This window comes from Lactuca sativa, chromosome 2 (assembly GCF_002870075.4).
Source record: "Lactuca sativa cultivar Salinas chromosome 2, Lsat_Salinas_v11, whole genome shotgun sequence".
NCBI classification, from domain to species: Eukaryota; Viridiplantae; Streptophyta; class Magnoliopsida; order Asterales; family Asteraceae; genus Lactuca; species Lactuca sativa.
This window is the reverse complement of record NC_056624.2, coordinates 8,593,118-8,665,206: the sequence shown is the minus strand read 5'-3', so window position 1 is coordinate 8,665,206 and position 72,089 is coordinate 8,593,118. Positions and strand designations below refer to the sequence as shown.

Below are 72,089 nucleotides of genomic sequence, written 5' to 3'. Positions count from 1 at the left end.
AGACCCTTTCACAAGATCATTAAGATAAAAACCATTCAATAGATGCATCCACCACTTATAATCTTAAACACGATATAAAATGCACAAAATGCCATAAAACTCATGTAGTTTGTATATAATTTAATTTTTAAGAAAATTACTAAAAGTGTTGGATTTCAAAAAAAGAAATTAAAAAAAAAAAAAAAAAAAAAAAAACACGTAATGATACTAGTAACTAAATTGATCCTTCCATTTTGGGATCCAAATTGTTCAGCCTCAAATCGAACAACGGAAATTATATATATGTGAGTTACTTTTAACTTAATAAATATAAATCTAAAATGTTGTTTCGAATTTGGAAATGAAGAAATGAATTCGAGCTCATGTTTTCATGGTTATGATTACTGGTTTTTAATATAAAGTTTGGATCAATAATTAAATTTTTCTTAAAATTATATAATTGAACCAAACATGAGTAAGTATTAGAAATTCAGTAAGAGTTGTACGGATCAATGATAAAATTGACGAAATGACAATTGTGGTGGAATGAACATATACAAAAAAGACTACCATCAATGACGATGGTGAGGGTTGATTTATTGATGGATGATGCTAAGAGGGGGATAGGACATCCTAATAGGAAGTGGAAGGATATCGTAAGGTTAGACATAGAGTAATTGGCTCTTTCTAGCGGCATGTCCTCATATTGGAGGGTGTGGAGGGTTAATATCACGTTAGTTGAGTAGCCGAGGTCCTTATATGTGTCTTATTTGCTCATAGTGTTTGGTAAATTGATTTGTTTTTTTTCCGGTTCATGCTTACTCCCTTGTATGTTTTTGGTTTTTGATCGTTATTATCAATAATATTATGTTTTATATGTGTATATGTAGCTCACACTGTTTTATTATTCCTCTGTTTTCCCTATTTAAAGGTGTTTATTATTTACACATGTTTGAGGCCTTTTTTTAGTGAAATAATAGCTCTTTCCCTATTGGAGACACGACTGCCGATATCTATGCCCTACCAAATTTCAATGGGATTCTGAGGGTACGTTGTTATTTTACATATATAAAGTTATGTTTAGGAGCTAGGGAGTTATCTTCCAAACATGTATACATATTAATAAAGGGCTAATCACAAAAATAAACAACATAATTGTGAAATTCTCTTTTATAACCAATCCTTGAGATATTTTTAAAATAATCACCATCTTCGAAATACTTTAATCAAACTAATTGATTTTTGTGTCAGATTGTCTTAAGAGTTAAGACCGTTGAGACGGAATATAAAATAATATGAAAGCTGAAATTTTAGAAAAATTGTATATTTCAAAATTCCATATATTCTAGTTTGGTATATTTTGGAGAATACTCCATTTCAAACTTGTATATTGGAGTGCATTTTAGGTTTTTTTTTTTTTTTTAAATTGTATGTGATGTCTTTAGCGTTTTAACAATTTATCTAAACACAAAACTCTATTGATCAAAATATAGCCAGATTTTAAAGCCCAATTTTCTATTGGAGGGTCATGGGAGCGAATCAGTGATGTCATGCTGTAAATTATGTCTAATTATACATTTTATGGTGTGCATTTCACTTATGTATGAACTATTGTGGGGTGGTTAACTTGGCGGATTCTAAGATAAGGTTACAGTAAAATCAAACTTTTTGTCTTTCCAATGTCCTCGAATAAACGTTGATGACGATAATGTCAAATATTTTATGAGTATTATTACTAGTATCTTGTCATTATTTGTTGCCAATAATATTGTCAAAAGTGATGCTAACCAGTTAGTTATATATCGATCTCCTATATCAATAAGAAACTGATTACCTCGGGAAAACCGATTTGATGAAAAAAAATTTGGCATTAGTATTAACCAAATATGTAATTTATTGCATGTTACCAAATATGTAATTTATTGCATGTTACAGTGACTCCCGAAGCAGTCTACGAAACACAAGAAATACGTATAAATGATTTCCTTTCACGTCGTTAAGGGAAGTAATGTAACACATATTTCCCAATATGTATTTTAACTGTTTAAGTAATTGAATTTATGTTAAGGAGGGTTAATTTTAGGTTGAGGCGTGACATGCCTCATAGCAGACGCAACGAGCCTGGGCACATGCAAGCGTAGAGCACCTAATTGATGGAGCGGCGCACCCTATTTAGCAACTAAAACTCTAATTTATCGATCCTTAGGCCCTATTTAAGGACACTAACTCCTAGGGTTGCCTTATTTGGCCTCCATTTTGTAGAATCACCTCCCTCAAAACCCTAGGCTCCATTTATGATCTTCCTTGGGTTTTGTCACTTTGGTGTGTAGCTTGTGGGAGAAGGAACCTCATTTGATGGAAGAGAGCTTAGATTCTTCGAAACCCTAGCCTCCATTAAGACTCTTATTAGATTCAGCTCTAAAAAGTATAGCCTCTAGCTAGAAGTATTAGTAACTTAAGGAAAAATGTTGTTAAGCCAATAGGCATGACGCTCCTGTTAAAGGGTCGCATCACGCCTGACTGTTGACTTTTTGACCCGTTTGTCTTTTGGTCAAAATTTGGTGGATTTAAACTATAAACTGATAATAGAACTTTGTTTGGTTATAGGTTATCAACTTTAGCTATTTCGAGGTGTTTGATTGTGTGTGTAGTGTCTACAGTTGCACTGCATCCATGTCTTTTGTTTTTAAAGACTTTGATATGGTTTTATTATGATTTTGGAGCACGATGTGATATGTTTGATCAAATGGATGTTTTTATTATACTTTGAAAAATGGTGTTGGTTGATTACTCTTATTTTAAAATGAACAATTTAGTTTGAAAATTTAAGACGTTACAAGTGTAAGTCATTTATGACGGGACTGTTATGATGCTCATGAATCATAAAATAACCATCAAAATCTGTTGATGTTGATTGGTGACTAAAACCCACATACACACTTAAGTGTTGATATTTCCTACTCCACAAGCTATACTTCACAAATTTTGAAGGGATCCATCAAAAAAATCCTTTTCCAAACTCCATGTGTATTATTACAATATTAAAAGGATTAATCCAGTAACTGTTACTCATATAATACGTATGAATTACATCGGTATGAATACTTCGTCACTATCAGTTGTGTGGTAATATTAGTTTTCAAATTGTATTTACATTTTCATTTTGAAAAACTATTGTGATAGATAGCCCAATAAAGTGTAGACTCTTCAGTTTAAAAACTAGATGTGTACTATAATTGATGGTGCTTACCTAAAAATATAAACATGTATAAATATAATTATATGTACTATAATTGCATGAAAGAAAATGATATTTTCTTTTGTAGTGTAACTTCAAAAAGCCCATCACCCCTTACACTCAAAAGGAGATTAATAAAAAAAGATGCTTAAATGTTCACAATGGAAGGCATACCTTATCAAAAACACCTTTGAAGTACATGATTACAACAAGAATTGTACAAGGTACTGAAAAAGCAATTAAGCTAAAAAAAATGAATAGAAAAACAATACAAAGTGCTAAAAAGCAGAATGATTTTGATTCTAAATAGTTAGAAGAACAAGCTACAGTCCTCTTGGATCATATATAACCCCAAGGGTCAATAAAAACCTACCAAATAACTAAATAAGATATAACTTTTCTCCAAATATTAATAAATTTACAAATCCAAAAAATCAAAAACCCAAAATACTCCCTCTTTTTTTTTTAACTTATTTCTAATCCAGTTTTTTTTTTATCATCATAATCTCATTAATTACCAGTTCAATGTTACAAAGATATCAGAAGACAGTTATATTTTAATCTGTACAGAATCATTCCTACCCTATAAATTACCTCCTCTTCCACCTCACCTCTTCACCCCTTGTACTTTGTGCTTTAAGAGTGGTACATTTCCAATCCGTCAGTCTTTGTCACATATCCTCTCCTTTCCCATCATCACTCTGCCACAACACACAAAACATCAATCAAAATTCTTCTTTCAACAACCCCCATACACATGACCTATTTTATTAAAAAATATATTTTATTAAAATCCAATCCACATTGGAACTGAAACTCTCACACTGCGACTGCTAAGACTGGCATACCTGTTGCCAAGAAGTTGATTTCCCGGACCCACCACCGACTTCACCTACTTTCTCACAGTCGGTCACCTGCCCGGATGAATTCCCGGGCAGATTAGTTCCGAAATTAAAACCGTTTCTACCGGATCCTGTTTTCGGGTCGGGATCAATCGGCTCTACTTTCGGTTGGTTTAATGGGATTTGAGGTCGGTTTGGGGGATTCTCGGTCAGCAAAGCGGGCAGCTGTCTCGGGTTTACGGGCGGGGTGAATAATGAAGGTGGAGGGGCAGTATCGTTTTCACCGACGACTCCGGGAGCAAACTTAGTGCCAGGTGGCAAAGCTTTTTCGATTTTCTTTGATGCGATTTTCCACACAACGGGGCCCAGGTTTGCAGCAAATCGAGCTAGGCTTCTAGCGTAACCATGCTCAGCATGTAAACCTACCTGGATTTTAGTGAATAAAAATATATATTAAATGTTTTTAATTATTATTACAAATTCAAAAGTATATATATAACGGTGTAGTCACTACAGAATATAGTTAAGTGGCTAAATCAATAAACTGGTGAAGGATGGAAACAAATAAGGGCTTTAAAAAAAATAAAAAGCAATGTACTTTCATTGATTTGTTTATTAAAGCATATTGCTTCTATTTTTTTTTCCTATTATGTATCTATTGTGTTTTTATTATCAAAGCAATGTGCTAAATAAAACCTACCAAATTATAGCATCAAATTTTCAAAATTTTCCTTATTAGGACAATGTATTTTAATAAATCTACCAAATTAGAGTAAATTACACAAATGGTCCCTATGGTTTGGGGTAATTTGCACGCTTGGTCCCTAACTTATTTTTTTTAACTCGGAAGGTCCCTACTATTTGTTTTTGTTACACACTTGGTCCCTACTGTTTGTTTTTGTTACGCGCTTGGTCCCTGTCTTACCTAAAAAGACTATTATTATGTAAATAGGGAAAAATGGTGGGGTAGGTAAGGTGAGGTGAGGGGGTGGGGTTGGGAGTGTGTTTATTTAAATAAATTAAAAAATCAAGGGGAAAATAGTCTTTTTAAGTAAGATAGGGACCAAGCGCGTAACAAAAACAAATAGTAGGGACCTTCTGAGTTAAAAAAATAAATTAGGGACCAAACGCGTAAATTACCCTAAACCATAGGGACCATTCGTGTAATTTACTCACCAAATTATATCAATAAAAATTGCTTTTTCTTTGTATGACACTGCTATAAGTGAGTAGATTTGTAATAGGAAGAAATGAAAGCAGGATGCTTTAACAAACAAATAACTACTTCCTAAAAGCTACTTCCGAATTAAATAAGTACAAATATGGTATAGATGAAAAGTGATATATATATATATATATATATATATATATATATATATATATATATATATATATATATATAAGAAAATTGAAAACAAAGAACATACTGCTAATAGCTGCTTCTTTTCCCCACCAAAGTTGGATAAAAGAGATGACTCAAAACCATAAGCTGAAGGGTGATATTGCTTGTAGGTCTCACGTCTAGTTTCGTCAATAATGAAATGTTTATTCCCATATTTCATGTCTGCTTTCCGAATACGCTCTGAAAAAATTGAGAATAAACAATAAAAAAAATGTGTAACAAGAAATTAGAATTGTCTTATTAGTAACAAAAGGAGTGATCTTGGTTTCTTTTAGTTATCAAAATTGATTCTTTTAGTTATACATTAAGGTTAGTTACTACTGTGTTTATTCTTTTATCATTCAATCAAAATATCAAATCACATCTTAAAACAATCTAAAACTTTGTGAATTGTGACACCCACAAACAAATATAGAATCTATTATATTATAAGAAGTGTAAAAAGCTATTTTAAGAAGAAAAAAAAACCTGGAAACTCTTCATTCCAATCTGACAACAATTCTGAGAAATGTTCACCATTGCGAGAACGATTCGATCCAAATAAACCATCAGGCTGATACCTATAAAGCATAGGTGGCGCTTTTCGTAAATTATAAGGAGTAGACTCGTTTGTATTGTCTTCAGGGGTTGCCAGGGTGGCACCTGAGGTTGACTCAGGACCAACACGGTCCAATGGCGGTCTGCCAGGTGTCTTCTTCACATGCTTGCCAGGTGGCCTTCCTCTTTTCACCACTTTTGGTTGTAATTCTCCATCTTCACCTTCTTGCCTCAGATTCTCAAAGTCCCTTTTTGCCAACTCTAGTATAGACCTCGCCTATTGAGAAAAAAAAAAGTAAAATGATATAATTTATAAAAAATTAGAAAAGTATGCATAAACAAGATGAAACTTACCTGTCGAAAGTATATTGTATCAGATGAATTATACTGCATTGCATTTGAGCAAATCAAATAGACATCTGCCTGCAAACACAAGATATATTCACAAAAGATTCATATAAACATAACTGTATGTATGCTATATGAAAAGAAATAGAATCAAGATATCAATTTTAAATGATTATGTAACTGCTAATGTTTATGTTATACTATATAAGAAGAGAAACAATGAGATTATGACTATACAAACCTCCAATTCTTCCAAATTTGAATAAAGACCCTCATCAAGTTTTCTCCTAACAGTGCCAAAATCCATAGGTTGCTTGATAATTTCATGGTAATCTGGAAGCTGAACACAAAACAAGATATCCATATCAATGAGAAGTAGAAAAAAAAAACACAATTGATGACATGAAAGCTTTCGAAATAAAGCACCTCATTAGGGTCAACAGGATCAGAGAAGACTGCATGAGTGTCCTTCCTGTAGAACAATTTAAATACTCTCTTAAATCAAGAAACAGTGGAAGAAATAAGATGTACTCTATTCAAAGAAGCAAAAGAAAGAAAGAGAGAGAGAAAGAGACACACTTTTGAAGCCTATCAAGAATGAACAACAACAACTTTTTGTCTGGCAAAGGTGTTGTGGGTCCAGACTCTAATGGTGACCCTGCATAGAAATTAAATGAAAAGATTAGAAAACAAAAACCCATGATAAAATCTCATTCAAGAATATAAGAAAAGGGTTTTTGATTAAGACCATGAAGAGTGTCCATCGCTTTCAAAACCTTTTCACCCTACAAACATAAAATCCACACCAATCGTTACAACAAAGAAGAATAAATTAGATTACAGAATATACATCAAAGGTAGTTGTAGTTCATCATTAATGAAAGCACCCACAAGATGAAAGGAAACATAACCAATTGGGAAGTACAGGTGAGGTTAAAGAATACAGAGAATAACAATAATTAATAAAGAAAAGACAAATTTGAACTTTTTCCCAGAGACATGGTGGTGGGGGAATGTTCCTTTAAGTCTGTGTGTATGCATATCCTTATACATATACAAATAAATAATAAAAGTCAGATAGACTAACTAGAAGCAATACATCAACTATCAACTATACAAATATAATAAAATAAGAGAATTTATGTCAAAAACAGAACGTTGATAGAATTAAAGGCTTCAGATTTCACAAACCACGAAAGGAAAAAATATATATAAAAATTAGCATCGAACTGTACGTGTATGTTATATATCCACACATGTATCTATTTACAGGTTTTGTAGTTATGGATGTGTAAGCTAAAAACAAAACGTGACATAGTCAACACAAGTACGTCCACTAACGATCTTGGAAGAAAAGAAAAGGCTGTTGAAGTACCCGCGAAAATCCAAATAAAGTTTCAAAGGGAGAAAATCATGGCCAGTGAAGATATTTTCTTCCCCTCAATTTTGCTATTTTTAAAATCCTGGTATTTTTTATGCTCTAAAATACACTTTTTCCCTCGATTTTCTTGTTTTAAACTCTTAAGCATTACTACAGTACAAATTCACAAAAACAAAAAAAATCTAAACCCTAATTTCGAGGCATTAATGAAAGAAATTTACCTGATGATCAGTGAGAACACCACCAGATCCGGATTTAATTTTGCGAATATCAACATCAGCATTCGAATCAGAGCCACAAGATGCCGAATTAAGAGAGGAAGATCTAATTAAATCAGACGAGAAATGTTGTTGTTGTTGTTGCTGATCCGATTGGGGCAAACGAACAACGAGCTTGACTTTCTTCTCTTTCCTCTCATCATCATCGTCATCGTAGTACTCTTCTTCACCGACGTCGCTGGCAGTCGAGTTAGGGTTCCGGCGATTGGATCTCCGCTGTTGTAATTGTTCTTGATTTTGCAATTTCTGTTGTTCTATAGCCCGTTTCTGGAGATCTAAAAGAGAAGGACGGCCTTTCTTCTTCTTCTTCGCCGTCGTTGCTCCACCTCCGCCTCCTCCTCCGCCTACCTTACCCATGCTCCTTTCTCTCTCTATCCTTTCTCGCTATTTTTGGTTTCTCTCTCCAGAGCAAGCGTTAACTATTTTTGTTACATTACAATTTCTGAATGACAATTTGTTAACTTTTGGCCCCTTAACTATATAAATATTGACTTAATTCACCCTTCTATTAGTAAATCATGCATGGTCTATCGAAAATCGATAATCTTGATATCAAATCGTGTGGTCAATGAAAAGACTTGCCTCTTTTTTAAGATTCTTTGCTTTTTTGTGTTCAAGTAATGCCATTTGTCTCTATATCAGAGCATATACTATAATGAAAATTATAAGAAGAAATATAAAAAGTTCGAATAAACGATAATGAAAAACATAAAATACACTAAAATGAAAATTATAATGTAATGTGTGTTGGATTTTGGAGCCTAGCTAAAATAGAAGTGCAAAAGGCATAGATTTCATCTAGTTTACCTAAAGTATTTGATGTCATATTTTAAGAATCAATAGACCAATATACAAAGTCTGATTTTATGTATTGTTGATTTAGTTAACCATCTAAAATGATACAATTTTAAGGTATTATTTCCGATATTTCATGCTTATACTTTAAAACAACAACAAACACTGAAAATCCTATTATAATGGGCTAGGGGATGTAAATATCAGACAATCGAAGTCTCCTTATGAAGAAGAGCAATGTGTCTCAAAGATGATATTGGGCATGTGCAAAGCAATGACCTATAAAGGAGGAAAAACAAGAGGAAGTGAGTAAGTTCAAGTGAGCAATAAAAAAATATATAAAGATAATCATAAAAAACACAAAAAGATTTTGAAAACCTGTGAAAGAGACAAAAGCAATCAGGATAAAGTCAATATAAGCGGAAAAAAATAAATAAAGATCTACTCTAATAAATAAAAATGACTTTGACACATGTCCTTCTCTCATAAGATTAGCCACATGTCATTTTGTCATAATTTGAAATATATTTATTTTCCACTTGTCATTACTTTAATTTTTATTTTCAATATATCATTGATTTACTTTCCATAAATTAAACCTACCATAATGACTATCAAATTTTAAATTTCAAATTCAATTTCAAATAAATTTACAGTTTAAACTTTTATGTTTAATATTTTGTTATAATTAACCCGTTTAGTACACACTAAACTCATAATTTTAATTAATTTATTCTTTGCATATTTTTTTCTCATAATTTTCACTTATTTCAATTTCAAATTCAAATAAAATTTCTATTTAATCATTTGTACTTAACATTTTGTTTTAATCTACCCGTATATTATACGGGTCTCAGTAAAATATACAAGACAAAGTATATATCAAAATAAATAAATAAATAATCCCGACAATGATACTAGTCTACTCCAAGCCCATTGAGAAAAAGTTATATATAAACTTAAAAATGACAAATCTCGACACATTTTTTGTAGTATTTCGTTTGAACATGTATAAGAGTTTCATACTTGACTTTTATGAAACAAGTGATTGTCCACGGGTCTTTAATCATATTATGATAGAAGTTTGTCCATAACTTTTGAGTAAGTCATATTCTTTTGCATTTGGATATGAAATTCTTAAAACTTCATTTTCGTTTGTAATTATGTCTGAAAGATATTGTGTGTATTTATAAACTACTATTATTGAGATGTAATTATTGTTCTTGTTTCAAGATAGTAAAATCATTTGGTAGCATTTAGAATTATAGTTTTATGTCTCTTTCAAAACCTTGAACTCATTTAACTGGGTGTATATTGTATATTGTAGATTGTATGATGTATGGAGTAATATAGTGAATCTCACATGCCAAGTATCTTAAATATCTTAAATGTTCATTATTTATTAAGTGGGGTAAAATTATATTCAAGAATTTTGACATAAGAAGTATAGAACAAGTGTCCTTTGTAATTGAACTTTATTTATATTGCTAAAATGGTTAGAAAAATGTAAGATTTGGGTTTTTACTATATGTGTGATCGTTACTTTGGTAGGTAGCTAAAAACGGTTGCTTTGGTACAATTAGTTGAAAGTTTGAAAAAATAAATTGTATTTAAGGGTAATTTATAAGTGTATTATGTCTAAAATAACTAGTTTTGAAAGTTTTGCATAGAAAATAATATGACAAATACTATAAAAGTCTCAAATTTTAAACGCGTAATTGAGAAAAGCTCTATCATTTTTTTGTTGGTAAAAATAATAATCTTTCGGATGACCTTCCATTTTTAACATATTATCCGATCATCAACCAGCAACAACCATGTTAGGGCCATGATCCTTACAATATTAAGGATCCTCAAATATTCAGGATCATCAACTACCTCAGGATCCCAGCTACCTCAATGAAGAACTATCTCAACTATGCTAAAGACTCGGAATACTTGGTCAAATAACGTTCATGAAGTTGGTCATAGAGAATCCAGAAAATATCGGAGATCTTGTTGGCTAATTTAGACTATAAGTTGACATTTGTAATTTGCACACGACACACTATTTTTTAGTCTAAGCTTACTCTACGAAATTCTTTACTCATTCTTGATAAGAACTCATTGTAATCTTCATTTTATATCATTAAAATCATCAAGGAAGGTGATCATTATCACCTCCCAATGTTTTATGCCGGAGATCCTAGCAAGGATCAAGGGCTTCCTTGTAAACCATTGTGTCACTTTCTGTTACCATTTGCTATTACACAATCTGAACATCATAACCTCTCATTCAATTTGGTTGATTAGTACTTGTGTAATTTTTGACCAAAACAAACCGATCATCCATATTTTCTTTTAAAATAGAAGGTTTCCTAAAACTTACGGTTTTTACCTACCAAAAAAAAATAGGGCTTTTTCCAACCAAGGGTGTAAAACTTGAGACTTTTTTGGTATTTGTCTTCCTTTCGTCAAACGGATTTATATACACAAATGATATTTGTACATGTATAAAAAAAACTTTTTTAATGTTTAAACAAATAAATATCATAATATAAGTATAAAATACATATTGTATGTACTTTATGTTAGGGGTAGGATCCTAGAATCACATTCAGGATCCTCAATATTTCTGAAGCCTCAAGATCCTTAAACATATCTCAAGATCCTGACTATTATCACTAATATTTCCTAACACTTATAATGGTTATATTCTTCTTTAATTTTCTTACATGTGTAGAATTAATCAACACATGACTCATTCTCAATGGAAAGTCACTTCAACCAAGCTTAAGACTCATGAATACCAAGTTAACTAACATGCAAATACTTGTTCAAGGAGGATCCTGGAAATATCAGACTTCTTGTTGATTAACTTAGACTATAAATAACACATGTAACTCACACACTACACACGACTAGCTTGATTACTACACTTGTACTCATATTAACTTCATCATCATTGTAATATCATATTTAAATCAATAAAACACATCAAGGCATGTGATAATTATCACATCCGAAGGTTTTATGCTAGAGATCGTATAAAGGATCGAAGGCTTTTCTTGTAACTCACTTGTCTCACTTTGATCATTATTCCATACTTACATTATACTAAGATCACAACCTCTCATACAACTTGGTCGAATTGCACTTGATCAATTGTTTACCAAAACAATTTGGCGCCCACAATGGGGCCGTAGTGTTCATAAGCGTTTGAGAATCATGTCTACCCAACCGACCTTATCCTCTTCCTTCATTCCTCCCATTTCCTCTAAAAACCTTCCTCCACCTCCAGGTGTAGCTCCCAAGTAAACCTCTGAGGCACCGAAGAAAAACACATCTTTGGTCGCTACCCAAGGATTTCGGGATCCTCTTGTACTGATTTCCAATAACGAGCTCTTTGCTATGATGTAGAGATTGGAAAGACAAGTCACTCGGCAGCAGGTAGAAAACAGGACGGTACTCAACGAAACGGAGAGAATGAGGGTGGAGATCCATAAGCCCTAAGAAGTATTACCCTCGATCTTACAGCCCAAGATCCTGAACTTTGACAATACGGGATCCTCAGGAAATCACCGCGAGATTGGATCCTCGACACCGGCCTCTTCTCCCGCTTGGTATGCTACTCCAAAAAAGCAAGCTCATATGATCCAGGATCCTGGTAAATTCGTGAATAGTAACACTTTTACTACTAACTCTATGGATGTTGATGCATGGATGAGCCTGATCACGGTCACAGAACTTCAACAGCTTAGACAGATGACCTCAAGCGTGCATGGAGTAGTCCAGCCTATACCAGAAGTCTCTCCAACAAGCCACAAGATCTCAAGATTCGCTCGTGTGATTGTTGATACCGAAGTCTCAAAGCGCTTCCAAACTCCCAACATGAAACCTTATGATGGGACTACGGATCTCGAAGAACATGTGGCACAATACAGAGAAAGTATAGAGATCATTCCTATTCCCACATATTTGAAGGAAGCTTGCCTATGCAAGGTTTTTGGTTCAACCCGCACAAGATTAGCCTTGAAATGGTTGCTAAATGTTCCTCCTTACTCTATTACTGATGGGTTTTGAGCATAACATCAATCCTATGGTGTCCATGCAAACCTAAAGCTTTTCATATAGGTTTTTCTGTAATTGTACATGCAATAATCATCCAAAGCTATAAACCTTAATCTAGCATGCATAAATCGAAATTTATATATAAAACAAAGTTAGAATCTTACCTTTCAATTGTAGCTAGCTTGATCTTCAACTTTTGAGAACTTAGCACCTCAAATGTGATGCTTATAATAGATCACAAACACCACAAGCAATGGAAGGATATTATAGAGAGGCTAGGGATCTCAAAATTTGGTTGGTACTCTCCTTAGGGTTCAAGTGCTGAATTTTAGAGTCCCATGGGGGCTTTATATAGTTGAGCAACTAGGGTTTCAGTCAAAACCCTAATTCAGTTGCTTAGTCCTTAAGCAGCCCATATGATCCTTCCAGAAGGCCCCTTGGACGAGTTCTATGTGGACTCTCACATGGATTTTATCTACTCCTCCCTTATGGATCCTAAGCCCGACTTTGTAACTATCTTATAATTACAGTACCAGTCCCCTTAATTTAATTAATCTCTTTTGAACACAAATTTAATTCTAAATAAATTCTTGACCAATATTAATTAAATAATATGATTTCTCTTTTAATATATTATTCCTATAATATATTAATAAATCATAATTAACCTCTTTCTCCATAATTCATCCAGTCAAGTTGCTATGGTGAAGGCAACCCAAAAGGACCATGCTACTATCGGGTCAAGTACATACCAAATATAGTTATGGGCTTAGATACTAATCCAACAATTATGTCGTTTGCACATTTAGTTAATATTTTTAACAACCAATTTTCTTGTAGCAAAACATTCGAGAAGATCACTAATGATCTCTATCAAGTGGTTTAGGATCCTAAGGAATCCCTCGGGGATTTTGATAGTTTCATTTTATTTACTTATTTTTATAGTTTATTTTAGCATATTTCATTCATAATTTTGTTAATTCTCATGCATATTTTCCTTTTTGTTATTGTATGACCATTTCGGGTACTTTTTAGTTTTGTGAGCATAATTGCTTATTTTAAGGATACTAACAGAGCGGGACCTTTGGGAAGCGATTGGACTTAGAGGATGACATGAATTTTAGGATTGATAGCTAATGGAGTTGATGCATGGAGTGGGTTTGCTGATTAATTAAAGGTGTGGAGGAAATAAACTTTAAATTTGCAAGATACGGGAGAATTTTCGAGCGTGCGTAGATTATTGACCGGGAAATTAGGTGAGCTATGGATAATTTGGAGAAGCTAAATTGGGCTTAAAATGAAGAGAACTTGAAGAAAAGTAGGCTAGAAGCTTATTGGACTCGAACTGGGCCAGTTGACTAAGTTGTTTAGGCCCAAAACTCAAAGAAGCCCACAATCAGGGACCACCCACGCAGGGTTGCACGTTCACGTACGATACTGAAGGGGTAATTTCAGAATTTCATTTGGAAGGCTATTCGAGGAAGGTTTGTGTGCATATTTTGCACAATCTTGTACATCCGAAATTTCATCATTTATCTGGATATTTTGGGGCATTCTGAAGACCAAGAACACCTCAAGAACTTCATCTTTTTGCTCTTGATTCTTGTTAAATGTTTTGTATAATTGATTCTTACTTTGTTTTATTATGTTTATCCATGTTAGGCTAGACTAAAATTGGTTGACTTTGGTGAAATCATTTGAATGTTTGTTAAATGTTGAAGACTCCATGAACTTGTTCTTGAATTTTTATCAGAATGTTTTGTGTTTTAACATCTTATTACTACTTTTATGTTTTTATTCATGAGTTTAAATGTAACACTTGATTCCCGTTACATATTTAATTTAAAGCATTTCTGTATTTTCTCTGGGACTCGACGAGTTGGAGGCCCAACTCGTCAAGTAGGGTCGTGATCCGCGGGCATTTTAAGTGACCTACTCGACGAGTCGGGAGATTGACTCGGCGAGTAGGTTCTGTTTGTGAGAAACCCTAAATTCAATGGTTTGCACCCTATTTAAACGCCTTATTGCAGCCTCCATTGTCCCATATGCTCCCAGAACACCTCTTATCGAAACCCTAGCCGCTTTGAGTGATCTAAGGCCATTTTTGGTGCTTTTGGGTGGTTGTGAAGCTTGGAAGGAAGGGGGTGTTGGATAAGGTGTCTAAGTCCATAACTATTTCGGGCTTGTACTTGACCCGACCCGGCATGGTCCATTTGGGTTGCATGGCACCATGCAATTGGATAGACTAAATGAGAGAAATAACACTTGGAGATTATTAATATATTATAAGTTCTAATATATTAATAATATTATTTGATTAGTTTGATCAAGAATTAATTTGGAATTAATTAAGTGATCAAAGGATAACTAATTAAATATATGGGTTGATTATGTAAATCATCCATATCTTATATAGTGGGCTAAGAGGCTCCATGGATTATCAAGTTGGGTTCTACCCATAGGATGCTCCATGGATGCTCCATGGGAGTTACAAACCCATGGGTCATGGAAATGAAGAGTCATGACACATTAGGGTTTACATGGTGTAACCCTAGATGTGCCAACACTATATAAGAGTCCCATTCTCCACAAAATTGGCTACACAAGTTGAACACTAAGAAACTAGAGGGCTTGGCCGATTTTGAGAAGTGTGTGTTATCTCAAGAGTCTTTCCAAGAGCATTTGGTGTTGTGTGAAGCATTTGAGGCATCACACTTGGGGTGCTAGGCTCACAAGGTTTCAAGGAACACAATCAATAACAAGGTAAGTTATTCTATCTATGATTCAAGTTAAAATTGTTCCCCAGGTATGCTAGATAGGAATATAACCTTGGAATTCAACTTTGCATGATAATTAGACAAACATAGATCCAAGGTTATTAGGGTTGCATGTACACTTAGGAAGTGTTAGAATGCTCAAAACCCATCAGTGGTATCAGAGCCTAGGCTTGTTTGTTTGTTATTTGTGCTTAAAAGTTGAAGAAAGTCGAAAATTCTGCTGTCTGACTGATGGACTCGGCGAGTCCATGGGGAGGACTCGTCGAGTTCATGTGTATCTTCAACCTACTCGGCGAGTAGGTTTATGCACTCGGCGAGTAGGGTCGACAGAGAGCAGAATTTCGACTTGAGTTGCTGGAAGTGGATTAGAATCATTACCCTAAAATGTTTTGGTACTTGAAAACTAGTTTTAGAAGGTGTAATGTCTTTTCTAACTCATTTACAACAACTAGTTATCAAAATTACAAAGATTAAATGTGATTTTGATTCTTGAAAGTGTTCATATTCATATTCTTGTTCTTATGATGTTTAGATGATCATAGGAATTATTTGTAACCTATGTGGTAGATTAATTCATGATCATAATGTGTTTTAATGGAGTCCATAACTTGTCCTCAAGTTATGGAAAACCAAAAGTCTCTTGGATTAAAAACCATTAAAAGAACACAAGAGTTAGGAAAAATGAAAAGTCCTCATTTTATTACTCTATTAAACTCATAAGTTACAAGAAATGAAAAGTTTTGAAAGTTTACAAAACTTGCCCTCAAGTTTTGGAACATGTAAAGTTAAGTTAAAACTTTAGTTCCAACCCCTAGAATTTTAAAGGTTAAAATTCAACCCTTATACTTATATTATGATGATTTAATAATTATATATATATATATATGTATAAGAACAAAGTCGTCTTACCACTAGTACGCCTCATTCACGAAGCCGGTCTATAAGGTGGGTATAAGGTTGTTGCCTATAAAATGGTGACTTAATGGGTGTCCACTCTCACCCACCGCTTGCTTGATCGGTGGAGGGTCGTTAGCCGAACGGGTAAGACAAGGACTTATTAATTCTCATTCAAAGTATGATGAATGTTATAAAGTAACTAAATGTTTTATTAAATTCCCAATCTTAGTTACTTTAGGAAAAATGTGAATAAGGTGCTATTCCATGAAATTACACTTTACACTTTGATTAAGTCGTTGGTGGAGCGTGTGTGGTTAACCGGCACACTAACTTGGACTTAACAAGGTAGGTAAAGGGTGACTTAGGGTTTATTATAGTATCGATGGAGCGTGTGTGGTTAACCGGCACATCGATTGAGTGATAAACTTTAAGGGTACCAAGTGATTTGCATGGTTACTTCACACCTCGTTTTGTGATCCTCGGTATCCCAGTCACAAAACTTGGAGGGCACACTCGAGATTGAAACATGTCTTTGAAAAGTTCATTGAATCTCAAAGAATCTAGGAATTTCTAAGAACCATTCAAAAAAACCTAATACTAAAATATTGCGGTTTTCGTGGTGGAAATTGGTGAATCGTCATTCACCTACCTTTCAAATATGATATAGCTTAGATTACGGCATACCTCTTCTAAGTTATATTATATTGTGATTGGATCCTAGCCTTAATATTACATTTGGGTGTTTTATTAAGGACTCTCTTATATCTAAACTAATCTTGTCCTCTTTCCTTCAGATGTCTTTCAACAATGCTTCTGGCTCTAATCCTAATGGCTCCTTTACCCTTATGAACTTGTGTGGGAAAGTCACCTTTGATGGATCCAACTTCAATGAGTGGATCAGAAACATCAGGATGATTACCCGCTACGAGGACAAAGAATATGTCCTTGACAACGAGCTTAAGGAGATTGATGAGTCCACTGCAACTCCTCAGGAGATCGCTGAATTTCGGGCACATGAAAGGGATGCTACGAAAGTGGCTTGCATCATGATGGCCACGATGACAGCGGAACTCCAAAAGTCTTATGAGGATTTCTACCCTTATGACATGCACCAAGATTTGATGGAAAGATACCATCAAAGTGCAAGACAAGAGAGGTATGAAATCATCTGCTCCATGATAACAACCATGATGAAGGACGGGGAATCCGTCACGAGCCACATGCAGAAAATGCAAAGGTATGTGGATCGTTTGCTGAAGCTTAATGTGAACTTCCCGGAGGATCTTGCAATAGATATTATTTTGCATTCCTTACCATCGTGCTATGATCAATTCCGCATGACATATCACATGAACAAGGAAGAAGTCACCCTCAGCAAACTTCAGGGACTTCTCAAGACCGCAGAATCAGGTCTTAAGGGGAAGTCGGTTGCTATCACTCCTACTCAAAACTCTACTCCGGTTTTGGCAATCGGGAAAAGTCGAGGGAGGAAGAGAAAGAGCTCTTCTAAGGGTACCAAGGCTCGGACCCTTGATGGCTCTTCTTCAAGTGGAACCAAGAAAGGTTTCATTACTCCTTCTTCTGACCCAAAAGAGGCTGAATGCTTCTATTTCCATGAAAAAGCTCATTGGAAGCGGAACTGCCCAAAATACCAGCAAGATGTGAAGGATGGGAAAGTTAAACCCAACCATGCAGGTATTTACACTATCATTTCTAATAACTCACCCCATTCTAATTCTTGGGTCCTTGATACCGGTTGTGGTATTCATATTTGTTGTGACTTGCAGGGACTAAGAAGAAGTGAGGATGTGGAGCAAGGAAGGATAAACTTGATCATGGGGAATAGGAAAGCTATACCTGTTACCAAGATTGGAGTTTATACTTTATCGCTAAGTAGTGGGTTTAGTTTAGATTTGAATAAGTGTTGTTATTCGCCAGGAATGGCAAGAAATATTATTTCCTTTCATGCTTTGTACAAACAAGGGTTTACCCTTTCATTTAATAATGAAGTTGGTTCTATTGATGCTTTCTTTAATAATGTTCTTTATTTTAAAGCATTACCTTGTGATGGTGTGTATGAAGCTGTATCTGTTGTTGATAACTTAGGAAATAATGTTTTGTGTATTGATTCTACTAATAATAACTTGGATAAAGCATCTTTATGGCATTGTCGTCTTGGACATATAAGCAAGAAACGCATAGGCCAACTCCAAAAGGATGGAGTCTTGGAGTCGTTTGACCTAAAGTCAGATGATAGTTGCGAATCATGCTTACTTGGAAAAATGACAAAGTCACCCTTCACAGGTTCGTGTGAGAGGGGTGAAGGTTTGTTGGACCTTATACACACGGATGTGTGTGGACCATTCAAACATGCCACAAGGGATGCTAATCGTTATTATTTGACTTTTACTGATGATTATAGTAGATATGGATATGTCTACTTGATCAAGCATAAGTCAGAGACTTTCGAGAGGTTTAAGGAATTTAAACAGGAAGTCGAGAATCAACTGGGCAGGAACATTAAGATGCTTCGATCCGATCGTGGTGGTGAGTATCTTAGTTCAGAGTTCCTCGACTATCTAAGGGAATGTGGGATAGTCTCACAATTGACACCTCCCAGGACACCACAGTTGAATGGTGTGGCTGAGAGGCGTAATCGAACCTTGTTAGATATGGTTCGTTCCATGATGAGTCGAGCTACGCTACCAATCTCATTCTGGGGGTATGCCTTAGAGACTGCCGCCCATATTCTTAATCTAGTCCCTACAAAGAAAGTTGCCAAAACTCCTCACGAGATGTGGACTGGTAAAGTACCTAAACTAGATCACATCAAGATTTGGGGTTGCGAGGCTTTCGTGAGACGCGAGACTCATGATAAGCTCGAACCTCGAAGCGAGAGGTGTATTTTCATCGGTTACCCACAGCGATCCTTTGGTTACCTCTTCTACAGACCTAGTGACAATGTGGTCTTTGTAGCAAGAAGAGGAGTCTTTCGAGAGAGAGAATTTATAAGCCAAGGAGACAGTGGGAGGCAAATTGATCTTGAAGAAATTCAAGAATCAAGCGGTGAAGGAACTTCAAACTCTAGCCCTCAACTTGAGGAGGAAACTCCTGTTGAGCCAATTGACAAATCTGTACCTCTGAGACGTTCCACGAGAGTTAGGAGTGCACCTGAGCATTACTATGGATTCCATATTACTGCAGAAGGTGAGACACTTATTAGTGATGAGACACTAGTAAGTCAAGATGACCCTAACAGCTACGAGGAAGCCATGGCAGGCCCCGAGTCTGCTAAATGGAAAGAGGCTATGGATAGCGAGATACAATCCATGTATGACAATCAAGTTTGGAACTTGGTTGAAAATATACTAGGTCGTAAGACAGTAGGGTGCAAATAGGTCTTCAAGAAGAAGACCGACATGGATGGTAAAGTACACACTTATAAGGCTAGACTGGTTGCAAAGGGCTTCTCTCAAATTCCTGGAGTGGATTATGATGAGACCTTTTCTCCGGTAGCCAAGATTAAGTCTATTCGGGTTCTGTTAGCCATAGCTGCATTTCATGACTATGAAATATGGCAAATGGATGTCAAAACCGCTTTCCTTAATGGAAAGTTGGCTGAAGATGTTTACATGAGTCAGCCAGAGGGTTTTGTCAACAACGAGTACCCTAATAGAGTGTGTAAGCTTGAGAAATTCATTTATGGATTGAAGCAAGCACCTCGCAGATGGAATCTTTGCTTTGATGAAAAGGTCAAGGAATTTGGCTTTTCTAGGAGTGAAGATGAATCTTGTGTGTATGTCAAGGCTAGTGGGAGTATAGTCAGCTTTTTGGTATTGTATGTGGATGACATACTACTCATAGGAAACGACATTCCAACCCTGCAGGAAGTAAAGTCCTGGCTTGGTAAGTGTTTCGCTATGAAGGACCTTGGTGAAGCTGCCTATATTCTAGGGATAAGAATCTTGAGAGATCGGAGTAAAAGACTAATTGGACTTAGTCAGAGTACCTACTTGGATAAGGTGCTGAAGAGATTCAGCATGCAGGATTCCAAGAAAGGAGAGTTACCCATCCAGAGTAACACCAGATTGAGTAAGACACAAAGCCCTAGCACTGAGGCTGAGATAGCAGAAATGAGTCGAACACCTTATGCTTCGGCTGTAGGATCGATCATGTATGCTATGATCTATGGTTTTGGTGTGTTAAGACCCATTTAAATCGACTGCATAGTAATGGTCAAGGATGGACTTGCCGATTTGTTCTTGGGACTCGGCGACTCGAGGCGTAATGACCGCCAATGGACCAGTTGTTAGGGAGGAAAGTCCCGTAGATGTTTAGATGCGAAAAAGGACTTGGGAATCATGGGACTCGGCGAGTGTATGAACAGACTCGGCGAGTCCAAGGCAATCTCCCAACCTTTGAAGATGGACTCGAAGAGTCATAGTCTGGACATGTTCTTATGAGGGAGATGAACTCGCTAAGTTGAAGGAAGAACTCGGCGAGTCTGATGAAGATAGTCTCGATAGTTTGATGGAAGAAAAACCCATCGAGTTCTTGCTAGACTCGACGAGGGGAGTCGAGGTTGTATCGGATTAGTGGAGTGTGGACTCGGCGAGTTAGTGGGCCAACTCGGCGAGTCAGGTCAACTGGATGTTGACTTTGACCAAGGTTGACTTTGTCTGGTTATGGTATTGACCATGGTTAGGGTCATATGTTCTGTTTGATGACTTGAGTATTGTCGTGTAGGGATTGAGGAGTCCAAGGGAGCCGACATTCACGCCGGGGGCAGTTCAGATGCTACACGACATCGAGGTGAGTTACCTTCCAGTAGGGGTAGGTCTACGGCCACAATGCCGACACACCAACAGGGATATTTAGTAGGTAACTTTCTTTGTGATCATTATCTTGGTTTGGTTATGTGACTTGGTCATAATATATGCTTGCGTAATATGAATGTTGTGTTAGTGGTAGTGACAGGGAATAGTCTTTCCCTGGCATAGGTCGTTAGGACCAATAGGTAGGTCAGTACCCCGATATGCTTGACTGTATGTTTATATCTAGCTATTGTATGCTAGTGGTAGGGGTGAAATAGTCCCCAGTTATCGGTTGAAAGATACCGATGGTAGTTACCGGTTGAATGATACCGATGACAGTTACCAGTTGAAAGATACCGATGATGGATACCAGTTGATAGATACCGATGATAGTTACCGATTGAAAGATACCAATGGTAGTTACCGGTTGAAAGATACCGACGATATTATATGGGTATGCGGTATGATGGGGGAATTCACTAAGCTTTTTGCTTATAGTTTTTGATTGTGGTTCCAGGTACCTCTTCGTCAAAGGGAAAGGAGTCGGCGGTGTAGCAGCGCATCACACACATGATTTCTGCATGGAGTTTTCTGGGATTGTACTCTGATTTTTATTACTTTCGATGATATGGTTTTCAGACACGATGTTATGGTTTTTATAAATTGATATGACATTGAAAATGTTTGGTAAATTATGTTATGAATTACTTAATTTAAAATAAAATTTTTGGGATGTTACATTAAATGTGCTTGTGGTGATTATGTAACATCCTAATTTTCAAGGCCAAAAATTTCATTTTTTAATATAAGAGAACCTTTAATAACTTTGTTCCAGACCTTGAAAACATTTAAATTAAAAAAAATCAGATTCTAATCCCAAAGATCACATAATGTGGAAAAATTTGGGTGAATGCGTTGCGATCGTCCCGAGCTCCTTTTTCTTGAAAACTAAAGATAACTGAAACCAAAACTGTAAAGCGTAAGCGTGAAGCTTAGTGAGTTCCCCAAATACCACATACCATACATATCAACTGGGTCATACATGCCATACATACTGTGAGCCATACATATCAAACATAACCATAATCAAGTAAGGTGCTATGTACCAAACATAGTCTTGCCATTATGCCATGGGCCGCATGTGGTCTTTCTTACCAAGCCTAGGACCACCCCCTTGGTCTTACAGACAAGTGCCAAGAGCCACCTCCTGGTCCTCCATGCAAGCATCACAAAGACGACTAGCATACATACTACTCTACTTAGCTAATCAGCAAATAGTGTGCCAGAAGCCACATCTTGGTCTTTCATACGTAATATCATACATTGTGATAGGAGCCACCTCCTTGTCTTTCATGCATAATGCATAGGGCTAACCCCCGGGTCTTCCTTTTATACATAAACTAAGTGGGCCGGCATTGGTGCCTTAGACCCATACACACAGTGAGGAGACTCACCTCACAAGCTGAATGTAGAACCCTACGAATAAACCTCCTGCTGCTAGTTGGCGGATCCTCGAACTGCCGGTCTCTCGACTCCCCGAGCTACCATTACCCAAAATGACAATTAGTCCAAATCAATAATCCTCCTCAGGGTAAAATGACCATTTTACCCCTAGTCTAACTTGGTCCATATCAAAGGCCAAAAGCCATAATACAAAATGGCCCAACACTAGGTAGGCTTTCCAAGCCCACTAATGGCCTAATTTGCTAAATTGGGACCAATCCTTCTGATGGGGTCTTATCCTAAGCCAAAACATATTCTTGGCCCAAAACATGTAACTTCTGATGGCCCAATAAGGCCCAAAGACCCATATTCCATAACTTGGCCCAACTCGAGGCCCAAAACACACCAAGCCCATAATATATGAGTACGCGAGGCGTACTCTTTTGTACGCTAAGTGTACTAGTTGAAGGTGGTGTACGCTGCACGTACCTGCATGTACGCCCAACACACTCCTCTGTTAAGCTACTTTTCCCATTAAGTGCTTAATACTCCGTTCTAGAAGCTACAATTACAGATCCAAGTCCTCTTCAACGTCTTAATCCATAAAGTTGATTACTTGGTGGCTTGCAACCCACCAAGTGAGCCTAAACTTGAAATGTGACAACAAACTTCCATAAAAAAGGCTAGATCTCATGCATGGTCACAAATGAGCCCTAAAGATTGAAACTTTACTGCTATGGGACTCATATGACACTAAGGGTGGAACAAATTCAGATGGAAGCTATTGATGATCCGAGCATCCACTGGTTAGAGCCTTCAGTTTATTTTGATCCGAGTAATGTGGTGGATTCTCAACTTGATTTTCCAATCACTCTTAAGGCTTTTTTTGTTTCGATGCTTTGAGAAGATTGAGAAGGCACCGTTTTCTGACTATGATACTAATCATATGCTCTTCTCCTTCTATCTAAAATATGCCAAGCCTCAATTCAAGACTTGGAGTTTGTAGAAGATTGTTGCTTTGAAGGTTAATGCACCTGTTCCGATTGAAAACTTTGTCAACATAAAGTTCAAAGGATTACGAGGAACAAGTTGTATAGAAGATGAATTCACTTTGACAGACTTACCATGCATGAATCCATATAACTGGATTTCATTGCTCTTGATTGTGTCAAAAGACGAAAAGACTTATGAGCCAATTGTTGCACACCTGAAAAGGATGCTTATTTGCTACATTCATGAACTTGCCAAAATGTATGCAGAAATAGCGTCTGTTCTGAAGAAAAGGTCGGTTCTGAAGCCTGAAGAAGAACCGAAGGACCTCAATAAGCTCAAGCTGGGTAAAATCCGAAAGGAAAATTGGTGTGTGGTGTACCAACGAAAGGATGGTCAAAAAGTTCAGAAGAGTATGTTCTTCTTGAGAGACAAACACCTATACTCAACTGCTGCTCTTCTAAACTCTATCCTTGGTTTAACTGAAGCTTGTAAAGCTAACACCACTGCTGATCAAAAATGTTTCTCAGACATGATCAAGTGGTACCTCATTGTCAGAAACACCCTTCTGAATTTGATGCCGAGATTATTCAAGGTGCATAAAAAGCAACAGTCAAGACATTCCTTCTGAATTTGACACAAAGGGGGAGATTGTTGGGTTTAATAATGTAGTGTCAAATGTATGTGCTAGTATAGTCTTATTTACCGGTTTCGGCCTGTCCATTCACGGTTTTACTTTCTAGGTTTAGCCTATTTATAGTGCATGCATGTATCTATTACGGTTAATGTTTTAGTCGTCCTAATCATAGGGGGACAAGGTCAGACTGATGGGAGGAGCTCCAGATTATCGAAAAATTGTCTAAAAGGCAAGGAAAACAAAATACTTATGAGTAGGAGAAGATAAGCTTCATTCCCTAATCCTGTGATATCATAATTGATTAGGATAAGATCCCCAATCAATTATCTTAATCAAATCCCAAAAAATAAAGTTGTCAAAAATAAAACAGAAAAACACATTTGATTTTATGATTTCCTAAGCTTAAATTTTGGTTCTCTCTCCACTCAACGAAATCTAAGTAAGAAACCCTTTGATTTTTTGTTATTTTTTTTTTACTTTATTGTTTTGATTTTGATTTTCTCCATTGGATTAATTGAATAGAAGAATTTTTTGTGGTGTTTTTTGTTATCTTAAGCGACTAAACTACAAATTTGGAACAAGTAGGTGACCCCTCTCTCTTAATTTATTTCACTATTGGAGTGCAGTTGAAATGGAGCTTTCATCACTATTAGGCCTGTCGAAAAAACCCGAAACCTGTTCTACCCACCCGACCCGTTCCGAATTCGGGTAGAATGGGTCGGGTAGAACGGGTAACGGGTATGAACATTCGGGTAATAGGTTAACCCGATAATAATATAGGTCGGGTTTTAGGTATGAATATTTATTTTCGGGTATACCCGAATACCCGAATTCGTTTTTTAAATAATACCAAATATACAATGCAATCGCGTACGCACACTTCAAATAAAACAAAACTGTTCGTTTCCTTCTTATGAACGACAGCTCGACAGTCGACGCAAACTTGCAAAGGGAATACGACGCTGAAGCTGAAGTCCTGAACCGTCATCACAATTCTCAGTTTCTCTTTATCGCACGTAATGTAATTAAAAAAGTACATAACATATTATAATGATTTGTATTGTTATTATAGATGTACTTGTTAATTATATGGAGTAATTTCCCACCCAATTCTTTATTAAACCAACCAACATGTTAAAAAAAATATCAATAAGTGTTATTTAAGAAATTTTCAGGTATACCCGATAATTACCCGACCCGACCTCAAACCCGAATACCCGAAAACCCGAATTACAATATAGGTCGGGTATCGGGTATTATTTTCTTAAGGAAATACCCGTTCTACCCGAAACCTGAAAATTTTACCCGTTCGACACCCCTAATCACTATTCGTGTTCTCGGTGATTTGAGTCCTTTAAAGTTCTACAACTTTGATTTCAGTCTTAAAATGGTTTTTGTTTACTTATTGTTGATCCAAGAATTAACTCTCTATTAACTGTCGTTTATACACAGCAGATGTCCACTATATGATAGATTTGTCTACTTAAACTAACAATATAAACACACCTTTATGGGCCTTGGATATTGTACGTGGCTTCAAATCTCCTTATGGCGTGAAAATACAAATTCATATATCTACACATACAATACGAAGGCTGATGTGTGTGATAGATTTGTCTACTTAAACTATCAATATACACACATGAAGATGTGGCAAAATATCTTTTTGGATGGTGTTATCATAAGTTGACAATGAGTCGATTTGGGTGGGATTGGGGTCCAACAAAATTTATTAATTAAGTTCAAGATTTCAACCTAATCCGACTTTTTTATTTAAACAGGTTGATATTTTTCAATCCAAGCTAATCTTTCATATTAATGGTTTGTCAACGGGTTAATCCGTTTATGTAATTCTCAACCCAACTTATTAAATAAATGAGTTAAATCTGGGTTAACCCATTTAAAATAAAAAATAAATAAATTAAATAAAAATTTCACCACTTAAATTAGTTTAAAACTTAAATAAACTTTCAAAGTATAATAAAAGTACAATCCAAATTCACAAATACAAAAAAAATGTTCAAATAACATTAAAAATATGTAATTTCGAAATGATTTTGAAGAGTGACTAGTGTTGTCTACGCAAAGAAAAAAAGATAGAAATTGATTGCATTTTTTAAAACATAAATAATAATACAACATTGTAATTTATAAAGTAATACATCGATTAATACATTGTAATTTTTAAATAATTATTAAATAAAATATATGTTAAAGTTAAATGGGTTGGTGGGTTGAAAACGGGTTGACAACATTTATCCAACACAACCTATTTAATTAAATGGGTTAAACGGGTTAACCCATTTATCCTAAATGGGTTGAAAATTTCAACCCAACCTGCTAATTTTAGGTTAGGTTGGTGGGTTGAGTCGATTTTTGCCATCTGTATACAAAGGTAGTAGAAAATTATAAATATATACATTTTTTTAAATATTAAAATATTTTATTCTAGTTGAATGAATGCATATAATGTTTTGTTTAACATCATTTACAAAGAGCATGTTTGACACGGAACGTTACAAAGTGTTTGGAATCTTCTAACGTTTGACAAAACCTTTTTTTTTAAACAAAAAACATTGTTTGACACTACAAGCTTTTGGCGTTGAGTTTAAATAAAACGTTCCAAATCCAAAAGCTGCCTCCCGTAGTGTTTAACAAAACGTCACCATATACCTGCTAGATTTGTCGAACAAGCCCACACTCATTTACTCATGTTATCTATTTAATTTTAGTTAAGTGAATTTATATTACACTTTCATTTTTTAACATCTACTGAAATATAGCATTGCATTTTCATTTTTATGAAAACCTAGCGAGATATAACATTGTACTTTCAAATTTTAATGTTTATGAATAATTCCTATTTTTGGTTTATCTATTTCAATACTTTTGGTAGAAGGTTGAAATGCATGGACGCAATGGTCGTTGGAACACATGGAAAAGTTGATGCTTACAAGCTTTACAGTTAGAAGTGTGCCTCTTGATGGAAAATTTGAGGAATTTGTCAATGTTAAGATCCCATTTTACGTGAATATGCTATTGGTCATGTTGCACTTGTTGACTCCAATAAGTTCATGCGTACCATAATATTATATTTTTGGGTGTTAAAGTGGTAAAGTGGACAATATTAATGTATATTATGTATAGGGATGAGCATATGAACCGAAGAACCGGTCGGAATCGGTACCGGAACCGGAACCCGATGGAACCGGTCGGGCCGGGACCGGGACGTTATTTTTGTGGATTTTTGGAACCGGGAACCGGTAGGAACCGGAACCGATATAACCGGAACCGGTAGAACCGGCAAAAACCGGTAGAACCGGTAAAAACCGGAACCGTATGATGCTATTTTTCGAGGACCGGTTCCAACATTTGAAGACACGACAAGAACCGATAGGAACCGGGAACCGGTGGAACCGAAACCGGTAGAACCGCCGGGCCGGTTCGGTTCTTGATTTTGGCCGAAGCCGGTTCCGGTCCGGTTCCGGCCGGTTCGGTCCTTTTGCTCATTCCTAATTATGTATCTTGTATTTAGCCCATTAGATTAGCCTTTGTGTATGTACGTATAAGCCCATTACTTTATGTATATAGTATTCAATTGATTAATGAAATGATTCAAGGGGAAAATAATTCCTCAATATGGTATCAGAGCCTCTTTAACCTTGGTACCCATACTCCAGCCGGCCCTACCTTCTCCTTCTCGATCCTGTCAGTCTTCTCCTTCTTCTCTATTATGTTATACTTCTATATCAAACATGGCTGATAAAAATAAGCCTTTCACCTGCATCAATATCAAGTCCTATGTTCCTCTTATTCTTGATCTAAATGAATTAAATTATGATGCCTGGCGGGAGCTCTTCCTCACCCATTGTCGCGCCTATGGTGTCCATGGTTTTCTTGACGACACACACAAACCCAAAGACGCAACAGACACCGATTGGGACAACCTTGACAATCTTGTCAAATCATGGCTCTATGGCACAATGACACAATCATTACTCACCATGATCCTCAAACCAAAATCAACAGCCAACTCTATCTGGGAAGCCATTGAATCCCTTTTCAGAGACAATAAACACTCCAGAGCAATTGAACTGGACAATGAGTTGCGCACTCTAGTCCAAGGCGATCGCTCTATAACCGAATACTGCCAGAAAATCAAAGCTATTTCTGATCTCCTAGCAAACATTGATGCACTAGTCCCAGAAAAGACACTAGTTTCATACCTGCTCAACGGTTTAAACTCGAAGTTTGAAAGTGTTTCCATGCTCATCTGTCATAAAGATCCCCCACTTTCATTCCTTGAAGCACGCTCAACTCTTGTTTCTGAAGAGTTTCATGTCAACAGGAACCGCACCCCGACACCCTCACCTCATTATGATCATGGCTCATCTCCTACAGTTCTCGTCACCAACAACAACAAGTCCGACACTAGGCGGTCTCAGCACAACAGATCCTCCTCCAATCGGCGCAACAGTGACTCCTCCAACCGCCGATCATCGCCGTCTTCCTTGTCGCAGGTTCATGCCACTAGTCGCTACCCTCCTCCTGCTCCGTGGAATCCATACTACTATCATTGGGCGGCGTATGGCTGGCCTGCCCCTCCACCATGGGCTGTTCCACGCCCTCATTTGGCTCCTCAACCACAACAACACCGCCGACAACCACCTGCAAACGGGATTCTTGGACGACACCCATCAGCCCAACCAGATTCCTCTACTTCCCAGGGAGCGTTTCACGCTACTACTACTGATCAGTCCTCACTTCCCCCTCATTGGCAATGGTTTCCTCCTATGCCACCTGATCAACCAACCGATCTCCCTGCTGCATACAACACAATGACACTCACTGAACCGGCAGATGCAAACTGGTATATGGATACGGGGGCGACATCCCATCTCGCGTCCAATGCAGGTATTCTATCTTCACTTAGTAATAAGTGTACACACAATTCGGTTTTTGTTGGCAATGAATCCACTATTCCCGTTACCCAAACAGGACATAAAGTTATCCACTCAACAAATCGCCCGTTACATTTGAACAATGTCCTTGTAACACCTGATATTATCAAAAACCTTATTTCTGTGTGCAAATTTACTACTGATAATCTTGCTGCCATTGAATTTGATCCATATGGTTTTTCTGTGAAGGATTTCCCGACCAAGCAGATCCTTCTTAGATGCGATAGTACCGGCGACCTCTACCCAGTCACCCCTTCAGCAGTCGCCTTACTCACTAATCAAGCATCTCTATGGCATCAACGTTTAGGACATCCTGGTCCCCGTGTTCTTCAATCTTTAATTTCTAGTCATTTCATTTCATGTAATAAAAACAATGTTTCGTTTTCCTGTAATGCTTGTCGCCTTGGCAAGCATTCTCGTTTACCTTTTGTTTCATCTAATAATCATGCCACTTAGTTGTTTGAAATTGTGCATTCTGATTTATGGACTTCACCCATTGTTAGCACTAGTGGCATCAAATATTACATCCTTTTTCTTGACAATTTTTCTCATTTCTTATGGGTATACCTGCTTCGTAAGAAATCTGATGTCTATAGCAAATTTCTCCACTTTCGGGCCTATGTTAAGACTCAATTCAAACGAGAAATCCAATCTTTTCAGTGTGACCATGGTGGTGAATTCGATAATCACGAATTTCACTCCCTCTTTGACCAGAACGGAATACAATTCTGTTTCTCATGTCCCCGCACATCTCAACAGAATGGTTGGTCAGAACGCATGATTCGATCAATTAATAATATCATTCGTACCCTTCTCTTTCATGCACATATACCAATCACATATTGGGTTGAGGCCCTACACATGACATGCCACCTTCTCAATATCACCCCTTCCACAACCATTAACAATGAGATCCCATTCACCAAACTTTTTCAAAAAAATCCATCATACTCTCATCTCCGTGTCTTCGGATGCCTCTGCTACCCTTTAATACCCACTTCTCACAAACTTGAACCTCGCTCCACACCATGTGTATTTCTTGGATACCCATCACAACATCGTGGGTTCCGATGTCTGGACCTTCACACTCGAAAAATAATTATCTCCAAACATGTGACTTTCGATGAAACCTCCTTCCCTTTCCAATCTATGACCACTGAAAATCCACCTTCTTACTATTTTCTTGACGACCACCCCTCACCTAATACTTTTTCCGCTGCTATTAACCCACCAATGGAACCTCCAAGCAGCCCACCGTCGTCACCTAACCACCATCAACACACCCACCACCTCACCGACAATCACCAATACCACTCCCCCCTCCAACCACAACTCCTCAGAACAGCCCTCTCCACACTGCCACCTCTCCAAACAGCTCCCACCCTCCCGAAACAACCACAACCAACCCCTTATCGCCTCACTCGTCAACCCTCACCTCCAACCCTTCCACTCAAAACAACCCGTCACACTCTGCTTCTATTCCAGTTAATACACATCCAATGGTTACCCGTGCTCAACGGGGTATTTTCAAACCCATCTCCAAACTTAACCTTCACACCACAACCGAATCTCCATTACCAAGATCCCACCTCCATGCTCTTAAAGACCCCAACTGGACTAATGCCATGAAAACCGAATTTAATGCACTTCTTACTAATGAAACATGAGTACTTGTTCCTAGACCAAAAGATGTTAATATTGTTCGGTCTATGTGGTTGTTTAAAAAGAAATATAAAGCAGATGGCTAATTAGAACGATATAAGGCATGCCTTGTTGCAAACGGTAAAAGTCAACGGCCGATGATTGACTGTGATGAACTGTATAAAGATTTTTTTTTAGGACCATATATATATATATATATATATATATATATATATATATATATATATATATATATATATATATATATATAATAATTTGTCATAGCATTTAAAGATATTTAAATCCTTACGACGAAACTCTTAAACTATAAATTTGGAATGAGGTGTTCAAAAGTTTTGCATGGATATTTTTTTTGTTGGCTGTGCTTTGTTAGTTAGATTTAAATGCAAGGTAAAATGGTCATAGAAATGCTTAACTACAAAATCTAACGAACTTAGTGGGGGTGGACCCGCATTAAAAAGTTTGGAAAGTACATAGACGAAATTGATACAGCTTGAAAACTTTGACTAAAATTGCAATATTTGCTAAACAACAGGGATCATTTTTGAAATTTAGCATTTAAATAATAAAAAGGACTTCATAAAAAAAAGCACCAAGAACAAAATACTCAATTTGGGTTAGCCAGGACCAAAGCCGAAACAAAAAAGAACATTAGAACGGTTCGGGTTTAAATAAATTGTTAGGGAGCAAATACTCAAGTTAGCCCAAACCATAGGGACCATTCATGTAATTTACTCTCATATCTATATAAAATGATGAAAATAAATGGTTCGTTGAAGTAGTTGTCAATTTGGTTCGTGATGGATAACTTTGAGTAATAAATAGCTCTTGGGATATAGTTGGTCAGTGAGAGGAAATATGAAGAAAGAAGTTCGCAAAGAGGAAGAGGAACAAGATGCAACCATGGAGTCTATACCAATCCTTACACCATACATCATGAAAATATTTCATCTTTCTCATAGGTAAGTCTAATTTTTATATACCTTTCTATGGTGAGAAAGTCTTACAGGTTGTTTATCTTGATCACCCAAACATGTTTTCAGAGCTATAAACAATCAGATTCTAGTTTTGTTCTATTATTACACAAAAAAAATCGATTTTTAGTTTGGTGGTTTGTGTATGATTTAATGAAATATTTAACTTTCTATTAATATTCAAAGAAGTTTTTAATACAAAAGGCTACAAGTAAGATAATTTTTAATATATTTCTTTTTCAAAAGAATGGACAGATGGTTGATTTGTAGCCACATAGATGATTATCTTATCATACCTGTTTCTAACGTAATGTCTCTTGAAGCAGAAATTACGTTGATTTTTTATTTAAATATTGTTAGATAATTTAATATCTAGAAATATTAAGATGTCTCGAGTGGAAATTCAGTTAGTTCGATATAGCTTAATAAAGAACAAATATTTTAGGTTCATTTGTAATTCTACTTTTTCTAATTCAATTTGTTTGTTTTAACACCATTTTCTTAATGTTTTACATGTTTTTGTATAATTTGATGAATTCTTTATTTTTTTTATAAATATAAAAGAAATTTTCCATGAAATCTTGGTGGAAATTGAAAAGAGTTCTATATAAAATACTAGTTTCATCGTTACAAAATAAAAAATAAAAATTAAAGCAACACAACTATTCATTTATAATTTAACTTTCTTTATATTCAAGATTAACTTTGATTAAGGGTTTCAATCAATAACATGACACGAAAAAAAATGACATCAAATGAAATTGGAAAGAAATCAAAATTCGAATTCATGTTCTTGTCGTATTTGTCTCGAATGTAAAAAACATGGCGTTGGTTCCTGTCAAAAATTCGATACAAAATCGACACGATTTAGCTTGTGTTTTTCGTGTTATATATGATTAAATATGAATTAAATAAACTAATAATTGTATTATGTTATCTTTTTCGTGTCATGTTATTTTTTACTCGACTCGTTTTTATACTCATGTCGTGTTCATGTTACATAAAACTTGTTGTATCATGTTATGTAAGACAAAAACACGACATGATTACCCCATTTGACACCCTTAACTTTGATATGCTTATCACTTTTTATTATGTATTACTAATACAATTTGCCGTTATAATAATTACAGGATTGTTTTGGCACCTTTATCTAGGCTAAGATCTTACAATTTCACAGCACAACCGCATGCTATTTTGTATTACAAACAAAGAACTACAAAAGGAGGTTTATTGATCAGCGAATCATCTGGGATTTCAGATACTGCTCAAGGGTAACTAACTAGTAACTACTTCACATGTCTTTTTTGATGCACATTTGGTATGGAGTTTAACGTCTTCGTTTTATCGTGTTCCAAATTCTTAACCATTCGGTTCGTAGATTTTATTGTTATAATCTTAATAATAAATATTAATTACTAAAATTATTAACCATAAGTATGGACATTATATATGCTTGAGAGGTTACAAATATATTCATCCATTGAGATTAAATAGTCATACTTATCAACTTATAGAGCTTAAAGAGAATTTTAATATTTTGAGGATAAAATATTTTTGGTCTTTAACATATAAAGACACATTCATTTTCTCGTATAATCTTTGAAGTTGGGCTTCTTTGATTTGGATTTGTGTTTGTTTTTTTATTTATATTTTATTTGGATTTGGTTTGTTGTTTATATTTTTTTATTAATTATTCAAGAAGTTGATTAAGTTATTTTACAAAAATAAATTTTAAATACGTCAAAAAATAATATAAAGGATAAAATGATATTTTTATAATTTAAACGAGGTTTCAACAAAAGAACAAAATAACATATTAAAAATTCAAATCTTAACTATTAAAAATTATAGATTTTAAAAATTCAAATATTGTCAAAGAGCCCTACCAACTTTATTTATTCCACGTATATCTTAAGTTCATAACTATAATCATAACTATAAAACACGTTACAATCAAACAGTTTGCAACTAACATTTAAAAATAAAAGATAATTCATGTTAAAGAGAATTGTATAGGTTGACGTGACACCGAACTAAAATTAAAATCATTTTTATGGTGAATTGTTATAACCTAGACTTTGTGTACTTAAATGTATTTGATAGTAGTGTATTCAATAGGGCTGATCAAAATCAAATCTTAAAATCCGTTGAAAATCAAAAACAAAAAACTAAAACCGTCAGTTTTGGGCTTAGATTTTTCAAAACCGAAAAATTCGGTTTTGGGTTCGATATGCACATTAAAAACCGGCTAGTTGAAACCTATCCAACCCAATAGTTTTAAACCCGAACAAAAACTGACCCAAATCCATAACGTTGATCCTAAAACTCATCAATTAGTTTAACTTTTAATATTTTTTAGTTTTTTAAACTAGTTGGCAATTTTTTAAACCAGACGGTTGATTTTAGTGTTTTTGTTTAATATTAAATTAGGTGGTTGTTTTATTTTATTTAGAATTATTGGAAAGTAGGTCGATAGCATTCTCATTCACATATTAAAATTTGTAATGTCAAATCAACAATATATGGATATCTACGTTTTATAAACAAATTATTACTACCCAACAATATTTAAACGTTTATAAATAGTCTTACATATTTATTGATTTATTTAACTTATAATTTATATAAAATATCATAATTCATAGCACAAAAAGAACATTTTGTATATTTCTATATTTTGTATTTTCGTAATTTATCAAAGGAAACTCAATATCCGTCTCATTTTAATGTGTATCAATTAGTTCTATTTAGTGGTGTGATATATTAAAAAAATCAAATCAATTAATCTTTTTTTCCTTCATAAATTTTAGGGAAATGGACTTAACAAGGTAATTAACTTTTCAGTTTGTTTACATCTGGGTAACTATCTTTTTTTTGTACACATCTAGGTAACGAACTTTTTGGAAGTGTTCACATATGACCATTATGACCGGCTGTAGCAGGTTATATCCGGTCATAACCAGTCATAATGGTCATATGTGAACATTTTCAAAAAGTTCGTTACCTAGATGTGTATAAAAAAAGATAGTTACCCAGATGTGAACAAACCGAAAAGGTAACAGTAAATACACGAATGATCTCTGTAGTTTGGGTAATTTGTGCGTTTGGTCCATAACTTATTTTTTTAACTTAGATGATCCCTACTATTTTTTTTTGTTGTCCATTTGGTCTCTGTCCTACCTCAAAAGACTATTGTGCCGTTTTTATTTTTTTTTCTTATTTATGTATTTATTTTTTATATATTAAAAAAAATAATAATAGACCCCATATATCTGCATCTCCTCACCCTAAATCTGAAACCACATTTGAGAAATTTAAATTGGGTCCCACAATAATCTTTTGAGGTAGCACAGGGACCAAATACACAACAAAAATAAATAGTAAGAATCATCTAAGCTAAAAAATAAGTTATGGACCAAACGCACAAATTACCCAAACTACAGGGACCATTCGCGTATTTTACTGTTACCTTTTCGGTTTGTTCACATCCGGGTAACTATCTTTTTTTGTACACATCTAGGTAACGAACTTTTTAGAAGTGTTCACATATGACCATTATGACTGGTTATGACCGGATATAACCTGCTACAGCCGGTCATAATGGTCATATGTGAACACTTACAAAAAGTTTGTTACCTAGATATGTACAAAAAAAAGATAGTTACCCAGATGTGAACAAACCGAAAAGTTAATTACCTTATTAAGTCCATTTCCCTAAATTTTATAACTAAAAAGACTTCCAAATACTCCTGGGATTTGGAAGAAGGAGCATGTAGAAGCCTGGAAACCCATTGTAGATGCTGTTCATGACAATGGTGGAATCTTCTTTTGTCAGCTTTGGCATTCCGGCAGAGTTTCGAACACGAGTAAGTTCTTTTATTTGTATGATTTGGTTTGGTAATTTGGTTGGAATCCAAAAATTCTACATGTCAATAAAGCATCATATAACCTATCGCTAATCCAGATTCCATTTCTTCTTTTGTTTTCCGGCATTCAGTTTATCAGCCAAACGGCCGATCTCCGATCTCCAGCACAGACAAACCGATTCTGAATCAGTTATTCATCGGTGGTTCTGGAGGTGAAACTTCTCAATATTCACCACCACACAGATTAACAATCGAAGAAATCTCAGAAGTCATCAACGACTTCAAAATCGCTGCAAGAAACGCAATCGAAGCAGGTTTTGACGGCGTCGAGATCCATGGAGCCAACGGATACCTAATCGACCAGTTCCTGAAAGATCAAGTAAACGATCGTACCGATCAATACGGCGGGAATCTCGAGAATCGATGCCGGTTTCCGCTTGAAGTCGTTGAAGCAATCTCTAACGAGATCGGACCTGAGAGAGTCGGAATGAGGTTATCTCCGTTTGCGAACTACAACGATTCCGGGGACTCGGATCCTCACTCGCTGGGCGTTTTCATGGCTGAGTCACTGAGTAAACTCGGAATCGCTTATTGTCATGTGATCGAGCCACGAATGGTGACTCAGTTTGAGAGGGTGGAGACTCGGGACAGTTTGGTGTCGATGAGGAAGGCGTTTGAAGGGACGTTCATTGTTGCAGGTGGGTATCACGATCGAGATGAAGCAAATCGTGTGGTTGAAAATGGCGATGCGGATCTTGTAGCGTTTGGGCGTGCGTTTTTGGCTAATCCTGATTTACCTCGGAGGTTGAAGCTCAACGCGCCATTAAACAAGTATGATAGAAGTACGTTTTATACGGATGATCCTGTTGTTGGATATACAGATTACCCGTTCCTTGATGATTAAGTTGTGAATTACTAAAGTTGAATCTTTATCATGTGATTTCTAATTTTCTATAGTGGGATGGATACAATTTTTAGCCGGTTTGGAGTTCGGACTCACCGCTAATCATAAGCATTTACATAATATTTAATATCTTTTACTTATTATTTATAAAACATAAATTGTTATTATTTATAACATAAATTGATAAATTGTTATGAATAATTAAAAAATGTTTTGTACTAATGATAAACATTTATTTAATTTATACATTTCATCTTGGAGAATTACAAGGCCTTATATTTTGCAAAAAATATTTAATTTTATTCATATTCATTTTTATGTTATTTAATGTTCTTATATTTGTCAAAAATATTTGGCTTTACCATTTTATTTGTGATAACAAGTTTTTGAGATTATCATGGTATTAACTTTTCACAAGAAAACCTTTATATTTGCAATAAAAAAAAAGTATGGCTTTAGCCTTTTATGTTTTAACCTTAAAATACATATTAAGATTTCTTAAAATATTTTTATACTTCTAAAAATATATAAAAATACTTATTCACACTACTAAAATGCATATTAATATTTCTAAAAATATATTTATACTTCTAGAAAGTATATAAATATGCATTTACACTACCAAAATACATATTAATATTTCTAAAAAAATGTATTTTTATATATTTTTATGTTTTTTAGATGTATAAATATTTTTTAGATATATTAATATGTATATTAGAAGTGTAAATATGTTTTTTATTATACTTTTTAGAAGTATATACATGTTTGCAGAAGTATAAATGCATGTCTTTATGTATTTATAAGTATAGATACATACTAATATTTCTAAAATAATATAAAATTACGTATTCATACTTTTAAAAACTATATCTATAAAATACGTATTAATATTTCTAAAAACGCATTTTTACATTTATCAGGCAAAAGACTCACATATAAAAATACATAAAATATTTAAAAAAATGTATATACAATATTTAATTAAAAAAATCATATATAAGTATGTTTTTCCTGCATTAATAAGTATAATATATATATATATATATATATATATATATATATATATATATATATATATATATATATATATATATATATATATATATATAAACATAGTAAAAACGTAAAAGGATAAAACCAAACATTTTTAACAAATATGAAAGGTTTCTTTAGAATTTAATTCTTGAATTAATGTCTAAGTCCATAACTATTTTGGTATGTACTTGACCCGATTGTGAGAATGGTCCTTTTGGGTTGCCTTTACCATAACAATATGTATGATGAATTAAGGAGAAAAATGATTAATTATGATTTATAATATCTAATAAGAATAATATATTAAAGAAGAAATCATGTTTTTTAATTAATATTAGTCAAGAATTAATTGATAATTAATTTTGTGGCTAAAAGAGATTAATTAAATATAGGGGACTGGACTGCAATTATTGGATAATTTAGTTATTGGGCTAAGGAATGCTAAAGGAATAAGGGGTGAACGAAATTATGATGGGAGTCCATCATATTTTCGTCCATGGCCTTATCCCAAAAGGTTTCATGGGATGCTTAGAGTTTAAGCTGTCCATTAGGGTTTAGACTGAAACCCTACCAGCCCACACAAGTATATAAATGACCCCTTAGGCCCCAAAAACGTGGCTAACTGATTCCTTAGGGTTTCTAGACATTTTTGGGTGCCTCCTCTCTTCTCCTTCTTCATCTAGTTGCGTAGTGGTGTTTGTGACTCCATTAGAGGTGCAGCACTTGAGGCACTAAGCTTTCTGAAGCCAAGGATTGATTGTTATTGCTATATAACAATCAAAAGTTAGATCTAAACCCTATTTTATGTTAATACGATTAATTGTATGATAGATCTAGTGTTTATAGCTTTGGATATTCAATTGCATGTTCATTAGACAAACTAGATCCAAAAGCTATTAGGGTTTACATGTACACCATAGGAATGATGTATTGCTCGAAACCCATCAGTGGTATCAAAGCCTATGACTGTTTGTTAGTGAACTTGATGCTCATTTGAATGAAAAATCAAAATTTTTGACTTTTTTGGGGCTAGACTCACTTAGTTCATGACTGAACTCGCCAAGTCCACTGGGTACTCGACGAGTCCAGTGCTGACTCGATGAGTCAGCCGGTCTGACAACTATATTTCGCGATCTTCTTCCTGTTTTGACTGGAGATAATTACCTAAAACGTTTTATATTAATAAACTCCGATTTTTATCAATATTTGGATTTTATCCTTGCCAAAATTGAAGATAATTGTTAAATTTTGATAATCTTTTGATTTATTAGATAAATATTGATTATTTGTAAATTAGATTTGAATTATCTTATGAAATTTAAATAAGTTAAACCCTAATGTTTTGAAAATTTTCTAAACTTGCCCTCAAATTTTGGATTTAAAAAATAATTAAAAGTCTTAATTTGAAATTTTAAATTCTAAAACCCAAGTATTTTGAAAAGTTCAAATTACACCCTTATGGTTTTACTAATTAATTAAGGTGTATAATTAAAAGAGATTTAATAAACCCATAAAGTTTTGGTTTACATTTAATTAAATTAAAAGTATAATTTATTGTTGAGAGAAAAACTTTGAGACATACTTGAACAAACGTTAGAACAAATATATCGCAGAATAGTTAATCTCGAATGATCTAAAGCTCAACAATAATATTTAGAGTTATATGGTTAGAAAGTTAGTTGCGGAAAAGTAAAGAAATGAAATGACAACTATTGTTAAAACTACTAGTCGTCCAGACAACATGTTTTCTATTTGCTATTGTGTTAGGTTTCAATCAAATCCTTGCGAACCCTACATGATTGTTGTTAAGAAAATCTTCAGGTATCTCAAACGAACATCCTCGCTCGGAATATGGTACCCATCAAGCTCAGGTTTCTTTGTGAAAACATTTTCTGACGCTAATCTCGGAGGTTGCGGTTTAGATCTAAAAAGTACAGCAGGAGGATGCCAATTTCTTGATGGCAAACTCATTAGTTGGCAATCTAAGAAACAAACTTGCGTCTCCCTATCGACTGCTGAAGTTGAGTACATAGACGCTGCCTCTTGCACTTCACAAGTAATCTGGATTCAAAGTCAACTTCGTGACTATGGTATTAATATGAAGCGAATTCCCTTGTATTGCAACTCTGAAAGCGCCATTCATATCAGTCACAAATGAGTGCAACACTCAAAGACCAAACACATCGCACTGATGTATCAGTTTATCAAAGATCACGTGGAAAATGGAAATGTCGAGATGCACTTTGCTAGATCGGTTGATCAGCTTGCCGCCATCTTCATGAAAGCCTTACCTGAACAAACCTTTAATCGCATTCTTCAAATCTTAGGAATGATAGAGTCTGGATCTGTTCCGAAATCACCTTCGCACTCATAAAGTTTTGGTTCACTTGTGAATTGGTGCGAACGTTCATAGTGATTCCTAACTCACAACTCACACTGCGAATGGGTGCGAACGCTTGCAGTGACTCGCAAACAACTGTTCATTCGGTGGTTCGGAGCTCTATGTATCCTTTTGTATATTATGTTGTTATTTTTTCTGTTTTTATTTCTTTTTCAGAAAAATCGAAAATCCAAAAATATTTTATTTCTATTTTTATTTCTTTTTAAGAAAACTCAAAAATACAAAAACATTTTCTTTGTTTTTATTGTTATTTCTTTTCATAAAATTATAAAATACCAAAAATTTATGCACACTCATACACGTACTTTACGTAATGCAACTATTATATTCTTGTTTCTTTTAGTATTTGAATGGGTTTATTAAGTCCCAAATAGTGGATAGTTTCCCTTTTTTGCATTTATTTCCTTTATGTGTTAATGCCATATATATGGCCCCTTTGTAATCCATCTTTTAGTAATATGTGAACATACTGTTGAGTGTTTTAGTGTGATTCATTCTTCAATGTTTTGCTGAATTCCCTAGTTGTGTAGTAGGACGATTGTCTTCCAAAGGTTAACATTTTATAGTCGTGTGTATATTCAGCTTTAGTGAATGTGAATACCAAGTATTGAATAAACCGCCTCGTTAAAAAAAGTAACTTAGTTTTCTAATTAACACAATTCGAAAGTATAACGATGATCCATATAAAGCAAAAGCGAAAAGAGAAATAAAAAATTAGCCTTGTATAGAAATGGAGAAGCCTATCAACACAATGCCTTTATGTACAGAATTATATTAACACTAATAAAGAAAGAATGTGAATGCCTAAATCATAGCTATGATTATAACACATTGATCCTAGCCCTAGCATGGCCTTGAGATACCTGGAACTGCTCCGTGATGCCTAAATGTGCCATGAGAAGCCAAACATGTGTTAGGAACTCGCCTCCTTTCCGAAGCTGTTGCTCATGGTGAAACCCTCTGCAGTGAGTAGCAGCATAAGCTAGGATCTCAATCCACACTTGACTCACGACTTTCCACATTTTGTCCCTCTCCATCTCTGATCTCAAAGTTAACGCTAGCCTGCAACCATCAAACAGTGCAGATTTGCATCGATCTCCCTTAACTGTGCTAGGCAACACTTCAAGACAATCAACTTCAAGCATCTTTCTACAGGCTTCAGATTTCGTAGCAAAAGTAGGACCTTTTTCTTTAAAGAAACGCATGGCTTCAGCACATGTGTCACGATACCTTATCATGCCAATACCTATTGGCAACATAACTGGGTATGATACCAGAAGATACAAAAGATAATCAGAAATGTTCTTGCTTTCCCTACGATGGATATCAATGTTTCCCACATGGTCTTTATCTTCATCCTCTGCGTAATAGCAAAGAGCAGTAGCAATGTGCCATATAAGAATACTCTGATCGAATTCTACCTTGTTGATACTCCATAAAAGGGCGTCACACTTATTCTTTCGGAGTGCAAAACTACCTTTATGAGTGCATAACACTTTGGGATCAGAATCAGAGTTTCCACCCATGAACTCATGAAACTGCCTGTAAATCAAATCTTGCAGGTCGTCTGAAACTTTCATGTATGTCTTGTAACGGTGCTTTACTCGATACTTATCCACCCCAAAGAATTTCTGAATTGCCAATAAACTAGCGGGCTTCTCCTCGAGTGCAACACTTAGTAGGTCTAATTGTGCAATGGATCCAGACCACCTTTTTTTGGTTGGTTGTTTCAAGAACGGGAATACGAGGCTCTTCCTTGTGTAGTTTCGCTGGCTCAACCAGTGATCTGTCCAATCAGAGCGAAGCATGGTAATAACTGCAAAGATTTCCATAAAGATGGTTGCACCGATTAACAGGCTGGTAATTGCAACATCAATCCGATGGTAATGATTCCTATCATTGAGAAAATAAAAACCCACTGGTATTAGAAAAAGGAGGAAAACGCTAGTAAGTCGAAGAATGAGCCCCATGATTGTGTACACCACACTCGCCTTCGTGTAAAGCATGTCGTACGCAAATCCAAGTTCAATCTCAACAATACGAAAAGCGTCACCTGATTGAAAATGACGGAAGTAGGATAAGCTACTATCCCGATCCTCAAAAGTGAGGATGAGGTCAACAAAAAGCCGCTTGAATGATTGAAATAGATCATGCGCTATAGATATTTCCTTCCCTTCTTGAGGATATGCATGATCGACTGGTGGAACAGGAGGCTCAGGAACGGACTCCACTTTCACATTGAACCCCTGTGACTTTTTCAAGTGAAGATCATCCAAGAATTTGGGAAAATTCGGACCTGGGTCAGCAGGACCAAGCATTGAGTCACGAAGATGCTCAGTGTTTGCTAACCTTAGAGCTTGAACACGTTCGAAACACTTGATGAAACCCGATAAATAAACCAATAGGCTTAGCTGTGGGAGATGAGAACAACCTGGCCAAGACAACAAGAGTATATACAGAGCTACTCCTGACTGAAACCCAATCTCTACAAGGTGTCTTAACCAAAGCTCGTTGTCTTCCAATGCGAAAGCAGTGATTGTATCTGGCCCACCAAGGTGATGGAGAAGAAAGGGCGCCCAAAAAGACATGAGCTCACTACTGTTGGCCTTGTGATGTTGTGAAATGGAATGAGAGGTGTTGCATACATCTAAGGCAGTTCGGGTAATAATGCCAAGAGCTGCTGATGCGACTGCGTATGCCAATAAGTAGTTACACCACAGAGTGATTCTGATTCGTGTTCTTGGATTGTATTTCCGAATATTGCCTAGTAAGCTTAATATGATCTGTGAAGAAAGGCTGATCAAAATCAGTCCGCGTAGTGCCCACTCATTCCACATCTTCTTGACCTCATCTGGTACTAGCTGTACTAAGTTTCTGTGACTCATATGCGTAATGAAACCAATAACTGGTAAGAAGTAAAACAAATTAAAGATATCAGTTGAAAAATAGTTACGAAGGACGACTGTAGGAAAATGCTATAAAACCAGATGACCCCAACCCGTGCACAATGTAGCAAACAACATAAATAGGGCCGGCCCAAAAATACCGGGCCACCTGGGCCACGGCGGAAGGAATCAACTTAGCAAGGGCATCATTTTTAGTAAAACTCTTATAGGTTTAGTAATTATTTGGGCCCAAGTTTTTATCCACATATATATAGGTCAAGTCCATCATCAATCTTTGGGGCATGAGCGATCAGGCATGACTTGAGGGCTTCGCAGCAGCGACGCACGAGCATCGGTTAAAGCTTAAGGCGGCAAAATTTTCAGGTGAGGAGACTTACATATGTGCATCATCATTCTTCAAGATTCTTGAAAACAATTTACTGAAATCCGGGCTAATGAATTATCGAGGGGGAGGAATGTATTATTGGTTCAAGATTCTTAAAAATCATATACTGAAATCTAGACAAAAGAATTATCAGGGGGAGGAATGTATTATTTGGTTGTCTTGTGGATGAAGATTGGGGACAGGGATCAGGATGTATTTATAGATAATATTCTGTTGATAAACAAACAGTACTGTTGGTTACTGAATAAAGAGGAAACATCCATTACAGTCTCTTGGTAAATTCCAAGAACTTTCAAATTGAGATATCACGAAGATTTAGTTATTAACATCCAACCTACAAACACAGAGGGGAAAGATTTATGGTCTTCTCCTCTTCCGTACTAGGTTGTAGGTTCCTCAGAAATTGCACCCTCCGTAATTCTTGACTTGTGTGCCAGGTGTGCTGGTCTTGTTACTCATGTGGCAAAGATATTTAGTATATGTGTTCACAGTTGCGTTGGTCCAGTTAGTTTTTTTCTAATCTTGTACCAACTCGTAAATCTTAAGGCTATAGGGTATTCGTAAATGTTAAGGCTACAATTCAATCCATTCAAAAAACCGGAAATGTTAATGCTATTGTTCTGAGACCGTCTACTGTACGTGTTAATTAAAAATAAAATTTTAATAATAATAATAATTAAACATTAAATATTTTATAAATATTTTTTCATAACATAATTTAATCTTTTGGAACATTTATAAAAAAAATCAAAGATTCTTTAAAATATTTATAAGATTTTATTATCAAATTAAAAAAATCATTCTCTTTCCTTACAAAATTCATAGAAATTTTGTGGCATTTTAATTTTAAAAAAATAAAAATTTCCAAAAAATGATAAATGAAAAATATTAGTTTTAAAAGTGACAAAAAAAAATTTATTTATTAGAGAGGATAAAGTATGGTCAAATTCAATCATTCAAAAAGTAATGTCCAATTCAATTATTTATTTATCAGCGTCATGTTAGATCTACTACAAATATAATGTCAAACAACTAGGCTTTGGAAATGGTTGTCATTCCAATATATATATATATATATATATATATATATATATATATATATATATATATATATATATATATATATATTTGACATTATTATATTAAATTAAAAACATAATTCAAATAAAAACACACTTTAAATTAAAACACATTACATTAATTTAAAACACACATATTTAAATCCTAAAATACATTAAAAAAACATAACAAAAATCCTAAAATACTTAAAAAAAAAAAAACATAAAACATACCAACTAAAACATAAATATTAGATCCTAATTTTCATATTTTCCGCGGATTTGTTGTTGGATTTTTAGAAATGTCGCTAAATTTTTCTGGTCGAGATCCGATTGAAGCTTTGTGTTTATGATTTGAATATCGGTAAAAATGATTTTTCGGCGACAAGGTTCATCCATTGATTGATATTTTTTTCTAGAAAACTTAAGAGTTTTATCAATGGATTCCACAATCCCGTCTTCGCTAGTTGCGATTGCTTATCCGCTTGAAGACGCCGCTCGTTTTGCTTTGTCCATTCCCGGTGGTCGACGAAGTTGGACTTTCGGTGGACCCTCTACCTCGGTAATGTCAAATTCATCATTGAGGTCGAGGCCAAAACCCGCTTCTGAATAAGATATTATTGGCCTTTTGTTGGATCCAGTGGTCGAGTCTGCATTCGACATCTCCGGATTAAGGACTAATTTTCGACCCTTACGGCAAACTTCCCACGCTTTTTGGTGGCCGAATAGTTTACCATTGTTGGTAACTTTTAATTGGTAGCATGCAATTGATAAAATGTTGAATTCGTTGCAACCACTTTTGTGACAACCCTATATTTTCCAAAAGCGATGCAACACTCAAAAGTCAAATACAACGAAAACTATTTGGAGTCAACGAAATTAACCTAAAAAATAAAGTGTTCAAATATATAAATTGGGATGCATCAAATGTTAGATATCGTGCCAAGGTTTCCAAAAACATAAAGAACATTCGAAACCGGGTTATATTGAAGAAATTATAACCACTCGAATATTTACGGCACACCGTTAAAACATTATTTAACGTAAAAAGTGAAATTACAACAAAAATGCATTTTAGCCTTAAGTATCTAAACAAAAGTTGTAGAGTTCGTTAAACTGTAAACGTACATAAAAAGATCGCCCACATTGGACCTCGTATGAAGAAGTTACGAATTTTCTAAGTTCGTAACAGTAGTAGAGGGCTAAAAACTCGAATTGAAGATTGGACGTTATTTAGCTATCGCAACCTAAACGAAAGTTGAAGGTCTCCACAATAGGAGTAAAATGATAAAAAACAAACGAAAACCGACGTCGAATAAAGAAGCTATGAATTTTTAACGGACTTTAGCATTCTCGGCCTATTAAAAAACATATCATTAAAAATAAAGTCAAAACTAGCCGACGGGGTCTAAATGAAATTTGTAGAGCATAATCTCACCTACGCGTGGATATAAAGAACACGAAAAACGGAGCCCGTACGCGAAAGTTACAGAATTTAGAAGACGAAAGTCAGGATTACGCCCAGCGTAATGTAGGAGTACGCCCAGCGTACTCAGGTGCAGGGTCGAGTCCCATCGCCTGCAGCTCTACGCCTAGCTAGACTCGAGTCGTAAGCCATGACGCAAAGTTACGCCCAACGTAACCGAAGTACGCCCAGCGTAACGCGTACGCCTAGCGTACTTCGGTGGTACGCCCAACGTACTCGCTTTTCCAACACTATAAATAGAAGGCATGAGCTACGGGTTTTGGCACACCTTCTCAAACTCCCACTTACTCCCACATACTTTCAAGCACCAGAAGCTGTCCCGACGCCCTCGGTTTCCGCACCCAAGCCCCCGACGAAGATTCTACGCTAACGAGATCCCCGAAGAGCTCGAAGACGCAGCTTTCCGCGGTTGAAGTTCTGCTCGACTCTAGCCCCACCCTCTTCAAACCAAACAAGTGAGTTCATACCCCTACCTTTCAAATCTTTTCATGTTTTAGGGGGGAAATACAAGTACAATACAAGTAAAAGTATCGTTTTATAAACATAAATGTAACATCTATCTTATTGATTATCGATACCAACATCTTACTTTACGTATAAAGGGCTAGTATATCATCAAGTTATTTTCACCAAATGGAACATACTTTCTGAAAAACTATAGTTAGCAAGTTATTCATACATTCTTACGTATACATCTTGAAAAACGAAATACTTTCAACAAAAATGAAGTAAAGTCTTTCTTATCGTAAATCTATTTATACTAAGCGATGTGAGATATTCAAACTTCAACGTACTCTTATGTATGCATTTTAAGTCCTGTATTATATACCATAATCTCTTGGAGGGAGAGCGTAATACTTGTGTATAGATCTATACGGGATTGACAACCGCGCACCTAAACTGTTAGCTACAGTTAGACCGGCAGGTTTGGGGTGACAAATGTCATAACACTACAACACCTGAAGAATGTTGTTACAGGCAGTCTGTGTCAATAGTATGGTTATAAGACTCACACGAAAGTATAAAAACAAGTTTGATTTACGAGATTCATATATGCATTCAGTTTCTACATTATTTTGTGCACAAAGTTTATCTTTATTATTCAAGTACGAAAAATACTAACGCACTCCAACTTTGAGAACTTTCCAAAACTATTTATAGAAAATATTGGATTTTCCGAAAACCTCGTTCATTGATTTTCTACCAAAATGACACACTTTTCAATACAAAACACTTATGAACTCACCAACTTAATTGTTGACACTTTTTGGAAACCACTTGTATTTCTCAGGGAATCAGTAATACAGGTAACCACCAGCTTTTGAAGAAGGAACGCTAAGGACGTTTATTATTAAACATTTATATCATCATATTGTAATATTCTTTTGCAAATATGTATAACGCAACATTATACGTTTTTTTTATTATATATATATGATGGTTGTGTTACTTTCTTTACAATATTCAATTGTCGTGATACTACATGAAGTCATCCACCCCCAAATGTTTCCGCCATTCTGGTTTGGGGGTGTGACAGATTGGTATCAGAGCATTGTTTATAGTGAACTAAGTATATCGAACCACATAAGATATACAAACTATAAATGCAAAGGGGACCAAAAACCCTCTGACAAAACGTTTTCATAAACAATATATTTTCTTTTAAAAATATACATTTTTACTCGCATGTATCAGTCTCGTATCATGACAAGTTTTCTAAAAAGTATTAAGGCAAGTTGCGACACTACGATTGGGCCTCGGGGTATGTAATCAAATCGAGAATAAATATAGCCTGATCCACTATATTTATCCTGGATTTGACCAATGTACGTCGAGGAATGGTTTGACCAATGTACGTCGAGGAATGGTCGTAGTGGACAACAAGCCAAAATCTTACCAAATAAAAAATTCTTTTAAGATTCGCCAATTAGAAATACTATAGGAGTATTGTTATAAAATAATAGTACAATGAAAAACTTGCACACTGTAAGATATAGTTAAACGTAGGATGTCGTTAAATAGAAATTTCTTTTCTTATAAAATTCTCATACCTCTATCCTAGTACAGACAAATGGCCGGATTCCATTTACCGAGAGATCCCTACTACCCAAACCAAGGCAACGGCGGATGGATAGAAGAAGACCCGGAGGAAATCGAAGAGGAATTCGAATTCGAAGTCGGAGAGGAATTCGAAGTCGACGAGGAGGTCCAGGAAATTACTAGTGGAACAGACTCCGAGCCGGAAGTAATCGACCCTCCCGCTCCTCATCCTCCCGAAGTCAGACCATATCAACCAGGACCCATCCCCATCTGGGGAAGCCATCTCTACTACTGGAGCCGCCAACTAGGTGTACGCCCTCCTTTCAGCATGTGTCGAGATTTTTACAATGTCAGTGGGGGAGGCTCAGCTGATCGAGCACTTCCTGTTATTGTGGGCACTATAGCTACCCAGAACTACCATGTGGACAAGCAAGCAGCCAGAGTTTGCGAGATCAATGCTGCTACTCAGGGTAACGCCGCAGACATCCGTCGTCTGGAAGGACTACACGAAAATAACCAAATCTACATAGGGACGCTTCAGAATCAAATGGTGACAGCACTAGCAGAAATAAGAGAGATGAAAGAACAACAAGCAGATCTTGAAAGGCGACTGATGGGAGTCAAGCAGTCGGATGCCGAATCCAGCTCCAAACGTACAACACGCTGCAAGTAGAACTTGCTCAACTCCAACAATTTTGATATAGCATAGGACCTTAAATAAAGTTTTTCTCTTATTTCCTTTGTATCTGAAATCGGAGACCTCTAGTTAGGTCGAATTTTCCTAAACATGAAGCATAATGTAACACACCTTAGGTGTGACATATATATAAATATGAAGTACTTCTTTATATACCTCTCGAAACTTATGGGATTAACTAAATTGCTATACCTACTTTGAAACCATAAACTAAAGTCAAAACAACTTACAAGATACAACTAACCCTCTAGTACACGATTGTCAAAACATTAGAAACTTATAGTATTCATTCTTATTTTCTCTACCAGAACATGCCTCCTCGTAGATCAGCACACATAAACTCAACCCAACACCACCTCCACCACCTCCTCCAATTATGGATGCCGCTATGTTCCAAACTGCTGTAACCGCCGTTGTAACCGCAACGATGGCTCAAATGAGCAACAACAGGTCGGGAGGAGGAACAAACAACTTTACAAATGGCCAAAGTCAAGGCCGTTCAGGGGTATGTACTTACAAGGACTACACCAACGGAAAACCTATTCCCTTTTATGGGACTGGGGGAGTAATGGCTCTATCCCAATGGATAGAGAAAACGGAAGCTGTATTCGAAATTTGCGCTTGCCCTGAAGAAAGCAAAGTAAAATTTGCTGCTTTTACTTTCTCTGAACGAGCCCTGACATGGTGGAACGGCCACGTCAAGGCACTAACTCTAGTGGTGGCGAACTCCATGGGTTGGGAAAACCTGAAACGAATGCTCCTACGAGAGTACTGTCCAAGGGGCGAGATTCAGAAGCTCGAACAGGAACTGTGGGGCCTTACGATGGTAGGCTCGGATATCGCAGGCTATACCAACAGATTCGGTGACTTGATAATACTTTGCCCAGGGATGCTGATCCTGGAAAGCCAAAAGGTGGAGAGGTACATCTGGGGACTATCAGCCCAACTTCGAGGAAGTGTGTTAGCTTCCAAACCCATGACCTTCGACAGCGCCAAGGAACTGGCGCAATCTCTCATTGATCATGGTGTCTGTCAAGAAGTCACGGCTATCGTGACTGAACCAACCAAAGGGAACAACAACAACGATAACAATGCCAACAACAACAGCAAGAAGAAATTCTGGAACAAAAGAAAGGGGCAAACTTCGCAAGAACCTTCAAGGAAACAAATGGTGACGGTTCATGCTGCTACAGCTCCCACTACAACTCCTGCTACCCCTGCACCAACAAAACAATATGCGGGGAACCTGCCCAAGTGCAGCAAATGCAACTACCATCACCACGGTAATTACCGCGAGATGCACTGTAAGAACTGCGACAGGAAAGGGCACACTGCCCGTTTCTGTAAGGCACTAGCGCGACCAGTCACTCAAGTTCCTGGTACTGGGATAAGCCAAGCATGTTATGGGTGTGGAGAAACTGGGCACTTCAAGAGGGACTGCCGCAAGACAAGGAATGTTGGCGGTGTTGGGAGAGTGCTGGCGATAGGTCAAAATGAAGCAATAGCTGACCCAACAGTGGTTACGAGTACGTTTCTCCTCGACAACATTTATGCATGCATACTGCGGTGCGGAGAGAAGTTTTGTGAGTCATAAATTCAAACATCTACTTAATCAACGACCCCAACCACTCAATAAAATATTCACTGTAAAATGGCTAACGGTAAAACGGAAAGCACAAGCGATATGTATGTAGGGTGCATATTAAACTTAAACGAACAATTATTTCAAATCGACCTTATGCCCATTTCGATAAGAAGTTTTGATGTAATCATCGGTATGGACTTGTTAAGTCTTCACCATGCCGATATTCTTTGTCACGAAAAGGCCGTTCGTCTCAATCTACCCAACGGCGAAACTCTTGTCATATATGGAGACAAACCTAGTTCAAATTTACAAATCATCTCCTGTGTTAAAGCACAAAAATATCTTCGCAAGGAATACCATGCCTTTCTAGCCCATGTAGTAGATAAGAAACAAGAACCAAAGAACACTAAAGACATTCTGGAAGTCTGCAATTTCCCAAACATATTCTATGCATGATCACATTTGTGCTTAGTATCAAGTTGTAACATGGTGTTTGTGTGGTTATTTCTTCACTTGATAAGGTTACGAGCACACTTTATTAAGTACTGGTGACCATAGAAATTATAATAGATTTAATTCTAGGTTATAGACTTTATTGAACCGAAGATTATTGTATTGCTTGTTGTAATATTTATGTGTTGGTATCTTGTAATCATCATTTAATATAAAAGTAGCAATTGCTAATGGAATGAAGTATGTTGAAGGACGGACTTTTGATTATTTAAAATAAATAAAATAAAAAGAAGAAAAAAGTTAAATTTGAAAGTCGACACTAAAATAATCATTCATAGAAGCTATAAAGTCAAGTGATGGTGTTTATATATTTCAATCCTTAATTTTATTTTATTATTTTTTTTTTGTGTGTCATTTGTTTTTTTTTTTGTGTTTGTGAAACTAGTTTGTAGTTGTTAGTGCATGAAAGCTACAATCTAAGAGCTGCAACTTTTATTTATATAAAAATGTTTGATAAAAATACTTATAAACTTTTGAAATTTTGTATTATGAGTTTTTTTTATAAAATAAATATTTTAAGTATATATTTACAAACAATTTTTTTCTTGTAGTTCAAAGGTTTTTTGTTTTTTTGTTTAAATTTAAGTCTGATATAATGTATAAACTATCAAAAACTTATTACATGTATGGTTCGACAAAATTTGACAGAAACTCTATTATCAAATAATTTTACGTGTCGTATAACTAAACGAGTTTCTAGCCACATAAAAGCGATAGAATATGAGAATATAGGGGTATACAGGTAATTTAACAAAAGCATCAAGATTTGTGTGTAAATAGAACAGATTCATTGAACCTGGACACCACCTTTCCAACTTCCAAGCCTATAAAGACAAACACCCCAATCAAGGAAAGAACGCACCTCAACCGATTCAGTTAATTAGGCAAAATCCTTCTCTCTTTTAACCAAAAATAATGGCCCCAAGCATGGCGGATCCGTCGGTGAAAGACCACCGACCGACGAAAATGGCGGCCCAGGAGGAGTTGTTGAGGAGGAGGAACGAGGAATTGGAGAGAGAGTTGAAGAGGAGTCTGGAAAGAGAGGAGAAGATGAAAATGGAGTTGCAGAAGACGTGGGAGAGGCTGCGCGTGGCGGAGGAAGCCGAGGAACATCTTTGTTCGCAGCTAGGGGAGCTTGAAGCCGAGGCCATGGATCAAGCTTGTGCGTACAGAGAACGCCTGATGACGTTAATGGAACAGCTTTCGGCTGCTCAGAAGCTCATCCAATCGGCTTCCGTTCAGATACCATCAATGGATTTGTAAAACAGAAAGGAGGTGAATGTTTTTGACTGGTGATTTTGTAAGAATATAGAGAATGTTACATGTATTCGCTATGTATGTAAATTAATCTTTAAAGGTTGTTAAACAACAAATATTGCATCTGTTTTGATTGTGCAAATTAATGTTTTTGATTAGATTGATTGTGAAGAACAAGAACTTCCGTTTTTTCCTTCATTTTTGTTGTTTTACGCATGGTGGAACGATAAAAGACGAATCGGGTTGTTTACTCATACACTGAAATGTTTTTTAAATTCATTTTCTCGATGTAAAAGATCTTGAAAAGAAAACGAAGAATATTCCCATTATCGACATTCAACAATGCTTTTCTTTCCTTGAAATTAGATTAGAAGGAATATACAATTATTCACTTTTGTCGATACACATATTTGTAAAAGAAAGAAAACTTTTGGAAACTTTTATTAAAATAAAGAAGCATCTTTCTTTCTTTCTTTGTAATTTTTTACAACAGCGAAGACACAACACAACAAGATGAACATGTTTTTATGCGTTTGGGATATTAATGTACTTTGCTAATTTACTGTTTCTTTCATATTCAATTATTGAAATTGAATGGAGTGTTTTTTTTTTACTGTATCAATATCCGTTTCTTCAAGATGTTAATTCACATGAATTTTTTATGTTTTGCAACAAATGAAGAAATTACTTTAATTGAATTTCTTTTCGCCTTTTTCAACCAAACACACTATAGTATTTCAACTCCTTCAACTTCCAAATGCATTGAATTCATATTTCCTTCATCAATTCCAATTCCTTTAAAAACAATTTGTGAACCGAGTGATTGGAAAATAGTAACAAAATAAGTTATCTACTCCGATCCACCCATCTTTTTCATGTTTAAAATAGCCAACTTCTTTTGTCTTCAAAAAAGTGAGATTAAAGTATAGTTTTCTATTTAGACTATTTAATAAACTACCAACTTTTTCTGGTTTAACTACACCTTTAACTGTAAGTAACTACCACTTGTATGGAAAACCAGACGTCTTCTTTACCTCGTTCTCCCTACACACCAAATAACACGTTACATGTTCCATGGTCAAATGGTCAAATCTCACCATAACTATTATAAATCATTAGTACCTTTCAATGTGATCAAGAATGAGCAGCCTTGGTCCAGGTGGAATCCTCGCATCTTGAAGAGCACTGATTTATATATCATGAAAAATAATCATAAGAAAAATATAAAAAAAACAAAAAAAGAACTTCATTGTTGCCACTTGCCTATCAGTGAGCAAAGGCAGAGTGTTATCTGTTAGCAACCCTTTTTTAAAGTTCTTTTCATAATGCCCAAGACCAAGACTAGTCAACATGCTTCTCGTTTCATTATACAACACATCTTCCGGATTTGGCATTGAAATTTTCTCCCTTATCTGCACAGCCACGTAAACTAATAATGTCATATCAAAACATAACAGGTTAGGTTATATACACATGCATCACCTTAAAGAATCCACCCTGCGCAAGTGCAAAGAGAACACCAGAAGTTATTGCAGTTGCAGCCTGATTAGAACCCCCGATACCACTAACCAATGAGAACATGACACCAGAACCAAAACCTGCCGCCATACTGCAATTATATACATACATGAATAAGATTTTAAACCTAAAACATCACTTTTTTTTTTTTTCCTACAAGTGATAAAGAAAATTTAACCATTAATGGGTTCTCTACTATAAGCTTACTTTGACTGGACATCCTCCTTGCCTCTTAATCTTCGTAAGACACAGGATATGCCTGCATTAACACCACACGTAACAGCCAAATTACGAGCCTGTGCCAATGGCCATCCTGCAACAGCCTGTACATATATACAGTTAGGGTTTAGGGTTTCTATTTCATATTCAAGAAGCAAGTACGTTCTTTGGCATTCCATACAGAGAAGTAAATCAGTAGTGATAACCGAAAGTAAAAAGGGTTTCTTATCGAATTCCCCCATATCTTAAACCCTTAAAAATAATCAAGCAAATAAAGTACTGAAGATCGGTAGATGGTGAAGGAATTATGTAACCTGGGATTGCTGGAAGGAAGCTTTAGTCTGTAGAGTAAGGGAGGTGGTTGGTGGCGGAGGGGAAAAAGAGGAGGAGACATCGTTAGGAAGACTTGTTAACCCACCGATCGCCGCACCTTGGAGGGCGCTGGTGACGGTGACAATGGCAGCCTCGACGGGTAAAGATTGTTTAGCAAGCCAAGTGTTGAAGAGGGTCTCACATTCATTGTATTTGGTCTCTACGTGTTTGAGTGGGTTCTGGTGACCTATCACTAAAAACCCCTTCTTTTCTTCCCCCATCAATGTCTAATGCTCTCTGTTATGGACAACTTTACACGACGGGGATGATTTTTGAGTCGGGGATGGTGGTTGATCGTTTTCCTTTTCTAGTTTTAGGTTAAATTGCAGGCAAATACTTGAGGCAGAATATGGGCCAAGCCTACAAAGCCATACGAGCAAGTTATCAATAATTATTATTATTATTATTTTATTATTTTATTATTTTTTATTTTTTATAAGAGCAAAAATATATGTTAGTATCTATTTTTTTTTTCGAGCTTTTAGTTTAAGCCTCAATCTTTTTGGTTTTGTGATGTTTTTAAATTAGTTTTGTTGTGGATTTTATCTTCATTTAAACTGAAATGATTATAATAATTTTAGATATTTATTTTTTTATTTTTCTTTTATTTTTTTAAAATCTAATATTTATTTATTTATTTAAATAATTATTTTAAAATTAAAAAAAGAGGGTCTCTCTCTCTCTCTCTCTCTCTCTCTCTCTCTCTCCCCCCCTCCCCCCCCCCCCCCCCCCAATGCGCTATCGTTACCTCCGCAACATCATTTCTTTCTCTTTTATGAACCCTAAAAATACCACTGTCATCTCGATACTCTAATTACATTCTCTGCCCACCATCATTGATGATATCCTTAGCCAGAACCACCCAATTGCAGCCTCTCGTCTCTGCCACCCCTGCACGTCTAGATTCCCGACAACACCCAGATCGCAGCCTCTCATCTCCTCCACCCCTCTATATCTCTCCCATCTCATTTCTGAAACAGAGTTAACGATGACGAGGGTCAGTGCTAGCCGACGGACGATGGGGTTTCAGACAAAAAATATATGAACATATTTGAGTAAATGTAGAAGAAGGGAGAAGTGGCACCAGGGATCGAAGGCAGCAGAGTGTAGATCGGCGGCAATGGAGGACCGAAAATGGTGTGCAATGGCGGTCTGACTTGCCACATGTGTCGCATTCTTGTTGCTTCATGATTTCACACCTCACCGTCTCTACCATACTTGCTAAAATCAACCAACACCACTACAACGATCAACACCATCCATCGACCATCTACACCCAAATCGATAACACGAGCAAGAAAAAGAAACATGGGGCATCAACTTCACCCTTCACCATCTGATCTCTACCCATGTTCTTATTATTATTATTTTTGTGCTCATCTGCGGCATAATCAAAAGAGAGCTCAATATCTGTTTTAATCCTTCTAATTTCATACCCGAAATTCAAGATTTAAAGGGAAAAAAGATCATAACACAGACCTTGTGTGTGTGTGTGTGTGTGTGTTTTAAGAAACATAAAAAATAGAGTGTGTATGTATATGTTCTTGGTGCCATGGAGTTTTTGAGAGAGAGAGAGAGGGAAAGAAAGAGAGAGAGCCCTTTTTTTAATTGTCAGTATAGTTATTAAAATAAATAAATAACTATTAGATTTTTAAAAAAATGAAAAATAAATACCCCAAGGGTAATAAAGTCATTTCAGTTTACCGATGGACCATTTGCACATACAAACTAGGCCAAAACAACCATGAATCCAAAAAAGTCGATGTTTGGAGTAAACATCAGAAAAAATGCATACTACAAGGACCATTTTTGCAGCTTTGTCTTATTATTATATACATAATTAAAATACAACGGGATTACGAATTGTACTTCTTAAGTCGATCAAAAATGGTCCATCCACACTCTTTACGAATGGTACTTCCTAAACTGATCGAAAATGGTCCCTCTACACTTTGTCTTCTTCACCACCACGTGTTCTTCTCCCGAGTTCATTGATATAGTGCTAGCCTTGTTGAAAATAAGAGAAACCTGAATTACCCGCCCGATTTTTTTGGGTATTGGGCTAATCGGGTTTCGAGTAGGAATAATCGGGTAATTGGGATACCGGTTAATAAATCAGGTCGGGTGTATTTTATATATATATATATATATATATATATATATATATATATATATATATATAATTGGGTATACCTGAATACTCAAATTATTTTAAAAAATCTTTTTTTCTTTCGTATAGCCTATAGCGGGTATTTGATCATGATTAAAGATAATAAAACTCTCCATCAATAATAACTGCTACGATAAAATCCTCCATCGCAACTTGCAAGGCACAAAATGCAATTCTTGTCTCTCGATAATCAATCTCAGGCTTGAGTCTTGAGAGAGTTTCTTCAACCTGCATTGCTACAAATTCTCAGTTTCTCGCTAGGTTTCAGACTTTCAAATTTCTTTTTGTTTTTTTGTTTTGTTTTGTTTTTGTTTTTTTTTTTTGTTTTTTTTTTGTATTTTCACTGATAAAACCCTCCATATGAACACATTATTATCAACTTGAAACATCCCAAAATTCGACCCAAAAATTTCGTTTTTAAACATCATTAAAACCATCATTTCATTACCAAAGTATAAAATCTTAAACTATGTGTTTCAAATTCTCACAATATCTATCATCTATCAAATCTCATGACATATGTCATATCAAAATATCAGAGTAAAACTCCTAGGCTGAAGACTGTGGTGTGTGCTATGTGATCATTTCGAGTCCTTCCCTCTGCTAATGGAACTACGTGAAACCAAAACTGAAAACTGTATGAACAAAGCTTAGTGAGCTCCCCCAAACTACCACATACCATATAATAATATATAAAGCAAATACTGGTCCTTCCCACTGCATCAGACCGAAGTCCGGACTAACTAGGGCCTCATCCACTGTGTTGGACCGATGTCCGGAATAACTAGGGCCTTGCCTTCTGCATCAGACCGAAGTCCAGAATAACTAGGGCCTCACCCACTGCATTAGACCGAAGTCCGGAACAACTAGGGCCTTGCTCGCTGCTTCGGAATGAAGTCCGGACTAACTATGGCCTCACCTACTGTATCATACCGAAGTATGGAATAACTAGGGCCTTGCCCGCTGCATCAGACCGAAGTCTTGAATAAACTGAACATAGCATAAACATGATCGTAACATATAACATAATCACATATACATATGCATGAATCAAAAAGACATCAGACATACAAACTACTTCTCGGGACTACCCCGACATCAGACCCAAGTCTGGAACTACTATAATCTAAATAGGTGGGTATTGTGGCCGTAGACCCGCTCCTACTGGAAGGAAACTCACCTCACGTAGCTGACTGCTGAAATACTAAGCGAAAAATGTTTGACTGTTGCTCCGGCGACTCCCCGACTATAATTTCCACAATAACACTTAGTCAAAACACTAATAACTATTGTCAGGGTAAAATGACTATTTTACCCCTGGCTAGAGTCAACATCCTGGCCAATGTCAACTTCTAGTTGACCTGACTCTTTGAGTTAGCCCGCCAACTCGTCGAGTCCCATAATCCTCCATTTTTCCTTAACCCGATTCTGCTCTCCGAGTTTAGCAAGAACTTAACGAGTCTCCTTTATTCATGATATCGGGACAACCTTTAACTGACTCGCAGAGTTGCATGAACAACTCGTCGAGTCTATCTTCAACATATGAACATGTCCGGTCTGTGACTCACCGAGTTGTATGAACAACTCGACAAGTCTATCTTCATGGGTTGGGGGATTGCCTTGGACTCGCCGAGTGTGTTCTTCCACTCACCGAGTCCCATGGTTTCCAGGCCATGGCTATGTCCTAATACATCGAGTCACTCCTCTGGACTCATCTAATCTCTTCTAAACTCAACTGGGTTCCTTTGAATCCCGAACTAATTTGGGGAATCAGCCCATGACACGCCGAGTCCCAAAACTTACTCGTCGAGTCTACGAATGACCAAGCCTATAAGTTGATTTCTGATGTGCAAAACTTAACCAAAAGGTAGATCTGGGCTCCTAAGGCGGATATATCACGTAAAGTCATAAACTTTATGTTCTTACATGAAACATTTGAGCTTAAAGGGTCAAAATGGGGGTTAATAGCATGCATGGGGGTTCTCATTTTCATAAAGATGGCACCTTTATGCCATGAGGACCCTTCAAGGTCCAGATCTGAATGTGTACCAACTTGGGACGTCCAAATCCCAAGAATCAAGCTTCAAAGCCCAAAATAACCATAAGAAGATCTCGGAAATCATAAGTAAAGTGTGAAGTTTTATTACCAGAAAATGAGGATGGTGCTGATTCTGGATCTGAAATCTCCTATTGAATCCTCCCTCTTCCTCTTCTTCACCCAACTTCAATCACACAAGATAACTTAAGAAATGGCACTCAAATACTCACAAAGCTCAAGGGTGGCAGTTTAGGGCTTTCTGGACGTTGAGGGAGTCAGAAGGGAGGGTACAGGGGCGTTATGTTCTTTAAATAGGGAGGCAAACCCTTGCAATTAGGGTTTCCATCAAACAACACCTACTCGTCGAGTTAGCTTTCTGACTCGTTGAGTAGGCTACTTAGTCCCCAACCCAGATTCGTTCTTACTCAAAGAGTTGGTCCTTCAACTCGTCGAGTCCAAGGGTAAAAATTATAATATTAACTTAACTTAGATGCATACTTGGAACCGGGTGATACAATTCTCCGCCACTTGTCTTAGACTTCGTCCTCATCGTCAGCTGTCTCTGAAAATAACTCAGGGTAGTGCCCATCATATATTCCTCGGGCGCCCACTTCCACTCCGAACCCTTGCGGTGCTGCCACTTCACTTTAACTAACTCTACCCTTTTGTTCCTCAGCTCCTTCATCTTCACCTACTCGCCGAGTCAGCTTTTCGACTCGTTGAGTAGGCTACTTAGTCCTCGACCCGGATTCGTTCTTACTCGACGAGTTGGGCCTTCAACTCGTCGAGTCCAAGGGTAAAAATTCTAAAATTAACTTAACTTAGATGCATACCTAGAAACGTCTATTACAATTCTCCACCACTTGTCTTAGACTTCATCCTCGAACTTAGTTGTATCTGAAAATAACTCGGGGTAGTGCCCCCTCATATCTTCCTCGGGCTTCCACGTCCACTCCGAACCCTTGCGGTGCTGCCACTACACTTTAACTAACTCTACCATTTTGTTCCTCAACTCCTTCATCTTACATTCCAAAATCGCCACCAGCCTCTCGATATAGTTCGAGCTATCATCATGCTGAATGTCCTCAATGGGTACCACCACATACTTGTCTACTAAGCACTTCCTGTAACACCCTGTTTATAAAATAAATAAATAAATGCATAGAAGCCCTAAAATCAATAATATTTGAGCAAGGCGTTAGTTTCGAGGGTTAATTGTTACAATTTTAGAAGTTGGGAGTTAAAATTGTAAGTTCTGGATTTAATTTAAAAGGGATTTCAGAAGTCAGGGTGCAGTTGGTAATTAATGGACTTATATGAAAGGAAATTATGGGACCAATGGCTAAAGGGTAATTTCTATACTTAAGTTGAAAATGTTTCGAAAGGGAGGGGCTGTTAGTGTCAAAATTTCATGAAGATTGGATGGGCACGATATTAATCGGTGCCATCCGTTTTCCTCCCGATTGGAGCATCTAAACCCTAGACCAAGCAAGGACTTCAGCCGCCATCTCTCTCTCCTCATTCGTTGATTCCGATCAGTTGGGTAGTCATCGTCCGCCACTGCTGCACCACTGATGAGCGCCATATCAGCGCTGCCGGAGACGTCATGAACAACACTAATAATCGCTGAGGATCGATCTTTGGAGCAGCGTTTGTCATCTGTTGGGTATGAATGAACGAGAAACGGCCGGTAAGACCCAACCGCCACTCACCTCCTTTCCCTTTCGTTCTTTTCTGTGAACACGAAGCTAGAATTGTTGTTGCTATCGGGTGACCCTCGGGTGTTGTTTTCTTGTTCCAACACCATTGCCGCCATTCTTCTCTTCTCTTTTCGCTCCTTTCTCCACCATGGGGTTGTTTCTGCTGCTCCGGTAATGATCGCCACCCCGAAGAGACAGTCGAGTCTACGTGGATTATCACATGTCGTGTTGAACCGAGAGGTGCTGTGAGTTTGTTGCTGGCCGAAGTTCGAAGAGAAGAACCACCATGGCCGCCTGCCATGGTGGCCGCTGCTACTGCCGCTTTCCGGTGATGCTGTTGTCGTTGTGAGCCACCAAGCTGGTGGCTGGGGTGAACCTTTCATATTAGAAGCTTGTTTGTGTGGGTTTATTTCAATGGAGAGGTGTGTGGGAGTTTATTTGGCCAGCAAAGCCATCACCACCACCATGAGGTGGTGGCTGCCGCCAAGCACCGCCGACGACCACCATGGTGTGGCTGTGTGTGTGTGTGATTAGTTTAGTGTGTGGGTATGGTTAATTGAGATTAACCTTGTAAAATGTAACTTGAATTTTTGGATTAATGAAAAGAATCAAAACCACCACCGTAAGGTGGTGGCCGCCGCCGCAAGCTGCCATAGACCACCACTACCCGAAGTGGTAGTGGGTGGTGCCCCTCAAGCAAAACCCTAATGGACCTAGCCAAAACCTTAATAGGCTTAAAGATTTATTTTGGGCCTATTGGGCCATGTTTGAGTGGAAAACCCTAATTGTGAGTAATTGGGCCTTAGACTTATTGGACCTACTTTTGGGCCATTGGGATTAGATTGTGAATTAAGCCCAAACTATTTCATGTCATTTATCAAGTAGAGTAAAGAACTTAGTGGACTAAGTCCTTAATGAGCTAATTGAGAAAATATTAATATTTGGGAATTCATCAGGACACACGAGAATTATCTAATAAGTGAAATATTAAATAATAATCATTGGCAGAAATTAATCTAAGCAATAATGGACTTAATGGATTAAGTCCCTAGTGGGTTAAGTAAGAAACACTTAACCCTAGTTATCATTTGATGTGAAACCCTAATTTCACTTGGGCTTTGTATTGGGCCATCGGAGAATAATCAAATGGACTAGAGTAATTAGTTGGGCTTTAGGGTAAGGCCCATATGAAGGATTGGGCCCAATTTGGAAAATTGGGCCATAGATGGGCCATAGTTGGGGCCTAGATGGTTGTATGATATTGGGCCCTAGAATGATACATGTTGGTCTGGACTGATCAATTGGGCCATATGTTGGACTTTGATCCCTAGTTGACTTTGGGCCTATGGATTGGGCCTTGGGCTTGGGTAAGCCAAGCTAGGGGTAATGTAGTAATTATCCAAATCATGTATTTTTAGTTATGTGTTAGAACCCAATTATTAATTGGGTGTTATTTGGTGTTGATAGTTCGGGAATCTGTCAGCCAGCAGCTAGGGTGGAGTCTGCGGGACTTCAGAAGTGTGGGATTGTGTCTGCGGGACTTCAGCAGTGTGAGGTGAGTTTCCTTCCAGTAGGAACGGGTCTAAGGCCACAATGCCGACCCGTTTAGTAGCAGTAGTTTCCGGACTTTGGTCTGATGCAGTTGTTAGTTTGTTTGATGCCTTCGTGGCTCAGACAGGATTTATGTGTTAAGTGTTATGGGCTACGGCCTGACGTAGTATGCAGTATATGAGTTTATGATCATGTGTGTTATGCTATTTGATATGTGTTTTTGCTATGTTATGCTATGCCCAGCCAGTTCCGGACATCGGTCCGATGCAGTTAGTTCCGGACTTCGGTCCGATGCAGTTAGTCCCGGACTTCGATCCGATGCAGGGGACAAGGTCCTAGTTAGTTCCGGACTTCGGTCCGATGCAGTTAGTTCCGGACTTCGGTCTGATGCAGGGGACAAGGTCCCAGTCAGTTCCGAACTTCGGTCCGATGCAGTTTCTGGGCTTCGTCCCGATGCAGTGGGCAAGGCCCAATATGTGTTTATATGTTGTTGTATGGTATGTGGTAGTTTGGGGGAGCTCACTAAGCTTCGTGCTTACAGTTTCAGTTTTGGTTTCAGGTACCCAGTTTTCAAAAGAGGAGCTCGGGAAGATTGCAGTGGACACACCATTTGTTCAGCTTGGGATGTTTATACTCTGATATAGTTGACAGTTGTTATAATATTTTGAGATACATTGCTTATGATTTCTATATGAGGTTTATTGACTATGGTTTTATCATTAAATTAAATGATATTTTTAGACTGTGTTTTTGGGATGTTACTAGTTGGTATTAGAGCCTTGGTTTGAGGGATTTGGGCACACTTTCGGGTGTGTCTGAACTCAAACTAAGGAAGTGGTATAAAGTTTTCAAGAGAAAAACCATGTTTAGAAAAAGATTTTAAGAAAAGAAAACAATTTTAGAAATGGTATAAGGAAAAGAGTTTTAGAAAAAGCGAAAAGAATTTTAAAAAGAGAAAAGGGTGTGGTGCATGCAATCAGCCGAGCTCAAGTAAGTACTCCCAAATTACCCATACAAGATTATGTTATGTATATCAGTTCCAGTTTCAGTAGAACAACATGCTAGAATAGGAGTAAGGATCTAGGAGGATGCCTTATGTGCATGCTATATGTGTTTCGGCTTTATGAGAATTGCATGCCAGTATTGAGTAGACAGCAGTAGGATAGCCTGTTTAGGTTATACCTGATATTATGAGCTTAGCATGGTATGCTGGTACAGTTTCTTGTTATGAGGATAGAGTTGCTTGAGTAGTCTCTTGTGTCTGAATGCTGCTTGCTTTGTGCTTTGTGGGACTCAGAGTGATGGGAGTTAGCCAATAGGTGAATATGTCACATCGCATGTGATCAGGGTTGAATAATCTCAGAGTGCTAGATTTAGCCCTATTACGCAGCTCTTGTTTGAGTCTAACCGTTGTAGGGACGAGTCTTTTACTCGAAGGATTATCTGAGGCTCGTCACGTGTGATGGTATTCGGGTGATGGCTAATTGGCATTACAAGGAGGCCTTCAGCAGCTGAGGATTGGATTTGGTTGAGTCAGATATTTCCCTAGGGAAATCCTAGGATGAGAGTAGCAGAGATCAGTAGCAGTAGATTGACTTAGTGGAGTCGAGGCAGTTGTTGAGGAAAGTACGAATAGATGTGGAAGGTAGTATGGACCCGTACTACTGAAAGCAGAGGATCCGTACTCGAATCAAGGCAGGCTGAGATGAATCCAGGGAACTTGTAGTGTGTGAGATCCCTCGAGCTTGGATGAGTATTGTGATGTTAGTGATGATATGTTGCCGAGTAGAGTGACGCTACGTGGTAGACCAGATGGTAGTTCCGGTGTCGACGAGGGTTCAGGCTCGGACTCTAGAGCCAGGCAGATTGATGATCAGATGAGGGAGTTCATTCCATCTGAGAATTACGCGCAGTATCATTGACGATGACCCAAATCAAATCCACCCCTCGCGCGGTCCTGGGAAGCTTTGTAATAAAATCCATCGTAATGTCCTCCCATTTCCACAGTGGAATGTCCAACGGCTGCATCTTGCCGTCTGGCCTCTGGTGCTCGGCCTTGACCTTTCTGTAGGTCAAGCACCGCTCCACGTACCATGCTACATCCCGTTTCATGCATGACCACCAATAGTCCAGGAGAAGATACCTATACATCTTCTTCGCCCCGAGATGAATGAAGAATCGAGATTTGTGCGCCTCCTACATCAGAACTTGGCGCACACCCCCGAGGTACGGCACCCACACCCTACGGTGTAGTGTAATTACCCCTCGGCTGTCATAGTCGAACGAGGAAACCTGCCCCACAATCCGCTCGATCTTCCGATGTTCCTCCTTCATGGCCTCCTTCCGGGCCTCCCGAATCCGCTCCAAAAGCGGAGTCACCACTGTCATCCTCAGACAAATATCCCTGATCGGCGTTGCTTGCGGCTAAGCGCGTAGGCCACCACATTGGCCTTCCCCAAATGGTAGAGGATCTCATAGTCATAATCCTTTACCACATCAAGCCACCGACGCTGCCTCATATTCAAATTTGGCTGGTCCATGAGATACCTCAGGCTCTTGTGGTCGGTGTAAATCGTACAACAAACCCTAAATAGGTAATGACGCCAAATCTTGAGGGCGAACACAACATCCCCTAGCTCAAAATCATGCGTCGAGTAGTTCGGTTCGTGAGGCTTCAGCTGCCTTGAAGCATAAGAATGACATGCCCTCTCTGCATTAATACTGCACCCAAGCCTAAGATGGATGCATCAAAGTACACGACGAAATCCTCCATGCCCTCTGGTAGGGCTAACATTGGCGCCTCGTGATATGTGCATAATTAACCATATGTTTAGTATAGATTTTTATTCATTTTTAGCTAATTATGTGCATAATATGGACAAAAGGTACTTAATAATGTCTAAATTGTGTTTTCAGTACAGAAGACATGCTTGGAAGCAAAAAGGAATAAGGAGAAGAAATTAGAAACCAAAGAATGAAGAAAAAGAAGATATCTAGAGCTACTCAGCGAGTCCACGAAGCTACTCGGCGAGTTCCTGAGAATGTTCCCGAAGAAAAGTCAAGAGTCCTTGATAAACATGTATTTTCCACATCTACTTGGCGAGTTGGGGACCTACTCGGCGAGTTGGGGACCTACTCACCGAGTTGAACTTGTTTTGTGATAAGTATAAATATGGAGCCTTATTCCGAATTAGGGACTTTTCTGGCTTTTTGGGAGATACACCTGCGATTGAAGAACCCTTTGGAGACCTGAAGAACCCTAATCTTTGATCTTTTGAAGACTCAAGGCGAATTAGGTTATATTTTCCACTTAATCTTAGGATTGAATCATGACTAGCTTAGTTAAATTCGTTTTTGAGCTTGTTTCCACTGTAATCATGAGCTAAATTCGTGTTGTTTTTGTTTAGGAAAAACCAAGTTACTCCTATGGTTTGATTATTACTTTTATTGATTGTTTATTGGTGATTTTATTAAATTAAGTTTGTTAAAGAACCTTATGCATTAACCATAACTATTTTCTATTAATTGGAAGATAATTAAGCTGTATGAACATCTCTTAGTTGTTAACCTCATATGTTTATGTGAACACTTCATCATATGTATAGGATTGAAACTAGGATTAATTAGAGAATGAGTAAAGTAATGTGTGATCTTGTTTGAGAAACCAACAAACAAGAGGTTAGTTGAATCACCAACTTGATTAACCAATTACAAATCTTATTTAATCCAAATAAATGAACTAGGAAGTTAATTAGTTTAAACAATTGGCCACTGCTTGAATTGATTAATTTTCTAAGGGTTAGTAATAGTGAACATGAATCTAACCACTATAATTGGTAACCAATAGCAATTAATTTATCATTTTATTATAGAAATAACCATAGGAGTGAATTGGTTGGACCTAAACAGAAACTTTCTATCAAATTTGGTGAATTTTTACTTGTTTTTAGGTTTTTAGTTAATCACTTGTTAGGTGGTGTGTTTAAGTTTCTTGTCTTGTAAAACTAGAGAAAAACCCTTACTTTTATTACTTGTTTAGTTAAAATTAGTTATTAGTTTAATTTTCGTTCCCTGAGTTCGACACCCTACTTATCCAACTATACAACTAAAAGACAGGTTCACTGCCTTTGTGTGCTAAATTTATAATTTAAAAGTAGGAATAAAACCAGTGCATTTTACACACACATTAAGTTTTTGGCGCCGTTTCCGGGGAACGGTTCAAAAATTAAGTTTAATTCCAAATTTTATGGATCCTTTGTGTGAGTTTTTCTTGCACAAAGTTAAATTTTTTTAGTAATTCAGTAAGTAGGTTAGGTTTTAGAATTTATTAGTTTTTTTTAGAAGTTTTTCTTTGGTTTTTAATTTTTTTTTGAGACAGGCTACTCGCCGAGTGCACTCGCACCTACTCGGCGAGTACCCTGCTGTTTGGCAATTAATTTTCATTTATTTCAGTTTCAATTTTTTGTTCTTGTTACGCATTTTTCTTGTTTATTTGTAGGATTTTCATGACCAGAGGATCCAACACTCCACTGGTACCCCCTTTTGAAGACCCAGAATCCGCGTTGAGAAAGAACAAAGGCAAAGACGTTGAAAGCTCGAATACACCTAAGAAGTCGCCTTTGTCTAGCTTGAAGACTGTTTTTGGGAAGAAGAAGAATAGCAAATCAGGAGCATCCAACGCCTCTTTAGAAAGCGAAGAACCGATTAAAGAAGACACCGAGTACAAAACCGAAGAAGAAGAAGAACCTACATACAGGCATGAATCCAATTCTGGCGACGATTTAGCTATTACCATGGCTAACATCGATGAAGTTCCCGTGGGGGAATGGAAGAAGAGGATACGCGACGACACTGGCCTGAGACTTGTGCAACCCGCAATTCCCGCAACTGCTACTTTTGAGCTTAAGGGTCACATCCTTGCTCAACTTAAAGAGATCCCGTCACCGGCAAAGACCACGAAGATGCTTACAAACACATGGATGAAGTTAATGATGTAGCTAATTATTTCAATGTTGCAAACATGCCTCGGGAAAATCAGCTACTTCGCATGCTTTCGGTTACATTGAAGGGTGCTACAAAGGATTGGCTCAAGTCAATGCCCCTAGATCCATCACTACATGGGCCCAGATGAAAGAAGAGTTCATTGATCAATTCTGCCCACCATCCAAAATATCTAAGCTAAAGAAAGCCATAGCCAACTTTGAACAACAAGCTGGAGAGTCACTTTATGAAGCTTGGGAGAGGTACAAGAGCCTACTAAGAAATTGCCCACATCATGACCTTAATAGTCAACAAGAAGTCTCCGTCTTTTATGATGGAGTAAATGTTACAACAAGGCAATTACTTGACTCGCAAGGTCCACTCATGAAGAAGGCACCTCCGGTTATAAAGCAACTAATTGAAGAATTCTCTAAGTACTCTAGAGAATACCACAATCCAAGAAATGATGTGACAAGGGGGTCTGCCTATGCAGCTTCAAAATATTTGTCAGCAGTCATGGCTATGTTGAAAACCATGGATAGGAGGATGGAAAAAATGGATCAAACGATACATGCTATTCAGGTGTGTTGTGAGAATTGCAATGGGCCTCATCTTACTAGGGATTTCGACTTGGATGAAAATGGCAATAAGAAGGTGCAAGTTTGCTACTCAAGTGGTGACCGATATGATGAAGATTGGTGAAAACCAAAGAAAGAGTGGCTCCCTTATGATGAGTACAAGAAAGCTAAGGAGGAGAAGTATAAACAAAAAGGAAGAGGTTTTTATCAAAAGGAAGAACCGGCACAAGAAAGAAAACCATGTTTGGAAGAGATGCTTACCAAGTTTGTAGCTGCTTTAGAAAAAAGACATAATGATCATGATGCTGCAATCCAAGAAACAAGAACAATGCTTAGAAACCAACAAGCATCTATCCACAACATTGAGACACAAATGGGGCAACTTTCTCAACAAATTAATCAGAGATCACCGGGAGAACTTCCTAGTAAAACCGAAAACAACCCACGAGGAGTGCACATAAATATAGTGACGACAAGAAGTGGGAAGATAATTACTCCTCTGGCCCCTATTCAAACTGAAGTGCCCAAGGAGTTGCAAAAGGAGGATGCAGAAAAACAAGGCCAAAATAAAAATCTACATGATACAGAGTCTACTCGCCGAGTCCAGAATATGGACTCGACGAGTCCATTGCCTAACCCGAAAGGTCAGATTCCTGAAAATCCCTTTCAGCCTCCAATGCCATATCCAGCCCGAGCCAAGCAAGAAAACCAGGAAGAGGAATACCAGAAGTTTTTTGACCATATAAAAGCTCTTCAAATCAACATACCATTCATCGAAGCAGTTGTGCAAATGCCAAAATATGCCAAATTCCTTAAAGAGCTTCTAACGAATAGAAGGAAGATGGAGGAAGTAAAAAAGGTAGTTCTTAATGAGAACTACTCAACTGCCATGTTAAACAAACTACCAAAGAAGAAGGGTGACCCGGGAAGCTTGACTTTATCTTGCCAATTTGTTAACTTGGCCACCATTCATGCTTTGGCTGATTTGGGAGCAAGTGTGAACCTCATGCCTTTTTCATTTTTCAAGAAATTGGATCTCCCGGAACTAAGGCCAATTCGAATGGCAATTTAGTTAGCAAATAAAACAATCACATTTTCAAGAGGTATATGTGAGGAATTACTGGTAAAGGTGGACAAGTTCGTGTTTCCTGCAGAATTTATAATTCTAGACATGGAAGCGGATTCTCATGTCCCGATCATCCTTGGAAGACCTTTCCTTAACACGGAAAGTGCTATAGTGGACATGAGAGACTCGAAACTTACTCTACGGGTGGGGGATGATTCAGTCACTTTCGGGGTTGATCAAGATATGAAGCATGCGAGGAATAGTGATGACACGACGTTTTCAATTGACATGTTTGATGAATTGATGGAGGAATGGGATAATGAAGATGCAAACAAGTCCACCATCATCTTTCATGAAGAATTTCATGCTGAAAAAGACCTAATGGAAATTGAGAGACTACTGGAAGAAGCTAATTATGAGGAATTAGTGAAAAAATTTAAGCAATCTACTCGCGAAGTAGACTCGATCTACTCGCCGAGTCCATTTGAAGAAACCCCAGAATTCGTGAATTCTGCAGAGGACTCGCCGAGTCCCTTACCTGTACTCGGCGAGTAAAACTTGTAGAACACAAAAACAGAGCTCAAAGCATTACTAGATCACCTGGAGTATGCCTTCATTGAGGATGGTCATCAAAAACCAGTTATAATAGCTTCTGATCTCTCCAAATCTGAAAAGAAGAATTAGTTCAAGTCTTGAAGAAGCGAAAGCGGGCCATTTCATGGAGCATTACCGATATCAAGGGAATAAGCCCCTCTTATTGTTCTCACAAGATTAACCTGGAGGAAGGAGCAAAGCCGGTTGTGCAACACCAAAGAAGATTGAACCCAAACATGAAAGAAGTGATCAAGAAGGAAGTAGTCAAGGTCTTAGATGTAGGGATAATTTATTCTATTTCCGACAGTCCGTGGGTGAGTCCTGTCCATGTAGTGCCGAAGAAAGGAGGGATGGCGGTCATAACCAACGAGAATAACGAGCTTATTCCAACACAAACAGTAACCAGTTGGCGAGTGTGCATCGATTATCGAAAGCTAAACAATGCCACTCGTAAAGAACATTTTCCTTTACCTTTTATTCATCAAATGCGAGAAAGATTGTCGGGCCATAGCTATTATTGTTTCTTAGACGGATTTTTGGGTTACTTCCAAATACCCATAGACCCAAAGGACCAAGAAAAGACCACTTTCACTTACCCAAGTGGAACTTTTGCCTATCGTCGCATGCCCTTTGGGTTATGCAATGCACCTGTGACATTTCAAAGGTGCATGATGGCCATATTCCACGACATGGTGGAAAAATTCATGGAAGTATTTATGGATGATTTTTCTGTTTTTGGATCTTCCTTCCATGATTGTCTCGCTAACGTTGATTTAATGCTTGCAAGGTGTGAAAAAACCGACTTAGTCCTTAATTGGGAAAAATGTCACTTTATGGTCAAGGAGGGTATAGTTTTAGGCCACAGTGTTTCTAAATCGGGAATTGAGGTGGATCGGGCGAAAATAGATACAATTGCCAAGTTACCTCCACAAACTAATGTGAAGGGCATTAGAAGTTTTCTAGGTCACGCGGGTTTTTACCGGTGTTTCATAAAATATTTTTCTAAAATAGCTAGACCTCTAACACAATTGCTTTTAAAAGATGCACAATTTAATTTTACTAAAGAGTGTTTAGAGGCCTTTGAATTTTTGAAAGAAAAATTAACTAATGCCTCGATCATTATTGCCCCGAATTGGGATTTACCATTTGAAATAATGTGTGATGCCAGTGAATTTGCATTAGGAGCTGTCCTTGGTCAAAGGGTTGATAAGCACTTTCGACCCATTTATTATGCAAGTAAGACTTTACATCCGGCCCAAGAGAATTTCACTACCACTGAAAAAGAATTACTAGCTGTGGTGTATGCTTTTGACAAATTCCACCCTTATCTCGTTTTGTCTAAAACCATTGTTTTTACTGACCACTCTGCTATCAAGTATTTGTTTGCCAAGCAGGATGCCAAGCCAAGATTGATACGTTGGATTCTACTTCTACAAGAATTTGACATCGAGATACGCGATAAGAAAGGAATGGAGAATGTAGTAGCTGACCACTTGTCAAGGCTAGAAAACCCTCAATTAGAAAACCTGGTGGAAGATAAAGTTGGAGATGACTTTCCGGACGAGTACATTATGGTAACCACGGGGGAAGAGCCATGGTTCGCGGACATAGCTAATTACTTAGCTAGCAAGTACATCCCAAAAGATTTTACCCGCCAAGAAAAGAAGAAATTCTTTTCATAAATAAAATATTACTTTTGGGATGAGCCATATCTTTTCCGAAGTTGCGCAGATGGAATCATACGAAGATGTATATTTTGAAATGAAAGCCGATAAATTTTGGAGCATTGTCATAGGGGGCCCACCGGTGGACATCATGGAGCACACTACACTGCTAAGAAGATATTTGATATTGGGTTTTATTGACCCACAGTTTTTAAAGATGCTACCCAATATGTCAAAGAATGTGATGCATGCCAAAAAGCGGGAAACATTTCATCCCGAAACAAAATGCCACAACATAGTATTCAAGTGTGCGAAGTATTTGACGTATGGGGGATCGATTTCATGGGACCTTTTCCCATGTCGAAAGGAAAAAAATATATATTGGTGGCGGTGGATTCTGTATCCAAGTGGGCGGAGGCACAAGCTTTACTAACTAATGATGCTTGGGTGGTGGTGCGATTTTTGAAGAAGTTATTTTCAAGATTTGGAGTTCCTAAAGCCCTTATAAGTGATCGAGGCACTCACTTTGCCAATGATCAATTAGAAAAGGTGTTAAGGAAATATGGGGTAACCCATAAATTCTCTACATCTTACCATCCACAAACTAGTGGGCAAACTGAAGTGACAAATAGAGCCTTAAAAAGAACCTTGGAGAGATCGGTGGGGAGCAATCGGAAGAAGTGGTCGGATAAGTTAGATGATGCACTTTGGGCCTTCCAAACAGCTTTTAAAACACCTATTGGTACTGCACCATATAGTCTAGTTTATGGAAAGCAGTGTCATTTACTGGTGGAAATAGAGCATAAAGCTTTTTGGGCTTTAAAAATTTGCAACTTTGATATAGCTGAGCTTAAAAACAACCGGTTGATGCAAATGAATGCTCTTGAGGAACTTCACAATGAGGTCTACACTAGCTCCTTAATTTATAAAGAGAAAACCAAGAGTTGGCATGACAAGAGTATCAAGGGTAATAAAGATTTTCATGAAGGGAAAAAGGTGTTGCTTTTTAATTCAAGACTCAAACTTTTTCCGGGAAAACTAAAGTCAATATGGGATGGCCCATTTCTAGTGAAGAAGGTGTTTCCATATGGAGCTATCAAGTAATTGTCAAGAGATGACACCCCTTTCAAGGTTCATGGACATAGAGTGAAAAAATACAAAGAAGGAATCCCGAGAAATGAAGACATAAAAGAAGGGCTGCTGCTGGAGGGAATGGCATAAACGTAGAACGAAAGGAGTCCAGCTAATGACTCCTTAAAAAGAAGCTCTTCTGGGAGTCAACCCAAGTTTGTAGTTTGCATTTCTTTTCCCTTTGTTTTCTTTTTCATTTCTTAGGATCTGTTTTCTTTTCATTCTTCTTCTGAAATTATGTTTAAAATGATTTCTTGAGGGCAAGCAATGCTCAAAGTGTGGGGTGGTGGTTTAAAAATTAAGTTTTTTTTCTTTCAAAACTGCATGCTCTACTCACCGAGTTTATAAGTACTACTCGGCGAGT

At 37.0% G+C, this 72,089-nt stretch overlaps 5 protein-coding genes and 1 non-coding gene across 6 annotated transcripts; 2 read left to right on the top strand and 4 right to left on the bottom strand.

Moving 5' to 3' along the window:
* Window positions 1-3,493: 3,493 nt before the first annotated feature.
* LOC111905541 (uncharacterized) lies at window positions 3,494-8,413 on the bottom strand. The gene is made up of 10 exons (XM_023901226.3): window positions 7,949-8,413; window positions 7,095-7,131; window positions 6,926-7,004; window positions 6,773-6,818; window positions 6,588-6,686; window positions 6,353-6,421; window positions 5,930-6,275; window positions 5,487-5,641; window positions 4,066-4,485; window positions 3,494-3,918 (listed from the first exon to the last, which is right to left on the bottom strand). Exons 1-10 carry the CDS (start codon window positions 8,360-8,362, stop codon window positions 3,889-3,891), a joined length of 1,695 nt encoding a protein of 564 aa, XP_023756994.2. The 5' UTR covers window positions 8,363-8,413; the 3' UTR covers window positions 3,494-3,888.
* A 23,392-nt stretch (window positions 8,414-31,805) lies between these two features.
* On the top strand, window positions 31,806-36,858 carry LOC111905543 (putative 12-oxophytodienoate reductase-like protein 1). The gene is made up of 4 exons (XM_023901228.3): window positions 31,806-31,993; window positions 33,139-33,279; window positions 35,744-35,874; window positions 36,006-36,858. The coding sequence occupies exons 1-4, from the start codon at window positions 31,890-31,892 to the stop codon at window positions 36,776-36,778; spliced, it is 1,149 nt and encodes a 382-aa protein (XP_023756996.1). The 5' UTR covers window positions 31,806-31,889; the 3' UTR covers window positions 36,779-36,858.
* A 4,066-nt stretch (window positions 36,859-40,924) lies between these two features.
* On the bottom strand, window positions 40,925-43,688 carry LOC111905544 (uncharacterized). Its single transcript, XM_023901229.3, has 2 exons — window positions 43,501-43,688; window positions 40,925-43,122 (listed from the first exon to the last, which is right to left on the bottom strand). The coding sequence occupies exons 1-2, from the start codon at window positions 43,514-43,516 to the stop codon at window positions 41,039-41,041; spliced, it is 2,100 nt and encodes a 699-aa protein (XP_023756997.1). The 5' UTR covers window positions 43,517-43,688; the 3' UTR covers window positions 40,925-41,038.
* An 8,042-nt stretch (window positions 43,689-51,730) lies between these two features.
* Window positions 51,731-52,342, top strand: LOC111905546 (protein RESPONSE TO LOW SULFUR 3). Its single transcript, XM_023901232.3, has one exon. The coding sequence runs from the start codon at window positions 51,803-51,805 to the stop codon at window positions 52,148-52,150; it is 348 nt and encodes a 115-aa protein (XP_023757000.1). The 5' UTR covers window positions 51,731-51,802; the 3' UTR covers window positions 52,151-52,342.
* A 633-nt stretch (window positions 52,343-52,975) lies between these two features.
* On the bottom strand, window positions 52,976-54,604 carry LOC111905545 (chloroplastic import inner membrane translocase subunit HP30-2). Its single transcript, XM_023901230.3, has 6 exons — window positions 54,196-54,604; window positions 53,870-53,985; window positions 53,627-53,753; window positions 53,408-53,556; window positions 53,267-53,329; window positions 52,976-53,188 (listed from the first exon to the last, which is right to left on the bottom strand). The coding sequence occupies exons 1-6, from the start codon at window positions 54,472-54,474 to the stop codon at window positions 53,143-53,145; spliced, it is 780 nt and encodes a 259-aa protein (XP_023756998.1). The 5' UTR covers window positions 54,475-54,604; the 3' UTR covers window positions 52,976-53,142.
* Window positions 54,605-66,887: 12,283 nt separating this feature from the next.
* Window positions 66,888-66,994, bottom strand: LOC111905556 (small nucleolar RNA R71). The gene has a single exon (XR_002854929.1). It is a non-coding gene; the product is annotated as a small nucleolar RNA R71 (small nucleolar RNA).
* Window positions 66,995-72,089: the final 5,095 nt, after the last annotated feature.

Bases quoted from the DNA above. Each gene is read 5' to 3' on its own strand.
- LOC111905543 (XM_023901228.3), top strand. From the start codon at position 31,890: ATGAAGAAAGAAGTTCGCAAAGAGGAAGAGGAACAAGATGCAACCATG. The intron at 31,994-33,138 runs GTAAGTCTAATT...TAATAATTACAG, and splicing joins ATATTTCATCTTTCTCATAG to GATTGTTTTGGCACCTTTAT. The intron at 35,875-36,005 runs GTAAGTTCTTTT...TCCGGCATTCAG, and splicing joins CGGCAGAGTTTCGAACACGA to TTTATCAGCCAAACGGCCGA.
- LOC111905541 (XM_023901226.3), bottom strand. From the start codon at position 8,362: ATGGGTAAGGTAGGCGGAGGAGGAGGCGGAGGTGGAGCAACGACGGCG. The intron at 7,005-7,094 runs GTCTTAATCAAA...ATTTCTATGCAG, and splicing joins AGCGATGGACACTCTTCATG to GGTCACCATTAGAGTCTGGA. The intron at 6,687-6,772 runs GTGCTTTATTTC...TTTTGTGTTCAG, and splicing joins ATCCTGTTGACCCTAATGAG to CTTCCAGATTACCATGAAAT.
- LOC111905545 (XM_023901230.3), bottom strand. From the start codon at position 54,474: ATGGGGGAAGAAAAGAAGGGGTTTTTAGTGATAGGTCACCAGAACCCA. The intron at 53,557-53,626 runs GTGATGCATGTG...GTGGCTGTGCAG, and splicing joins CGCAGGGTGGATTCTTTAAG to ATAAGGGAGAAAATTTCAAT. The intron at 53,330-53,407 runs GCAAGTGGCAAC...TATATAAATCAG, and splicing joins CTGCCTTTGCTCACTGATAG to TGCTCTTCAAGATGCGAGGA.
- LOC111905546 (XM_023901232.3), top strand. From the start codon at position 51,803: ATGGCCCCAAGCATGGCGGATCCGTCGGTGAAAGACCACCGACCGACG.